At 43.4% G+C, this 72,089-nt stretch overlaps 3 protein-coding genes across 8 annotated transcripts in view; 1 reads left to right on the top strand and 2 right to left on the bottom strand.

Annotated features, from left to right (window-relative positions):
- msto1 (misato mitochondrial distribution and morphology regulator 1) overlaps window positions 1–11,028 on the bottom strand; it is a 14,747-nt gene extending 3,719 nt beyond the window's left edge. The window contains exons 1-11 of the mRNA XM_084165688.1: window positions 10,812–11,028; window positions 9,857–9,986; window positions 9,446–9,515; window positions 9,272–9,347; window positions 3,196–3,253; window positions 2,816–2,966; window positions 2,146–2,260; window positions 1,771–1,905; window positions 1,169–1,321; window positions 783–914; window positions 116–300 (exon numbers count right to left, since the gene is read on the bottom strand). Of these exons, the coding sequence (XP_084021814.1) occupies window positions 116–300; window positions 783–914; window positions 1,169–1,321; window positions 1,771–1,905; window positions 2,146–2,260; window positions 2,816–2,966; window positions 3,196–3,253; window positions 9,272–9,347; window positions 9,446–9,515; window positions 9,857–9,986; window positions 10,812–10,895 (1,289 nt within the window). The 5' untranslated portion in view covers window positions 10,896–11,028. The remainder of the gene's footprint in view (window positions 1–115; window positions 301–782; window positions 915–1,168; window positions 1,322–1,770; window positions 1,906–2,145; window positions 2,261–2,815; window positions 2,967–3,195; window positions 3,254–9,271; window positions 9,348–9,445; window positions 9,516–9,856; window positions 9,987–10,811) is intronic.
- Window positions 11,029–12,778: 1,750 nt separating this feature from the next.
- tmem79a (transmembrane protein 79a) lies at window positions 12,779–17,379 on the top strand. Its single transcript, XM_084165696.1, has 4 exons — window positions 12,779–13,456; window positions 14,314–14,502; window positions 14,761–14,989; window positions 15,838–17,379. The coding sequence occupies exons 1-4, from the start codon at window positions 12,862–12,864 to the stop codon at window positions 16,028–16,030; spliced, it is 1,206 nt and encodes a 401-aa protein (XP_084021822.1). The 5' UTR covers window positions 12,779–12,861; the 3' UTR covers window positions 16,031–17,379.
- An 83-nt stretch (window positions 17,380–17,462) lies between these two features.
- LOC311132408 (myocyte-specific enhancer factor 2D homolog) lies at window positions 17,463–51,510 on the bottom strand. 6 transcript variants are annotated; one of them, XM_084165689.1, is made up of 12 exons: window positions 51,297–51,510; window positions 36,244–36,619; window positions 34,108–34,311; window positions 33,355–33,498; window positions 32,867–33,080; window positions 32,040–32,096; window positions 29,725–29,906; window positions 26,111–26,237; window positions 23,026–23,182; window positions 22,289–22,357; window positions 21,665–21,712; window positions 17,463–21,057 (listed from the first exon to the last, which is right to left on the bottom strand). In XM_084165689.1, the coding sequence occupies exons 2-12, from the start codon at window positions 36,295–36,297 to the stop codon at window positions 20,607–20,609; spliced, it is 1,707 nt and encodes a 568-aa protein (XP_084021815.1). In that variant the 5' UTR covers window positions 36,298–36,619; window positions 51,297–51,510; the 3' UTR covers window positions 17,463–20,606. The 6 variants fall into 6 exon arrangements, with proteins under 6 accessions (XP_084021815.1, XP_084021816.1, XP_084021817.1 ...); XM_084165690.1 differs by having other exon boundaries at window positions 33,361–33,498; window positions 51,297–51,463; XM_084165691.1 differs by lacking the exon at window positions 21,665–21,712.
- Between the last annotated feature and the right edge of the window lie 20,579 nt (window positions 51,511–72,089).

Below are 72,089 nucleotides of genomic sequence, written 5' to 3' on the forward strand. Positions count from 1 at the left end.
CTGACATGCTGACCAGATGGCACACACGCGTACACATAGACCTACATGTCCCAAAAATACACTTGCAGTTGACAGAGTAACGCAACAGTAACATAACAGCCATGTTTTGTCTCACCTGACCAGACTCTGCCCCTCTAAACCCTTGAGGGTCACTGATTGGCCGAAGCAGTGGCCATCGCCCAGCTCGGGGCAAGACGATAGAGGTTTCCACGGCAATGCATCTGTGCAGTCACCCAGGGCGTCGGGGAGAGAGCTGCCCTGCGCCATAGGAAAGGGGAGGGCTCCGTACGCAGCCACCACCTGAAAAAAACACACACCTCGGTCATGTTCATTAGGCACCAAATGGAAGAAAACAGACTGAAACCGGGAAGAACTACCTGGACTTGTCCAACAAGAAACGTTTTCAAATGTTTTTTTGTTGTGTGCCCTAATCAATAAGACCCTGATGTCACACACACACTGTACATGTGTTAAATGTATAGTAGGCTATGTGGGGAAGACATATTGATTATCTTGTGCCTTGGACGTTCCCTTCTAAATGTTCTTTGAAGGGGATAACTGAAGCCAACCAGAGCTGCAGTCTAGCTTGAGCTGTTATTTTACTCATACCTGTCTAAACCTTTCAGAGATAAGAATGTCAGGTTTTATTTAACCAGGTTAGTCTCTTTGAGAAAAAACATTTCCTGACATAAGAGATAGCAGCAGGGTTAGCAATGTTACACATAAATAGCTTGATTTTGAACTCAGTGGTAATGGATTCAATGAAAGCACCGAGCTCTCACCTTTCTCCCGGACACTGCCAGTGCGTCTGCAAACTCCCACATGGGGGCGCTGTTGTCCCTCCGCCTGTAGGGGACAGTAAGGGAGTCCATGGCCAGAGCCAGCACAGCACTGGAGTGGTACCACAATGAGGGCTGGAGGAGACAGAGAAGACAGTGTGATGGGAATAGACAGAAAAAGACACACCATTTCTGGGCTTGTAGGACATCTTCTGGGCTTGTAGGACATCTTACTAAAAACTGTAAACATCCTCTCAAGCAACGGTGTGGGAGAGCGATGTCAATCATTTGCACTACAGCTCAATAAAGTCTATATATTTTCAGCGACAGAATGAATACTAAAATAAAGGAATAGACAGATAATAGATTCGAAAAAGTCTGTGACTCACATCGTAATTGAGGTGGGGGAAGGAGGGCGGTTGGGCGGGCCGTCTGCCCAGCCCGCCCTTCAGGGTCAAAGGGCAGAAGAAGGAGCTGTTATTGGCCATGTGGACCATGCCTAAGGAGTAGTTCAACAGGTGGTAGAGCTCCTTCATCGGGGTCTGAGGAAAGCAACACAATGTCATAGGACTATACGAGCGCCTGGCCAGCTGTACTTATTCACAACACCACACAATAGTTGTGCATAAAACACAATTACTCTATGAGATACAGACAAAACCATATTATATTATAGTCTTTAAATCAGTAGCAAATTGTGAAATAAAAACAAAACCATAGATCTCAGCTGAACTCTGAATTACATTTCTTTCTACAATCTTACAGCGAATAAAACCCATGGCATTACATGGCAAAGAAAAACTGGGTCGTGTTCATTAGGCACCAAACGGAAGAAAACTGACAAACAGGGAGGGACTACCTGGACTTGGCCAATAAGAAATGTTAATTTTCCGTTGCGTGCCCTAATGAACATGACACTGTTGAAGAAAACGGTGCTTCCTGATGAACTGCCTGAAAACACACTGCCAAAAACCTCACTCTTGTCACTCACTGTGTCAGGGTGACTAACAGGTGCGAGCCCCCAGGTAAGGATGCCCCGTCCCCCATAGGAGTCCTGCAGCATCTCGGTGACCTTTGAACCCAGGCCCGAGAAGCCATCGGCCAGGTCACAGAGCACCTGGAACCCCTGGGAGGGAGGGAGGGGGAAGGTAGAAGGAAGAGCGGGAGATAGAGAAAGGAGAGATGACAAACGGATGAAATCAGCCATTCAAGGAGTGATTGTACCGAATGGGACCTTTAGAATGAACAAAGTATGTTTGGATGGATAAATGGATATTTTTGGAATTCGAGACTTGTAGTTTTCCAGAGTCAGGGTTTGTGATAACCCCTATTGGAGAGTCATGGTAGAGGATCACCAGTCAGTTACCTGTAGGTAGTCACACTCCTCTATGAAGAAGTGTAGTCTGTCCTCCAGATCTTCCAGCACTGAGCCATGAAGCAAAGCCTCCCCCTGGCCAAACGCTTCCAGACGGTGGGCCTCCCTGGACACACAATGTCAAAACAAAGTAATTTTCCTGAGAAATCCAAGATAGTTCTGCTGTGGTGTAATTGGAGAAGACCCAGCCACATAATATGACTGGATGTACCCTAAGAAAGGCACTGGGAGTAATGTAGTGTGTGACTTTCTGCATCATTTTTCCGGTTCATATCTTTTCTTCTGCAACTCGTCAACCATTTGGGTGTGCATCTTTGGCACACACACAAACTTTGGAACTGGTAGGGACAGCTCAGTGCTTCATGCCCTCTTTTATCCCACTTCTCAGTTTCCAGTTGAGGTTTGGGCAAGGGACAAGGGTGCATTATAGTTAACCTTTTCTTGTCATCCTCAACTTGACTTTTAGTAAAACAAAATGTATTTGGTTTAAAATATGTAAAGAATAAAAAAGATAGTAAAATAAAGAGGGTGTGGGGTTGGGTATAGGATACGAACCTGGTTTAGGGTAAGGGTTTAGTTTTTTGGGTTGGGAATGGGATACGGAGAACTGCATCTTTGGCTGTTACTATTTGACTGTATGTGCCTATGGTGATGCTCTCACCCGTCGTGGTTGTACTGGTGGATGACAGAGATTGTGCGGGGGTGCAGGTGGATCCTCAAGAAGTCCGACCACACCCTCACACTGCCCTCCAGTCGGTAGCCCTTCTGAGCGCGCTCCAAGCGGCTGTTCACCGTCTCCATGGCAACAGCTCCTACAAAGGAAACATGGATGGATGAAAAGGAAGTGTGTGAGTGACAGAGAGCAGCTCGTTTCTTGGTCTGATCCTCTTTTACCCCATTTCTGGTCATACAGGTTTACACACAATAGTTTGCTAACTTATAAATCATGTTAAATATTGATTAAAATGTCATCTTGGAAATTTTACTTTAAAAGGAAGAGCCCCATCACTGGGTCTTAACGCTTTGTTTTATGGTCCTTACCTGAACAGTGAGGCACTGGAGTTGGGTCAAAATCAACCTCAGCCAATATCTCCCCCTTCTGGACATAAAAAGAACTGTCACAACAAGACACTTGAATGAGAGCCTTTCGAACATGAGTTATGCCTGGTCCAAGAACAACTCTAATTTCCTTGCCCTGGGCCCAAACCCTTCGGTGTTTGAAGAAGTGCAAGTATTGGGCAGGTGTAAGTAATATGTTGATGGCTCCACCTAGCCTTCCAACAGGCTTCAGGGAATTTCGGCAATATTGCTTACTCCTATCTGGTTCCTTCAGACATGCAATCGGCTAATGCCGGGTGTACACAACTTTCAAAATCCTAACATTGCCGAGCCGCTCACACTAAACTGATGTTTTTTGACTTGCCAACGCAGTGGTGCGCATACTAAATGACTTGGCACAGACGGGGTGTCCCACACTATAAGATTCTTCACTTGGTCGTGAGGATTCTCCATACCACCACTCTGCCTCGCAAAAACAATGATGTGATGAGCTGTGGCTCAAAGCAGCCTCAAACGTTTTCAGTCAGACTTTCACACTTGCCATACAGAGTTGAAATATCTAGCCAACATTTTGAATTGACAAAGGAGATGATTGTGGACTACAGGAAAAGGAGGACCGAGCACGCCCCCATTCTCATCGACAGGGCTGTAGTGGAGCAGGTTGAGAGCTTCAAGTTCCTTGGTGTCCACATCACCAACAAACTATTATGGTCCAAACACACCAAGACAGTCACAAAGAGGGCACGACAAAGCCTATTCCCCCTCAGGAGACTAAAAAGATTTGGCATGGGTCCTCAGATTCTCAAAAAGTTATACAGCTGCACAGGGACGGCCTGTTCAATAGGGCGATATGGGCGACGCACTGCCAAACGGGAAAAGGAAGGGATTTTTTTTCTAATCAATTATATCACGGCAACAGTAGTTATCAGTGTTGTAATCTATACGTCTGATCTGCCACACTGCCACTAAATGTCGAATCAGGCTAAAGTCGTGCTTCAAATGGCTCCACCCCCTTTTGGGGCGATTTCAGTCAGATTGAAAATCGCCCAGAACTTCTGTCATAGACTCCCATGTAAAATCTATTTTTTTCAAATTTCAGAGCCTTCAATACAATCTCAATGGGTGTCTGTGGGCTTGCACTTACGCGCTTTCGTCATACGTTACGTAACCATGAACGTAACTGAGAAAAGAGTGGATTGTTTGAAAGAAGTTCCTTTTTGTCGGCGAACAAATGAAGATAAATTGGCAACGAAACAATTAGGACCTCCCAGACCAAATTTAATAATTCAACAGGTTTCTACTAAAGGCGGAAAGTCCTACACCCGAGGATTTTCCAAAAATTGGTACGAACGAAAAAAGACATTGCCACTCACTCAACTGGATGACGAGGGATACAGGCTAGCTGTCCGCCGCCACAACGATGAGGTTAGTGTTGATAATCACAAGTTTACTGGATGTGGATATGGTGTAATAAAGGCCGTTTATTCAGAGGTAAATATATCTGGAATCGCGTTCACGGACCCGTTCGTCAAACTCTTAGGGAGCTATAAATTAAGCCCCATTACTTACCATATCAGATAAGAGAAATTGCTGCAGCTACATATATTTTACATCCTGGCCCTACATAGTTCACTATTTGCATCACTTACCAAAATATTACATGTGGTCATATATGCTTGGAAAGTGGAGATGCCATAGAACGTCAAAAAAGTAAACATTGCTGGAGACACATTGCCGTTTTGGAGAAGACATCGCGTTTGCTAGCGAAGAGATTTGTTGTGGCAAATGAACTTGGGCTGGGAATTGCCAGGAACCTCACGATAAGATATATGCATCAGCATTGCGAGTCTCATGATTCTATACATATTGCGATTCGATACTGTGATTTTATTGCGCACCATATGTCTGTTGCAGAGGGATCAGAAAGCCATGAGAACGAGTTTTGATCAGTCATGGAAATAAAAGTGCTGAAAACAAATTGGCTCCCAATGTGAAAAGATTGAGAACAAGCTATGAAGGAACAATAATGGTGTTTTGGTGCAGGTACAGCCAACTAGCGCTAAAATATTGCGATATTGTCAATACAGTATATCGTAAAGTATCACTATGTAACTCGATTTCTTTCACCCCAATCCCTCAAATTAACGGTAAATAACTGAATTGTTTGCCCCACATTTAGCTAAGATGATTAGCTAGCCAGCTAAAATGTTTTAGTTAGTTAGCAGTCGCATCTACAATAGTTTACTGTCAATAACATGTCTCCAAAAATGACGTGGTGTCTCCAATTGTGTTGACATTTTACAATTGCAATGCGCATCCATGAGTATCCACTTTCTGTAGCTCAGCTGGTAGAGCATGGTGCTTGTAACGCCAAGGTAGTGGGTTCGATCCCCGGGACCACCCATACACAAAAATGTATGCACGCATGACTGTAAGTCGCTTTGGATAAAAGCGTCTGCTAAATGGCATATTATTATTATTATTATTATTATTATTATTATTATTATTATTATCTGAAGAGAGCCCCGAAACATTGCGTGCAGACATTTTATGCAATAAATGAAGTAGGTTCAATCTAGTAGTTCTGATCTTCTGATTGGTCCTGATGAGTTGGGCGAGGTCCCCTGCAGGCTACTGTCACTGTTGCATTGGCTCTGAGTCGGGTTCTCTGTCTTCAAATGTTCAGCCTAAGAGAGGGGATTTTTGTGTGTGTGTGTGTGTGTGTGTGTTTAACAGTGATGATGTGTGTGTGTGTGTGTGTGTTTAACAGTGATGATGTGTGTGTGTGTGTGTGTGTTTGTGTGTGTGTGTGTCCTCAGAGCAAGAACTCGTGAGTTGGAAGAACTGAGAGGCCTATGGCGTGGGTGTTGTCCTTGGCCACCTGCTGACAAGGCTGACAAGATAGGACCCTTTTGTCCATTGTTATTGGATAGGAACAGAACTTATAACCAGCTCCTGACCTAAATAGATCTTAGCACAACATTTTACTCAACATATCATATTCCATATTCACTATAACAAATATATTTACTACGACATTAGCAAGAACCGCCACATCCTCAGCCGGCTAATCCAGTGTGTGAAGTTTTGCGGAGTGTTTGAGTTAGCTTTGCGAGGCAAAGATGAAACTGAGGGCTCCACCAACCCTGGTAAGCCAACACTTTTGAGATCAGTCAATAAATGCTTCTGGTATTGACTTATATGCTGCCCCTGTCTTCATGTTGTTGCTGGACATATCTTTTTTTAAATGTGTGTAGGTCACCTAAATCATCAGAAAAATTGCCCCTCCTGAGAATTTTTTCAGGAGCCGCCACTGCAGCTGCACCACCGAGAGCATCCTGACTGGTTGCATCACTGCCTGGTATGGCAACTGCTCGGCCTCCGACTGCAAGGTACTACAGAAGGTAGTGCGTACGGCCCAGTACATCACTGGGGCCAAGCTTCCTGCCATCCAGGACCTCTATACCAGGCGGTGTCAGAGGAAGGCCCTAAAAATTGTCAGACTCCAGCCACCCTAGTCAGACTGTTCTCTCTGCTACCGCACGGCAAGCGGTATCGGAGCAACATGTCTAGGTCCAAAAGGCTTCTTAACAGCTTCTACCCCCAAGCCATAAGACTCCTGAACAGCTAATCAAATGGCTACCCGGACTATTTGCATTACGCTGCTGCCACTCTCTGTTTATTATTATTTATTATTATTTATGTGCCCCCGCACATTGACTCTGTACCGGTACCCTCTGTACAGTGAGGGGAAAAAGTATTTGATCCCCTGCTGATTTTGTAAGTTTGCCCACTGACAAAGAAATGATCAGTCTATAATTTTAATGGTAGGTTTATTTGAACAGTGAGAGACAGAATAACAAAAAAATCCAGAAAAACGCATGTCAAAAATGTTATAAATTGATTTGCATTTTAATGAGGGAAGTAAGTATTTGACCCCCTCTCAATCAGAAAGATTTCTGGCTCCCAGGTGTCTTTTATACAGGTAACGAGCTGAGATTAGGAGCACACTCTTAAAGGGAGTGCTCCTAATCTCAGCTTGTTACCTGTATAAAAAGACACCTGTCCACAGAAGCAATCAATCAGATTCTAAACTCTCCACCATGGCCAAGACCAAAGAGCTCTCCAAGGATGTCAGGGACAAGATTGTAGACCTACACAAGGCTGGAATGGGCTACAAGACCATCGCCAAGCAGCTTGGTGAGAAGGTGACAACAGTTGGTGCGATTATTCGCAAATGGAAGAAACACAAAAGACCTGTCAATCTCCCTCGGCCTGGGGCTCCATGCAAGATCTCACCTTGTGGAGTTGCAATGATCATGAGAACGGTGAGGAATCAGCCCAGAACTACACGGGAGGATCTTGTCAATGATCTCAACGCAGCTGGGACCATAGTCACCAAGAAAACAATTGGTAACACACTACGCCGTGAAGGACTGAAATCCTGCAGCGCCCGCAAGGTCCCCCTGCTCAAGAAAGCACATATACAGGGCCGTCTGAAGTTTGCCAATGAACATCTGAATGATTCAGAGGAGAACTGGGTGAAAGCGTTGTGGTCAGATGAGACCAAAATGGAGCTCTTTGGCATCAACTCAACTCGCCGTGTTTGGAGGAGGAATGCTGCCTATGACCCCAAGAACACCATCCCCACCGTCAAACATGGAGGTGGAAACATTATGCTTTGGGGGTGTTTTTCTGCTAAGGGGACAGGACAACTTCACCGCATCAAAGGGACGATGGACGGGGCCATGTACCGTCAAATCTTGGGTGAGAACCTCCTTCCCTCAGCCAGGGCATTGAAAATGGGTTGTGGATGGGTAATCCAGCATGACAATGACCCAAAACACACGGCCAAGGCAACAAAGGAGTGGCTCAAGAAGAAGCACATTAAGGTCCTGGAGTGGCCTAGCCAGTCTCCAGACCTTAATCCCATATAAAATCTGTGGAGGGAGCTGAAAGTTCGAGTTGCAAAACGTCAGCCTCGAAACCTTAATGACTTGGAGAAGATCTGCAAAGAGGAGTGGGACAAAATCCCTCCTGAGATGTGTGCAAACCTGGTGGCCAACTACAAGAAACATCTGACCTCTGTGATTGCCAACAAGGGTTTTGCCACCAAGTACTAAGTCATGTTTTGCAGAGGGGTCAAATACTTATTTCCCTCATTAAAATGCAAATCAATTGATAACATTTTTTACTTGCGTTTTTCTGGATTTTTTTGTTGTTATTCTGTCTCTCACTGTTCAAATAATCTAGACTGATCATTTCTTTATCAGTGGGCAAACGTACAAAATCAGCAGGGGATCAAATACTTTTCCCCCTCACTGTATATAGCTTCGCTACTGTTACTTTACTGCTGCTCTTTAATTATTTGTTTTTTATTTTTACTAAACATTTATTTTTCTTAAAACTGCATTGTTGGTTAAGGGCTTGTAAGTAATCATTTCACTGTAAGGTCTACACCTGTTGTATTCGGCGCATGTGACAAATAAAATTTGATTTCATTTGAATAACATTGCTTGTGAACTTCAGAGCTGTAACGATTTGGCACTTTTGCTTTGGTTAAAGCCAAGTACAAAGGCATTCTAGTAGTAGTCATCAATCCTGCTTGAGTCTACACATTCTGGGGGATGCCAAACAACGTCATAATCTCACTGGCGAGCTCTCATTGGCTATTGCTGTTCACCGTTCTCAAAACTTGACATTGCACATCTCACATTACAACAGCATTGCAGATTGTGCCGATAAAATCAAACGTGTTTGAAAATATCGGGACATCTGGGACTGCTCACAGACGGGATCGGTAGCCCTCAAGATTGCGTCTCTGACCCGCTCACATTAAACGAGTGTTGGTGACGGCCATGCACTCCGAATAGGCAACAACATGGGATTTTTTATCCGATCTCAGAAATCGGGGCCAAAATCGATTAGTGTACACCCGGCTTAAAGGTTTAAAGGCTAGCGGTTGTTTTTGGACTATCCTATTTAAAAAGCCTTCTTTCTTTGGGTTTAAAGGGAGGGAAGAGAAGTAGTGTATATGGTGCTTGTGTGTCATACTCACGTCTAGCTTGTCCAAGTCTAGGAGGAAGGGGTTCTTTGTTGGCAGGCTCTCTTTGTGCACCATTACATTGCCCTCCCTGCAAAGATAAGTAATTTACTTCAGACACATAAACAAGGTTTGGGGGAAACACACAGACACAGACACATGCACGCACACACACACACACACACTTACCATGTGAGAGCGGTGGGATCCTTCCCAGTCTCATAGAGGCTCCCCTCCTGTCTCAGTGTCTGAAGGCTACCTATATAATGGCAATGGACACAGAGGATGTTTATTCAGTATTTAAATGTAACCAACCTTGTTGTTCAATCTATATCTACCCCTGTAGCCACAGTAGCTATCCTCTTACTCCAATGACATGCATTGTCCATTTGTCACCATCATACCTAAAGATGTACACTGTAATTGTGGCAAACTTTGTAAAACCTTCAACATGACATGTTTACTCACTTTGTGACCTCTAAGTGACAATCAGCAAACCATCGGTGTGAAATTTCAAGGAAGCGGTTAAGTGCTTCAAAACATTTCGGCAACGTGGTGCCCTTATGAATGATGCCCTGCGGGTTACCAAGGGTTGGTTACCTTTGAGGTCCATGGCGATCAGGCGGGGGGTGTAGGTAATTTCACCCCCAAAGGTTTGCCCTTCTCTGAAGAGAACATCATTCTGGAGCTCGCCTGGGGGTGCATCTGGGTCGTAGGTCAGCGAGGCATCCTGATGCAATACAAACAGAAGGAGAGGGAGGGAGAAATTAGAAAATGTATTTTAATGGTGGCATAAGATGCTGTCAAGATTTACATATATAACATATTTGTTATGTATACTGTGTCAACTCATACAAAGACAAATGGTCATTCAATGTGTCACCTTCCATGCTGCATAGGGAGGTGCACTAAGCACCAATTGTCAATGTTTATGAAGACAGACAATAAACAGACCATACTAAAACATAAAGGTCCTACACCATAAATAAACCATCTCTGCCTACACCCTCACAGCAAAGACAGAGTTAGCGAGCTAGCTATCTCTATCTTTAGAGCATGTCTTTTTTTCTGAGTTTTATGATTGACTCCTGGATTTTTTCCTCCTTGTTGTGTTAGCTAGCTAGCTAGCTAGCTACATGGATTATTCTATCTAGTTAGTCTTGCTCTAGGGGTATATAACGTTAGCTGGCTGTGTAATTTCTGTCGATGGTTGTTGCAGTAAACTGTGGGCCACACCCTCGCCTCGCTCACTTTTGCTGCACTTCTCACCCTCTGCACCAAAACACCACTCTCCTCCGCATTGTTAGCTTGGCTATTTCAGCTTGAATGTACGATAGCTAGGGTCATGCTAGCTAACTAACTACAGTAACTAGTTATGTCAAAATAGTAGTGGCTAGCTAGCCTGCTAACTTAGGCACGTACTGCCCCAGTGGTTAACTCAAATAGTAGCTCTATAGCTAGCTTGCTAAAAAATCTTCAGATTTAAGCATTGCCCACTACAACTTTTAGAACACATGCATATATGCAGAAACCGCTAACTTTAGAGCGTATCAACCTGTAAATTCCACCAATGTGTGCCGACGAAGTTTGAATAGTGACCGAGTTGAAGAGTGACGACTTCTCTACACAGGCTACCCATCGTGACGTCTACAAGCTAATACAAAAAAAAAATATCACAAATGCATAAATCTGTTCATTTCAGAAGATTCTTTAGAATAAGGAATATGACAACAGAGTTTTGGATCACTCTAACACATATCTGCATCTTTCAGAAGGAGCCCACCCTTGATGAAGGCCTTAGCGTCTACTATTGGCTAATAAGAAGTACATGAACGAATATGATTGGCTTTTTAAAACGTTTTTCAAAAAGTGGATATAGTTCGGTTTCACTGCGCCGTGGAGGCACACGTGCAGCGCACAGCGCTCTGATAGGAGCGCCGTGAAACAGCAGCCTCCTAATTGGACTGTTGATTGTAGACAAAGACCCTGTACGGTAGACTGTCTAATGTTGGCCTACCTGCGATTTATGAAAATAAAATATTATGGGTAGCCTATATTTACGACGAGAGGATACATCTTCACTGATTAAAATTAATAAAATAATCTCTAAAGATGGGTATAGACAAACGTTTGTATAACTAACCCTCTATATAATTAACCCTCTCTCTCATTGTTCTACATATGTGGTATAGAGCTCGCCAGTTTGTAGTCCTAAAACCCGGAAATAAGTTGCTTCTGGTTGGATCAGCCATACCTATGGGGAAAATAAATGGGAAAGAATAGGGTTTTGGGATAAACGTCGAAAATAAGGTCTGAGGTTAACACAGTCTTAGGAGATCTTATACGTTTTGTTCTATGAGATAATATCAGTCAGTTAACATGACCATTGTGAATTATGAAACTTTATGTGCTTTTTTTAAAATACATACATTCTTCAAAATTCACAAAAAGTGACGTTATCTGATGAAGATTATCTCATAAAACAAAACGTATAAGATCTCCTAAGCCTGTGTTTACCACAGACCTTATTTTCGGCGTTTATCCCAAAACGCCATTCATTTCCCCATAGGCGTTGTCCATCGAACCATTGCGGAGTTAGTGCCTACAAAAAAACGCCATTACTATTTTTCTCTACGGCACTGTAGGAAACGTCATCTTGGGCAGAGTTGTCACATGATACTGTATGTGCAACTACAAGATTGTCCCGCAATGCTTTACCTTGCCACACCTTTGAAACAACTCACCCGTACATGAGTTTCACTTTACGACCTAGTCTGACAAACACTGGGAGAGTTTAACGTATTTACTTGATTAAAACATCCTATTTGAATCTCATGGAACAGCAGTAGCCTGTAGGTAAGTCAATCTAACTACAATTAGGCTACAGGGTTCAAAGGTCCTTATGTCTTGGTTTTCACTATGGATTTGGTACAGTATCATTAGACCAGACTCACAAAACAAGTTTTATGACAACATTGCTTCTCTGCAACGCTCTCTGTTTCCGCACTGTATTACAAATTGATATAAAGTAGGCTAACACTTATTTCTTTACCTTTACCAACTGTATATATTTGGTAGTAGAATATAAAACAATCTCTCTCTCTATCTGAGTGCAGTGGGCATAAGAATGTTGATAACTTTTCCTGTGCAAAGTGGGAATTAACTTCCTTCTTCCATTTAAAAGAGTTCAATGCTCACTGATGACTCACAGCTCATTAGCTTATCAAATAGATTATTTATTACTGTGTGCCTGCAAAACATTGTTTTATCGCTCTTGCCTTTCAGGTGAATCAGTGGGACTTGCCCTTATGAGAATGTTTCGTACCACCTTGTTTTAGGGAATATAATTTGAAATGTTGAAACACAAAGGTAAATAGTCACTTTGCAGACAGACAGACGGGCCAATAATTGCACTCACAACACATAGCCTAGACAGGAATATCATACAGACAGAGACAGGCAGAGAAACAGTGGTGTCAGAGCATCTGACTTTAAACCCAGAGCCAGGTGAAGACAGAGCTGGAGGGCCTTCTACAACCAGTGGGTCTACTGCTGCAGGACCCCAAACACCTGGATCGGAACAACAGGGCCTAGAGCACAGGAGGATGGAAGAAGAGAAGGGGGAAGAGGATGAGAAGCAAGAGAAGGAGGAGAAAGAGGAAACCAGCTCAGCTGCCTTGGAGCCTAGCAGTTTGCCGTGGCCGGGAGACCGAGAGATGGAGCGAGAGGGAGAGAAAGGAAGTGTAGCGTCCGAGAGAGAGGGGACTGAAGGGGAGGAGGAGGAGGAGGAGGAGGAGAGTGGGGTAGAGACCAGGGAAGGGAGCCAAGAGCTTCTGGAGGGACAGGAGAGCCAGCCAGAAAGTGAGCGAAAGGCAAAATGGAGAGAGAGCATGCCGGAGGGAGAGAGATGGACGGATGAGGAGGTGGAGGGAGGCCAAGATGAGGAAAGGGATGGTTCACTTGCAGATGATGAAGATGAGGAGGAAGGCCCAATGAATTGGATGCCAGAAAAGGCTACGCAGGTCTTCACTCCGACAGTGATAGTGCGTCCATCTAGCAAACGGGAGGAGTTCCCGCTCGAAAATAGCCAGTATGAGGAGATGGACACTGAGAAGAGTTCTTTCTTAGAGCCCCAGCCACATACAGCCCCACCAGTATACTACTACCCACAATGGACAGAGGAGCCGGACAACTACACACGTATGTACCAGTGCCGGACCAATACCATTTATGTCAATTGGGGTCAGTTCCATTTCAGTTCTAATCAGTTCAGGGATTGAAGTGCATTACTATAAAAAAAAACATTTGTCATTATGTTGAATTTTCCAAAAAATGTATGGTACATTATTGTTTATCTGATCCATTCCCGTCTGATTATTGTTTATCTGATCCGTTCCCCCTGAAGCTAGGACAACAGAGTCCCTGCCCATCTTCAGAAACATCTGAAACCCTACCTCTTCACAGAATATTTAAAATAATCCCACAGCGCACCCACCTCCTTACTAGCTCTGATTTGCTGATAGCTACTTTGAGGAAAAATTTAGTTACTATGACTGTGACATGTGGTTGTCCACTCCCACCTAGGGCGGCAGGTAGCCTAGTGGTTAAGAGCATTGGGCCAGTATCCGAAAGGTTGCTGGTTCGAATCCCCGAGCTGACTAGGTAAAAATCTGTTTATGTGCCCTTGAGCACGGTACTTAAACCTAATTGCTACCGGATAAGCGTGTCTGCTAAATGATGTTAAGATCGATGCACTAACTATGTCGCTCTGGATAAGAGCATCTGATAAATTACTAATGTAAAAAAATATAAATGTACTGTATATCTCTATCATGTGTCTGTATATTGGTATGAAAATTGTCATGTAAAATATGAGGTAAGAGGAAGTCTACAATATTTCCTGTTGTCATCGACCAAAGAAATGTCTGTAGTTTAAAAGAAAATATTTTATCTTAATTTGTTTTTATTATATTCTAATAATATTTTTTATTTTAAAAACACTATTTTCCCCTTGTTTGGCTGTAGTTTAATTGAACCCAGATTCCTCTGTTATTTAGATATGTGTGGTTGCGGTGATGTTCTGAAACTTGGCCTGGGCATTGGTGCTGCAGCTATTATATTCCCTCTACTTGTGTGGGGCGGCTATGCCCTCTTGCCCTTTGATGCCCCGCCACTGGACAGCGCCCCTCTCAGGCTGGTGTACACACTACGCTGCTCCTTCTTTGCTGTCATACCCATCATGCTAGGTAAGACTGTGGACCATTAGGGTTGGGCTGCGATATGGCGTTATCGCCTATCAGCGATTAATAGACTCATAATGTGTGTTACTTCTTGCTCTTGGCAATGCTAATGTACTCATGTATGCATTGCTTTGCTGTGCCTCACTTTTGTCTCATTCAACCTCCCAATCGTCCTCTCCCCCCCCCCCCCCCCACCCCCACCCTCTCCCTTGCACTGTCCCCCTTTCCTCCTCTCCTCCCTCTCCCCTCCCACCCCCTCTCCAGGTGTGCTGGTGCAGGGGGTGGCGCGGCTGCACTATGGCGCCCTAAAGCCCCTTTACGAGGGCAAGGTGGGGGAGGAGAGCCGGGAGGTGGCGGTGCACCGGCATTATGTGGGCGACTCGCTCTCCCTCTTCCTGCTCTACTTCCTGCAGCTGGCCGTCATGGCGACCTACATCAGCCAGGACCTGCTCAAGATGGTGCCCCTGCTCACCATCGTCTTTGCATTCGGCAGGTGAGTGTGAAATGTGTGTGTTTGTGTATGTTCAATACTCGGCCTCAGTGGTGGCAGCGCATTCTACACTGGATGTTCATGTTTATTAGCGTGTGTCTGGTTATGTGCATTCACTCTGCAGTTAGCAGAGATGTAGCTGACGTGGAATCACTAGATAGTCAGACGTTTTGAGATTGGGCATACCTCTGCAGTGTAGTCAGCCTAAAACGGGCCCATTGTTCCTCTTTCTCAACAAGGGCCATGGCTTTTGTGGAGGGATAGGTAATGCTGCTTCGTGGGTGCAGAATGGGTTGTGTTGTGCAGATGGGGCCTGGTGTGTGTGTGTGCGTGGGTAGTCGCATTCCCTTATCACTGATCCATACTTTCACTTAACATTGTTATCCTTTTATAATGTTTGTAAACGCTTGATACGTTCTCTGTATATTATCTCGATGTTCTCTGACCCGTAGAATGATCGGGTATTCGTCTTTCTGTATTCGTTTATTATTCTGCCCCGCCTTTGGGAGATTTGAATTTGTCTTGGCAGACTGGAATTTTGATGTTTTCTGTTAGCAGGAAGTATCTTTAAATTACTATGTAGTCTACCTTAAAAGTTTAGACTGGGGCAATATGACAGCGCGTACTAATATTCACTGAATATGGGCGAGTTCGTTTAACATGGCCGGTGCCGCGGGTGGGCAGAGTTTGCAGATTTTAGACCATTCCATTGGTCCTTAAGTGAAATCTCCACCCACCCGGGCACTGGGCCATGCAAAACGAACTCGCCCCATGTATTTTCTTCTATAGGCTGAACTACTGGGTTCGTGTGACCCAATTGGCTGATCTTGTTGCGATCTCTCACCCTACAGGCTGATCTACTGGGTGTGTGTGTCCCTAGGCAGCAGTGTGAGGGGGTTGGGCTTCGGCCTCTCCTTCCTGCCCATACTGGCCATGCTGGGTGCCAACCTCTACTTTGTGTGCTCATCACTCAGTGAAGGGGCTGTCTTTGATGTGGCCCCGCCCACCACCGCCCCACCTCCCAGGCAGAGTTGGTGGGGCTAATGAGGAAGAGGAGTAGATATGCCCAATCCTGAAGCCTAACTGGACCCCCAGTCCCTAGACACTTGTGTAGATCTGAAAAGATTAGATATGATAGGGATACATTTCATGGGAATATGTCCACTTTGCCTTCTGATAGACCAGGGGCATGCTCAGTAGGCAAACATTGTGCAACCTTGCAGATAGAAATGTATTCCTTACTCTACATGTCAGAGATGCAAGTGTGTTCTCCACAATATAACACACATTCCCCAATGTTTTTCCCTACTGAAGAGTTGGTTTGAAATATTGTTGGTACCCATTCAGCTCTACACAACTGTCATGGTGTTGATTTGGAAGGAGAGAGGGAAAAATAATCAAGTTAATCAGCTTGGATTTCACCTCCATCTGAAACATATTGGATTGCATTTGCAGTGGTTTATGGCAAAATGGACAATGCAACAGTTAGCTACCCCATTGAAGTTACGTGTAATTAAAGTAAAAATGTATGCACGCATGACTGTAAGTCGCTTTGGATAAAAGCGTCTGCTAAATGGCATATTATTAGTATTATTATTATTATTATTATTAAAGGATTGTGTGCTATGAAGTGTCTTATGCCATACATAAGCCAAAGAGGAAAGGACCATCCATAAAAGAAGACATGTAAGTCCTGGGTCGTGTTCATTAGGCACACAACGGAAAATGTTTAACATTCTTATTGGACAAGTCCAGATAGTTTGTCCATTTTCCTCCGTTTGTTGCCTAAAACAACTTTGTGCAGTATATCCTTGGTGTTTTATTCCTACCTCTTGGCTTTGGTGAAGGCAGGTCCAGGGCCTCACTGGAAGGTTTCGTAATGCACTATGATATGACTAGTCAGCACTAGACGGTACATCCTGAAGGGGGGAGGGGGAGGGAGCCTTTCCCCAAATTATTTACAATTATGAAGAACTGAGTGCCAACTTTTCTGAAGTATAAACCTAATGCAGAGTTTATACCTTTTTTTGAAGGAATAAAACAAAATCAATGCTGATAATTATATATTTCCAACTGTGCAATGTTTACTACATTTATTTCATTTCCACATTAGTACAGCATTTAATACTCTCACAATGGATGGGAATGAAGAGTAGGATGTCAATGAGCCATTTAATGCATTGTTTTATCGTGATTTTTCTTTAATGCCTACACGCAATAATGTTCCTTATGTCTGTACAGTACCATAACCAATACACATACAGTACATTGTCCTGTTTGTATATGGCAGCCAGCTGATATAATTGTTGTATTCCTTTTGGACATTCTTGTGTGTTTCAATGTGGCTTAATGGAATGATGTGATGTTTCTCATAATAAAGCTAATACTCCTGAGTTATGTCATGACATCATGAAGCCAAGGGATGAGATGGGGACTGGCAGTAGCTAGTTCATCAAAAGAAGACAACAGATACCCATTTCACTCAATTTGTCTATTTAATATATAAAATACGGTAAAACATACGCAAAAAGGATAAGGTTAAGGGACTTGGATACTTTGGTACAACAAACACTTTTTTGTAAAAGCGGTATAGAATTTTAACATCAGTGCATACATTGTATATGAAAATATTCACAAAATGTATATCATTCTCAAAAACAAAAATAATCTTTACAACGAAAACCCAAAGCAGACTAACTGAACACAATATATTAGCTATAATTTATGTATTTCTTATGCTACATTTGAGGTTCTTACTCATTTGTGATGCATTTCAATTTTTTTAAATGTATGTAACATTTGCATTTCTTAGTTTCGTATAATCCCATGCATTTACATTTTCAAATTCGGTTAATTGCTAATTTCAGTTTCCCCCACATAAATAAATGTTCATATCTTAAAATCAGTATTGCAGCATTTAAATGGTATTTTCCTTCATTGCATTTGCTATGTCACAATAACTGATCGTGCAATTTTAGCAAGTTGTTTCAAGAAAAGGAAAGCAGTTTCATATATATCATGTATATAAAGGTCGATGAAATAAAAGGTTGAATATCCTACACAAAATACCAGAAAAATATCAGCTCCATAATAATATAATATTAATAAAAGACAATGGAACTGTCACCAGCACAAATAAACACTTGAAAAATAGTAAGATCTAGAAAACATTTTACACAAGAAAAAAAGGGTGCAGGTTTTTCATTTAACATTATAGATTGTCTTCAGACTACATTGCTAGATTGGAAAGAGAACCTTTTGTACATGAGTGGCCTGCAAGTGTCAGGGTGTTGAAACCAAATCAGTGTGGTGTCAAATGTCTCAAACCAGGGGGCCTCTCCCTCAGACTGAAGTGGGCGTGACTACGCAAAAGTTTAGATAGAAATGTAGCGTGTAGAAAAGAAAACCCTTTGTCATAAAGAATTGGGCATGGTTGTCCGTTCTAGACATTACATTTCTATCTGCAACGTTGCACCCCACTAGATAAGTCACTGGTGCCAGCCATACGCACTGAACCCTGGGATACCCTGAGCAGGCAATGAAACGAAATCTGTGTTGCATAATGTACAGTAGTTACTTTTATAGAAATCAACACCACCTTCTTACATTGTGTCAAATAGGACAACTCCATTAGACATAGCTCACGGCAGAGTGTTAAGCATATGAAAACATGATTTCATGAGACATGGGATTAAATGTGATTTCCAATCGGCAAATTACTTTAAATTAAGTAGCGTTCGTTTTCGCTCAACCTGACAATGTATACTGTAGTTCACGAAGTCTGATCATTTTAAGACAAAATACCATGATTCAATGCAATTGTACTACTTTAATAGTCCAATCCATTTCATTTCTATAACTTATGTTATAGTGGTCTATCATTTGACTTTGGGGATTGGGTTCAGAGCGTGAGGTCAAAGGACATGTTGACACCGCAGCCAAGCAGGCCTCAAGAGTGAGACAGAAAGTGCACACCACCAACACTAGCATTATACAGGTTACTGAAACAAACTCAGCGGATACTGCGGCAGGACTCCTGCATCGTAGCTCGAAACATATCACAACCACACTCATATGCAAACAGATCCACTGAGAATGAACACATTGCTTGTTTTAGGGATACCTAGCAAAGTCTATGCAAATATATTCATATGTACACACATTGGCTGTATTGAAAAGCCTACTGCTTTGCTGCCAACTGAAGCTATAGAAATATAGAATATGTATTTTTGAATTCTGCTGAAACAGCTCTTTTGAAACATTGCAAAGAGCTGCAGAAAGCTAAAGGAACATCAAACACTTTTGTATAATGGGCGATTGTATACAAAGTATTACTCTTAATTCCCCAAAACTACAGTTCAACAGTTCTAACCTTTATGAATGTGTCCAAAATGCCAAGACCAAATACTTCCCTAAAGAGAGCAACCAGAAGTCCAAAACAAACTTAAAATATGCATTGCATTGAGGTTTTCTACTAGTAGAATGAGCCTTTAGAAGTCCTGTGACATGTCTCTCACCATCTAGCCTAATTTATGTTGCAACAATTCCTTCAAAATCAGAAAGGAAACACAGGTGATTACTCAAAATACATCTGAGCATAGAGCTATTGAGAACAGAATCAAAGGCTATGAGTGTTTTTTACTGTTTCATGGAGGTTGTCAGTCATAATAACTGAACAATATTCTTCAGTGTCCCTGTACCACGTCCGAGGCATTTGGCATTTAGGAAAAGAGGTTGATATCGGCACTCTGGCAAGATGCTCGATTTGGCCCTGGCTGACAGTGCCAGTTGACCACAGAGTGCCACCTGAGGCTTTGGCTGGGGTGTTGGAAATTGGTGGCAGCGGTGGGATCCATTCCTGTTTATCCCTGACCAACCGGACATCTATTTTTGCCCATATGGGGTCTCTTCGCTCAGTGCCACCGATGAAGCTGAGCCAGCAATCTTTGCAAGCAGTGCTTGTCAAAACAGAGTAATTCCCAAAGTGCATTTTGAAGGGGTGCTTTCTGAAGCAGACAGTGCTAACTGCAAATGATATCTAACAACAGAACTGAAGAGTCAATATGGCAGAAAGTCCCACGGTGAAAACAACCAGCACTTGTGTCAAGAAAACACAGCAAAAGCCGTCCGTCATACTGTTAACGATACAGTCGTGCTCAAATTAAATACGTGACTGTGTCGTCTACCGACTCTAGATTCACTTTTATGTCTGGTATAAACAGCAATGAGCAGTCAAAACGTTTAGGAGAATATGTTCTATTTTAAATCCAACCATTATCTTCTTATCGTCCTGGTGGCGCAAGTGTCAATTCCCATAAAAAACACAAACTCAATTTGAGCGGGACAGCGTCGAGATTCTTTGAGCGCCCATATTCAATGCGCAGCCCCATACAAAATCCAACCGCACACTATACCATCCTCCCCTCAGGTGGAGCAAAAGCACATACATTTCTGTCTCTGCTTTGAGTCCTGGGGAGCTGGGTAGGTGGTTGTAAATTCTTTGTTATGGAGGCAGGGAAGAGGGGGTTGTGTGGTGGTGGCAAATGGCGGGGGGGGGGGGTTGGGGGAGGGGTCTATGTTCGTGGTGCTTCAGGGGTCGATGACGTTGGCGCCATGGCCTCTATGTGACCCACGCGTCGAGTCGCATGCGTTTGATGTTGGCTCCCTCCTGCTCCGCCTCATTCTGGGCCCGCAGGAGCTCCATCGAGGGGCTGAATTCAGGGGGCAGGGAACGGCCAGGGTTGCCCGCTGCACTACCGCCGATGCCTCTTCCTCCTCTGCCGCCTGCCGCAGGGTCGTCGTGGTCGTTGCCCTCGTAGGAGCTGCCGTTGCTGCTGAGGCTGTCGGCGGGGGAACGGCCGGTTGGGGGCTCCAGGCACAGCAGGGAACCAGGGTACTGAGGAGGAGGTGCGGCCGTCTGGACGCCCCCTCCGGAGAAGGACGGGGTGGAGGACGGCGGGGGGCACGGGGAGCCGCGGTCTCGGCCAGGCGAGATGGGCTCAGACTTGATGCTCATGTTGGAGTTGGTGTTGACAGTCAGCATGGTGCCCTGAGGTATGTGCCCCACCGGCCTGAGCGTCGGTGAGAGAGAAGTGCAGGAGAGGGGAGGGGAAAGATGGACAAAGATTAAGCACAGAGATGGAAATTAAGAGAAAGAGAAGGAAAACAGGATGGGTGAGAGTCAGTTTCACTTGACAATTACAATGTATTGCAATACAAGCATAGTGACAGGTTTCTGATGTGAAGTTTTGGAGGCAACCCCTAATCACAAGACAGAGCACCAACAAGGCATAGTAGTAGCAACACCATTTTGAATCGATGATCAAATCCATTCCAAGCAATTCACAAGTAAAAGTAACCCTCAAGCTCCCAAAATCCATACAAAACAGGCCGACAGCATTAGAAAAGCATGAAATTGTCTGTGTATGAAGGGGTGATTTGGCAAGGGATCATGGAGGCTATGGAAAAACAAGAATCCAGAAACTGGGTTTTTCAGAGATCCCAGTTGGAGAATTCCCGGTTCCAGAATTTCTGAAAAACCTGGGAATTTTGGTAAAGTTTCCGGAATTTTGCAACCTTACACCTGTTTTAGAAGAGGTGGAAATCACCACCACAGAATTGACATGCCGGGGCAGCCAAAAGCGCACAGACATTACACAGTATGGAGAAATACAGTACCGGCCCAACCACTCATCTCTACCCAAGAGGAGGTTGGACTGCGAGGCGCTGTGGGGAGAAAGAAACATTGGAGCACTTGCAAAATAAAATTACAGAGTATGTAGCTATGTATGTGAAAGAAGGTGTATATGAGTATTCATCAATCTACCGATCCATCTATAAAGCAATGTAAACAGGAATAGATGGATATCATAATACATTTATGGAAATATGTATATGTTAGGAATAGATAGATCATAAATAGATTGAAGTTGTGCCCAATCCCATTTCTTCAAATATAGAAGAAGCATAACAAAATAAGAGCTGTGACCATCACATTTTCAGGAGCGGTAAATAATATTTCATGATTTTCTTAAGTGGTCTCTGGACAGTCTGTTGCTGATTCATAGTTAGTGCAAGCCTTTGTGCCCCCCTGTGGTTAATGCTAATATGTCAACCTCTGGAAAGGACAACTCCCTCCCTTTATAATAAGACTTTGCGTGTGTTTGTAAGTATAATTTGCATTGTCCTAAATAAAAAAATTCTGAAAAGGGGTCTGTGTTCTCTTAAGGAAGGAAAACATCAAATAGAGAACAGTCCCCATCCACCCGAAGGTACACTTAACACCTCGGCAAAGACATTCACCTCAGATTGGCCGCCAGACTGGAGATCTGGCTAGACAGGTCCCCGCTCTGTTTGTCCATGCCCCACATGCTGTGGACAAGAGGAAATAACACTCAGTCACACAGACTACTGAGGCTGAGTGTGTGTACACGGTGGCCATTTTGACCTTTGACCTCTATTATTTGGATCAATTGACCACCTGAAGATTTGGCTGGGCTGGGTTGGGGGAGGCGGGGCGGGGCGGTATTGGTGCTAGCAGTGGGATCCATTTTGACCTTTGACCTCTGCCGTTCGAGACAAAACTGTGACTTTTCTCTTTCGGGCCTTGAAGACCCGCCTGTTAGCAGCTTTGGAGGTTCTAAGCAACTACGCTACTAGGTGCTGCCGTCGTAAAGCTGTGTGTGGAGTCAAAACGCAGCATAACACAACCGTCCATATTGATGCCCTGTGTGAGGAAAGGAATACCTGGGATCTGACCTAAGATAATTAGGTATTTTATCAGTATATAAGCTTAAATCAAATCCAGTATTAAGTCGCATCCCTAAAAAAAACGATGGTGCTTTAAGAAGAAAAGGATCTGCGTGGCATATGTCGGTGACACCAATTCACAGACCCCATCTAAAGGATGTGAATTGCTTGCAGCTACAAATGACATGGGGACACAATGCTTCATGATAGGAATGGCCAGTCGCATAGGGTTTTGATGGACAGGTCAACAGTCATCAATTGGTTTGTAGGCAATGCAAGGATGGACTTACACCAAGTTGCTAAGCGACGCCAGACTAAGTTGTTGCTGTTGTTGCTGCTGCTGCTGCTGGGATAAAGACTGTTGCCATGACACGTTGCCTTGCAGCAAGCCGCCTGGTGACGCCAAGGCATGGAGAGCGGTGATGTCAGCGCTCGTCAGCTGGTATTCTGAGGGAGGCGAAAGACAGAGGGAAAATGGTTCCACATTAATTTCCTTTTGTGTTCTGTAATGTTTAAATTCATCAAACTTCATCTACAGTCAGGTCCATAAATATTTGGACATTGACCAAGTTATTATTTTTTTTAGCTGTCTACCACAGCATATTGGAGTTGAAATCAAATAATGAATGAGCTGAAGGTGCAGACTTTCAGCTTTAATTTGAGGGTATTTACATCCAAATCGGGTTAACGGTGTAGGAATTACAGCACTTTTTATATGTGGTCCCCCCCTTTTTAAGGGACCAAAAGTAATTGGACAATTGGCTGCTCAGCTGTTCCATGGCCAGGTGTGTGTTAGTCCCTCATTAGTTCATTTACAAGTAAGCAGATAAGAGGTCTAGAGTTGATTTCAAGTGTGGCATTTGCATTTGGAATCTGTTGCTGTTAACCCTCAATATGAAGTCCAAAGAGCTGTCACTGCCAGTGAAGCAAGCCATCATTAGGCTGAAAAATCTAAACAACCCATCAGAGAGATAGCAAAAACATTAGGTGTGGTCAAATCAACTATTTGGTACATTCTTAAAAAGAAAGAACGCACTGGTGAGCTCAGGAACACCAAAAGGCCCAGAAAACCACGGAAAACAACTGTGGTGGATGACAGAATCATTATTTCCCTGGTGAAGAAAAACCCCTTCACAACAGTTGGCCAGATCAAGAACACTCCAGGAGGTAGGCCTATCTGTGTCAAAGTCAACAATCAAGAGAAGACTTCACCAGAGTAAATACAGAGGGTTTACCACAAGATGTAAACCATTGGTAAGCCTCAAAACAGGAAGACCAGATTAGAGTTAGCCAAAAAACATCTAAAAAAGCCTGTACAGTTCTGGAACAACATCCTTTGGACAGATGAGACAAAGATCAACTTGTACCAGAATGATGGGAAGAGAAGAGTATGGAGAAGGGAAGGAACTGCTCATGATCCGAAGCATACCACCTCATCTGTGAAACATGGTGGAGGTAGTGTTATGGCGTGGGCATGTATGGCTGCCAATGGAACGGTTTCCCTTGTATTTATTGATGATGTGACTGCTGACAAAAGCAGCAGGATGAATTCTGAAGTGTTTAGGGCTATATTATCTGCTCAGATTCAGCCAAATGCTTCAAAACTCATTGGACGGTGCTTCACAGTGCAGATGGACAATGACCCGAAGCATACTGTGAAAGCAACCCAATACTTAAAAGGCAAAGAAGTAGAATGTTCTGCAATGGCAAAGTCAATCACCTGACCTGAATCCAATTGAGCATGCATTTCACTTGCTGAAGGCAAAACGCCCTAAGAACAAGCAGGAACTGAAGACAGCTGCAGTAAAGGCCTGGCAGAGCATCACCAGGGAAGAAACCCAGCATCTGGTGATGTCTATGGGTTCCAGTCTTCAGGCAGTCATTGACTGCAAAGGATTTGCAACCAAGTATTAAAACTCACAATTTAATTTATGATTATGTTAGTTTGTCCAATTACTTTTGAGCCCCTAAAATTGTGGGCTATGTATAAAAATGGTTGTAATTCCTACACGGTTCATACAATAATTTGGACAAAACCCTTAAATGAAAGATGAAAGTCTACACTTAAAGCACATCTTGATTGTTTTATTTCAAATCCATTGTGGTGGCGTACAGAGCCAAAATTATGCAAATTGTGTCACTGTCCAAATACTTATGGCCTGACTGTATATAGGAACTCTAAAACTCTCTACACACTAGTGCAGCTATGGTGCATTTTGCAGCTGTTTGTTACTCACTGTTTGTTACTCTGCCACTCTGAAACAACTGATTTCCAGTAACATCAAGTATCAGGGAGAAATGAAAACCAGAAGGACTGCAGAACTCGAGGGCCAGAGTTGTGCAATCCTGAACTACAGTGTCTGTGCAGTATATACACAATACAAGCATGTATACTGAACAAAAATATTAAAGCAACATACAACAATTTCAAAGATTTTAATGAGTTACAGTTCATATAAGGAAATCAGTCAATTGAAATCAATTCATTAGGCACTAATCTATAGATTTCTCATGACTGGGAATACAGATATGCATCTGTTGGTCACATTATTATTATTTTTTTTTTATGTAGGGACGTGGATCAGAAAACCAGTCACTATCTGGTGTGACCACAATTTGCCTCATGCAGCGCGACATCTCCTTCGCATAGAGTTGATCAGGCTGTTGATTGTGGCCTGTGGAATGTTGTCCCACTCTTCAATGGCTGTGCGAAGTTGCTGGACATTAGCGGAAACTGGAACACGCTGTCATACACGTTGATCCAGAGCATCCCAAACATGCTCAATGGGTGACATGTCTGGTAAGTATGCAGGCCATGTAAGAACTGGGACATTTTCAGCTTCCAGGAATTGTGTATAGATCCTTGCGACATGGGGACATGCATTATCATGCTGAAACATGAGGTGATGGCGGCGGATGAATGGCACGACAATGGGCCTCAGGATCTCATCACGGTATCTCTGTGCATTCAAATTGCCATCGATAAAATGCAATTGTGTTCGTTGTCCATAGCTTATGCCTGCCCGTACCATAACCCCACCATGGGGCACTCTGTTCACAACGATGACATCAACAAACCGTTCGCCCACACAACACCATACACATGGTCTGCGGTTGGCCGGTTAGACGTACTGCACATTATAGAGTGGCCTTTCACTGTCCCCAGCACAAGGTGCACCTGTGTAATGATCATGCTGTTTAATCAGCTTCTTGATTTAAAAACATTTCAGAGAAATAAGCTTTTTGTGCGTATGGAACATTTCTGGGATCTTTTATTTCAGATCATGAAACATGGGACCAACACTTTACATGTTGCGTTTATATTTTTGTTCAGTGTATAAGCATTTATAGCAATCTGCTCATGCTTCAGGTAACCTGTGTTGTAAGCTGTCGGCATGGCGGAGAAGGGCAGCCCCTGCGCCAGGAGGCTGGGCGTTGTCACGGAGACCACCGGCGTGGTGAGCGCCTGGGCCACTTGTGCGCCGGCCAAACGCTGGGCATTCTGGGAAGAAAGGTGAGAGGGAACATTTTAGACCAAATAAACAAAGAATTTAAACCTGGGTGTTGGACAGAAATGAGTGACATGTTTAAAACCCCTGCGTATTCAATGAATGGAACTTTTGACATGATCAAAAGGTCAAAATGTTGATACGGTTGGATTCATGACTTCAAAATGTATCTCGTATTAGGTGGAGGTGCTATCGGGAGACATCTTTTGACATCATGCATCAACACACATAATAGTTGTGGTGGCATTGCCAGGTGAATGTGAGTGAGCCTTAAAGGTATAGTTCACTTTTTTTGTTGGAAATAAGCTTACTTCAAAAAGTGAACTCTCTCTTTAAATGTATGCCATTCAATGTTTGGGTAACCCCATGCAGTTTCCAGATGGACAGGGAACGTGCTACAAGATGGTGGTGGCAACAAACTGCCAAGTGAAATGACACCCATCATGCTGTCCAATGGTGTCAGGGTTGATGGAAGAAAATGGGCCGGCAAACGATGAAGATGATCCAAGTGAAGTGTGTGGCGACCATCGCCCAAAGATGGTGCTAACATTCCCACTGATAGATGCTAGCATTGCTTGAAAGCATCTTTATTTTCACCTTAAATACAGCAACTGATCATAGTTGTAGGACTATTTGCAATCATGCTGGAATCACATAACTACGACCCTAAAACCACATGCAGTCAGGTGGCGACCATAAACTCATGACCATACCACCACATGCCATTGGACCAAAGACAAAAATAATATCTATACTTCGGCCTTAAATGACACACTCATGGGCATTGCATTGCACACTTGTGACCATGTGAATGGAGGGGGAAGGTCAACAGTCATAGACACATGCGAGTGACAGGACAGAAAAATTCACCTCATTCACCATCTCCAGCTCATCATCTGTCTGCAAAGGGGCGGGAGCGGAAATAATTACGCCACTGACCTGTCTCTGAACCCAAATACATTCATCTCTATTCACCACCGACCTATGACTAAAGGTCATGCTGGACAGAAGACCGTGAACATAGAGAGGAAAATGTCCTGTTTGTCAATGATACTACACTGAGTGTACAAAACATTAGAAACACCTGCTCTTTCCATGACATAGACTGACCAGGTGAATGTTATGATCCCTTATTGATGTCACTTGTTAAATCCACTTCAAATCAGTGTAGATGAAGGGGAGGATACAGGTTAAAGAAGGATTTAAGCCTTGAGACAATTGAGACATGGATTGTGTATGTGTGCCATTCAGAGGATTAAATATTGAAGTGCCGGGGTATGGTAGTAGGTGCCAGGCGCACCGGTTTGAGTGTGTCAAGAACTGCAACGCTGCTGGGTTTTTCACGCTTGTGTGTATCAAGAATGGTCCACCACCCAAAGGACATCCAGCCAACTTGACACAACTGTGGGAAGCATTGGAATCAACATGGGCCAGCATCCCTGTGGAACGCTTAACACCTTGTAGTCCATGCACCGGCGAATTGAGGCTGTTCTGAGGGCAAAAGGCGGTGCAACTCAATATTAGGAAGGTGTTCCTAATGTTTTGTACACTCAGTGTACAGTCGTGATCATAAGTTTTGAGAATAACACAAGTATTGGTCTTCACAAAGTTTGCTGCTTCAGTGTTTTTAGATATTTTTGTCAGATGTTACTATGGTATACTGAAGTATAATTACAAGCATTCCATAAGTGTCAAAGGCTTTTATTGACAATTACATTAAGTTTATGCAAAGAGTCAATATTTGCAGTGTTGACCTCTGCAATCCGCCCTGGCATGCTGTCAATTAACTTCTGGGCCACATCCTGACTGATGGCAGCCCATTCTTGCATAATCAATGCTTGGAGTTTGTCAGAATTTGTGGGTTTTTGTTTGTCCACCTGCCTCTTTAGGATTGACCACAAGTTCTCAAATGGGATTAAGGTCTGGGGAGTTTCCTGGCCATGGACCCAAAATGTCGATGTTTTGTTCCCTGAGCCACTTAGTTATCACTTTTGCCTTATGGCAAGGTGCTCCATTATGCTGGAAAAGGCATTGTTTGTCACCAAACTGTTCTTGGATGGTTGGGAGAAGTTGCTCTCGGAGGATGTGTTGGTACCATTCTTTATTCATGGCTGTGTTCTTAGGCAAAATTGTGATTGAGCCCACTCCCTTGGCTGAGAAGCAACCCCACACATGAATGATCTCAGGATGCTTTACTGTTGGCATGACACAGGACTGATGGTAGCGTTCACCTCGTCTTCTCCGGACAAGGTGTTTTCCGGATGCCCCAAACAATCGGAAAGGGAATTCATCAGAGAAAATGACTTTACCCCAGTCCTCAGCAGTCCAATCCCTGTACCTTTTGCAGAATATCAGTCTGTCCCTGATGTTTTTCCTGGAGAGAAGTGGCTTCCTCGCTGCCCTTTTTGACACCAGGCCATCCTCCAAAAGTCTTCGCCTCACTGTGCGTGCAGATGCACTCGCACCTGCCTGCTGCCATTCCTGAGCAAGTTCTGCACTGGTGGTGCCCCGATCCCGCAACTGAATCAACTTTAGGAGACGGTCCTGGCGCTTGCTGGACCTTCTTGGGCGCCCTGAAGCCTTCTTCACAACAATTGAACCTCTCTCCTTGAAGTTCTTGATGATCCGATAAATGGTTGTTTAGGTGCAATCTTACTAGCAGCAATATCCTTGCCTGTGAAGCCCTTTTTGTGCAAAGCAATGATGAGGGCACGTGTTTCCTTGCAGGTAACCATGGTTAACAAAGGAAGAACAATGATTTCAAGCACCACCCTCCTTTTAAAGCTTCCAGTCTGTTATTCTAACTCAATCAGCATGACAGAGTGATCTCCAGCCTTGTCCTCGTCAACACTCTCACCTGTGTTAACGAGAGAATCACTGACATGATGTCAGCTGGTCCTTTTGTGGCAGGGCTGAAATGCAGTGGAAATGTTTTTTTGGGATTAAGTTCATTTTCATGGCAAAGAGGGACTTTGCAATTAATTGCAATTCATCTCATCACTCTTCATAACATTCTGGAGTATATGCAAATTGACATCATAAAAACTGAGGCAGCAGACTTTGTGAAAATTAATATTTGTGTCATTCTCAAAACGTTTGACCACGACTGTATATTACTGATATATTATAGTGTTGAATATAATATGTTTTTATAACCTTTGCTTATTCTAGATTGCACAGGTTGTGTTTTGGCAATCTGGGGGTTTTGGTGGAGGCACAAATATTAAATACAACTCCAATGTCCATACTAGATTTCACTCTTGCTACGAAACTGAGATGACCATGTGCATAATAAGTGTCAACGAGTTTGTGGAACGGGAACAGCCACAACCCGCATCAATTATTATTTTGATGCAATTAAAGTTGACAAAACACAGACAGGTCCCATTTAGTCTGGTAAAGCCTGGTTGGCTCTGGTTAGACCTGGTTTGGCCTGGTTCTGATTGAACTTGGTTAGTGGTTCGGCCTGGTTGAGCTCACCATCTGCATCAGACTCTTCCCGCCCTGAGAGGTGATTACCCGGAGGTCTGGCTTGCGGTTGTTGACCATCTGTGGGCTCTGAGGTGGGGGCGGGGACTTGGCCGGGACTACTTTCCCCAGGCTGTTGCCATTGGAGATAGAGAGGAGGCCCGGGGAGGCCCTGGCACTGATGTATCCGTTAGCTGGAGGGGAAAAAGGAAGGTAGCGAGATAAATTACAAAACACGTGCAGGTAAATCAACACCTAGGCACAGCAGGAATTGTTTAGTGTATTTAGAAGATGGAACCTCAGAGGCTAATAGTCCTTTATTTCATGATCACTGATCTGAAAGTAGCTTATTTGACATACAGCACAGACCCATTTTCTAATCTATCCTTCAACTATATGTGGTCACAGAGGAAATTAGATGAGGGAGGGGGGCTGCCTTCTTGGGACAGGTCTTTTTTTGTGCAATGTGATAATCTGAATGATGCAGGAATTTGGGGGGGGAATACACCAAGAAACACCAGGGGAAAATGTATTTATATATAATTATAAAAATGCCTCCACTATGACAGGGAAAATGTTGATGGGGCAGGGTTGTAGTGCTGCCAGAGCAGACAGAAAACTATACAAGGAGTTGCTAAAATGTCTGTCCTCAAAACAGTTTTCTATGGACTTGGGGCTCAGGTAGGCTACGACACAATTAATGAACTCGCCCTACTGTCCGAGTGTCTGTCTTACAAGATCACATGCGCCTAATGATTAATTCGTATTTTACATAGCAGAACCGAATATAATAGCATATAGCATAGTAAGCCTATATTACTTTACACCAAAAACACTTTCTCAGTCATTTCTTATGCGCTTTTAGGATGGTTACTCACTGAAGCTGCATAGTCCCAATAATCACCTGTAAAACGTGAAGAATTATCATTCATGATTGACAGTGATGATTTCCTATTTGTATTAAAAATATAACATTTTGATCCCGGGCTGTATCACAATCGGCCGTGATCGGGAGTCCCATAGGGAGGCGCACAATTGGCCCAGCGTCATCTGGGTTAGGGGAGGGTTTGGGGGGGGCTTTACTTGGCTCATCGCGCAGGCTGACCTCGGTCGTCAGTTGAGCGGTGTTTCCTCCGACACATTGGTGCGGCTGGCTTCCGGGTTAAGCAGGCGAGTGTTAAGAAGCGCGGTTTGCTGGGTCATGTTTCGGAGGACGCATGACTCGACCTTCGCCTCCCGAGCCCGTTGGGGAGTTGCAGCGATGAGACAAGATCGAAATTGGGGAGAAAGAAAAGAAATAAATATTGAGACAATAGGCATAGGCAGACGTTGCAATTGGAGGATGCATTTTCTGCATATTCTATAATGATATTCAATAGGCTACATCAGTCAGTACAAACTTTGAGAAATTATGACGGCATACATTTTTTTTGTTCTCCCACACCCCAAAAAAATTATAATAGCACTACACCACTGGTTGGGGGACAACAGACACCCCTGATGTGCTCCCAACATGCAACTCAATGACAAACAATGTTTTAAATGAAAAAAAGTGCCCGTCCTCAGCTTGCATTGCTCGTGAGCTGTGAGGAAATGTGTACATTCCACAGCAAAAAGTACATTCAGAGTACACAGAAAAACATGTCGTGTCACATGATATGATACGTGACAAAATGTCTTTACATCATAATCTCAGCTATCCCTGGATTGCGTGCTTCAAGCCTTCTTAACACTAGGTCTCCCCCTCTCGCCAAAAGCCTGGGGCTATATTTGGTTTCTCCCCAAGGGAGGGTTGACACCTGAACCTTCTGGGTCCCTCTCTCCGCCTGGCTCCCACATTCCTCTGGTGTCTATCCAGGCAAGTGCTAGGGACGCCAGCTGACGTCACTGGAGACATTCCCAGATGATCCGGGGCAGTCTCAGTAATAGTGGGACAGTAATGGCAAAGAAGATAGGAAGAGATGGAGAGGAACTTCTAAGGACCTGGACTCTGGATGGAGTATATGATTGCTCTTGGCAATGTGACAAGCATAAAACATTTTTCACATTCTTTCAGCAGGCCCTTTTCTTGAAAAAAGCAACGTCCGCATCTTTAATATGCTGATATTTATTGAGACATTTGGAAAAGTTCTGTCATTTGAGCGTCTCAATAAATCACTGTGGGAGCAAATCATAGTGCGGAAATTTTTCTGTATAACACCTAAGATGTTGGATTAATTTGCCCTTTTTCACTGAGTACACCCATTTCTTAACACATTCACTGTCCATGAGCGTAGTATTGTCAGTAGCAGTGGTATTATAGAGTAGTCTGTCATAAGGTTACTCACAGACTGGACTTGGGCATCCTCCATTTGAGTTGTTAAGGTCACCGCCGAGCATAGCACCTGGTGAAGCAAGGAAAATATGAACACTCCTACTAGCAGGACACTGAATTAAAAGGTTGTTAAATTACTTTCACATACATTATAAGTATTCAGATATATATTTTTTGAAAATACAAGTCATTGAATATTGGAATGTATTTGGAAATACACTTGGAAAGTATTGGCATGTATTTGAAAATACTCAAATACACAGAGTATTTTTCAAATACAAATAAATACTCCCATGCATTTGAACCCAGGTCCTAGGAATATTTGTAATAATGTATTTGGAAAAAAGTATTTGAAAATATTTTTCAAATACTAGGCCATTTATATTAAAAAAATATCGAAATACTTTCAAATGCTTCCAATAGAAGTAGTTGATTTGGGCCACATTATTAGAAAATCCTCAAATACACAGAAAGTAAATATTTAAATAACAAATAATCAAATACACGTGTATTTGATACCAGGTCGTCTGGATTCATTGCTTCAGAACAACATTGATTTTAAACGGGTTTCCAATTCATTGAATTGTAACAATTAATTGATTGGAACCAGGGTCTTGTTCATTTGGCACCAAATGGACTGAAACAGGGAGGAACTACCTGGACTTAAGAAATACTCATATTCGTTTTCTGTTACAATTTTTGTTTTTTGTTTTCCCGTTGCATGTCCTAATGAACATGACCCTGGTTATGGCAGAGCACAGATTTTGTGTGGAGAGGAATGATGAAGACCTCATTTCTCACACATGCCACAGTAGAAGGCCGTCCCGCTCTTTCGCTCACCTGCACTGGCCGGTCGCTGTGTCAACCCAGGAGACACTGTGTTTCTCTGGAGCGCCGGTTGCTGGGACGACAGGTGGTGGTTGTCGGAGAGCGATGACGACGTCACGTAGGAGGTGGTCACCATGGCGTTGCCAGGGTTACTGAATTGCAATGTGTTTTGATTAGAGGCTTGGACGGTGACAGGCATGGAGAATGTGGAGGGCGGAACCGCAGACTGAAAGAGAATTGATAGTTAGCACTTTCCAACATCGTTTCAGGTCTCTTGACTTTTGATAAGCAGACAACGGAAGAATAGCAGCATCAAACTGCTCTAGGTGAAGGGGAGCTTTCACCATATAGGGCAGTGTTTCTCAAACTTCTGAGTACCACCAGCCAGTGCACTTATTTGACCTATCCCAGTACTATCACCTGTACTAGGGGATAGTGGCTAGCTAAGGGCAAGGGTTTTTTAGATTGGGGGAGATAGTGAGAAAGAGAGAGATGCTTACACTTACGCCGTAGCGCTTGAAGAGGATGTCTAGGTCTTCGGTGGTCTTGCGGTATTTGTCGTCGTTCAGGGGGCTCTGGTCGATGGAGTCCTCTCCGTCCGGCTCGGGACTTTCACAACCGTTGAAGCCTTTCTTTCGCAACGTCTGTGAAGACAGGATAAAAAAAAGAGTGGCAGGAGATAAGAAAGGATGGGAGGTGGAGGTGAGTCTGGCTGAATATGAACAAGTACACTCGAGCCGTATAGTTCAATATGCGTCCGAGGGAGGAAAACGGAAACCACAACAATTTCAAGGTACATTTGTGCGATAGCCTGGTTCCAGATCGGTTGTGCTGTGTAGCCAACTTTAAATGATCGTTGTCATTGCTAAATGACAATAGGAGTTGGGTATACAGTACAAAACGATCTGTGACGATGCTAAGCATCCGATGCATTTCCTAAGACTTCCGGACTTGGCAAGAAGACACACAGCTCAGTTCTGAGACAACATTCCCATTCCCTCTCTGGCTTCTATTTGTATTCTACAACACTGGAGGCTACAAAAAAAGCGACACGACACTGTGGCTGCAATACGGTTCATTGTTCTCTTCAGACCTGGGTTCAAACAGTTAACTATGCGTGATTGAACTTACCTGGCGCAGTGGAACCAAAAGGAAGAGTCAAAAAAGCACAAACCCTGCCCACCTGGCATTGTAGGCAGGTTTAAGCAAAAGCTGTACGGTAAGAGGCTGATAGCCCTTTTTGTTTGCTTTACCTCAATGATGTCGGTGTTGGTCCGGCTCTCGTGGGGCTCGTTGTACTCTGTGTACTTGAGCAGGACCTTGTCCATGTCGGTGCTGGCGTACTGGAACAGCTTGTTGGAGTGGTTGAAGATGATGAGGGCGATCTCACAGTCACACAGCACGCTCAGCTCGTACGCCTTCTTCATCAGGCCAAACTTTCTCTTGGTGAACGTCACCTGGTTTGGGAGTGGATAGAGAATCAATCTATTACATTTATTTATACAAGTACTTTTTTCATCAGCATTGTCACAAAGTGCTTTACATAACATCATGGAGGGAGGTGGGAAGAGATTGCAGAGGTTGAGGAAAGTGACAATGAGTTTGAGTTGTAGTGTCTGTAGAAAGTGTCAATTTATGTAATGTTATTAACACGTCCGACACAGTGTTAAAAATCTGAGTGAACCGGCAGTGTGGGTTTCCTTTATCTGCAATGGAGTGAATTGGTGCCACAGGCAAGTTCTTCAGTGACGTTTTCATTAGGGCACACTGTAGCAAAATGCTTCAAAACATTGTGTCATGAAAAATATCTCCCTCCATTTCAGAGTGTTTTCTTCCGTTTCGTGCCTAATGAACAGGACCCAGCTTTGCCACATGCAACTAATCCCATTCTCTTCAGCGTACATCTCTTTACCCTTCTCTCTTTCCCAACTCTCCTTCCCCCGGTTTCTCAGATCCCTGAACATGCAAATGAGATGATTTGATGAGAAAACTGCTAAGGGCCTTCAATATCCTTCCCTCAGAATAACCCCCTTTAGATATAGAGAATCTTCACACACATACGTCACAAACACACAAGCAAGCAAGTGCGCACACACACGGAAGAGCAATAGAGGACAAGGAAGGGTGTAACATCTACTGGGGTTATTCTTTTGTAATATGCTATTATGCAATGCTACTGTAGTGATATGTAACCGTTGGTCAGCAATTATGTATTTGATTTGAACGTTTTCTGTATGTTATGTGTGTATATTTCTGAATTACCTGAGGCAATAACAGTTGCGCAATGCTAATATGTTTTGTATGTACCCTCTGTGTATTGTGGGTATTTTATGCGTTTTGCAATGTACAACCAGGAAGGTTATTTTATTGTTTAACCATTCATGACCAATAAATGAATCTAATCGGAACAGCAGTCAAATAGAAGGGTGGTGAGTGGTGATTCTATATCTATTTGCGAACAAGAAGCGGACAGTAACAGATTTCCCAAGACCGTAGCACAGACACACCCCTACACCCGGTCACAATTCCACTCCCACACACTTTTACCCTTTCAAACACACACGTACGCAAACAATCACTTTTCTCAACACACCCCCACCCCCACACAAACACATTCACCCTTTTAAAACACAAACACACACACACACACACACACACACACACACACACACACACAGATCAGTAACTTCTGTCCCTGATATGACTGTGTCCACTGGCCTGCAGCTGCTGTGGGCGGATTGATTTATCTGGAGCAGCTGTCCACAGGGCTGTGTGTGATCTGATTGACTCCATGTTGGTTTGAACTCTGTGCCTACTCAGCCTGAAACACTATGCACTCTCAGAAAGGGCCATGGGTGTGCGAGTGCTCCATTCAAGTCAAACAAACTAAAGATACATTCTGCACACACCCTATACAAACCCAGAAAACAGTAACATTACACTACAACACTGATATGATGTTCATTAATGGGCACAGTGACACTAACACTAGTACAGTACATTAACATAGGGAAAGACATAATTTTGCACCTGTTATTTTTAGAAGGAAAAAAGCTAAAACCTTTAACGTCTTATTAAACATTAACTATAAGCTCTTCTTCCTTCTCTTCAGCTATGTTTGACCTTTTTTGGTCCATTTATTATTTCAACAGGTGCGTACTTTGCACCGGTACAAACGTTGAATCTGGCCCATGGTGTCAAATGGGCCTTGGGGGGCTAACACATAAATCGGCCCGCCTGGGTATGATTGGGAGGAAGGAAGGATGCCTTTTTTCAGTATTCAAAGAGCGACAAGGCCACACATCTTTCTTGCCTATCTTATAAGGAGTCGACTATATTCAAGGCCCTGGTCCAGACTATGAAGACACGGCCACACATCTCTGTCTCACCTGTCTGTTCCTCTCGTCGGTGATCCGTTGGATCTGAATCTTTTTCCTCCCCATGCTTCCTGGTGGTGGTGACTGTGTTGGCTGGGGTCAGTCAATCAGTCTCAAATGGTCAGAGGTGCCTCCTCTCAGACGAGGAGAGAGGGAGTGTAGCCTATTAGCTCTTTCTGGAGTAGGGGCAGACTCATAAACAAACACCACGTGCAGTCGCGCACACACACTCCTGACACACACACACTCCTCTGCCCAGGTCTGGGGTGACGGGGCAGAGGGTTTGCTGTTGGTAGAGCTGGTGGAGAGTTGCCCTCAGTTCATTGTTCGCTCAGGTGAAAAGGTCACCAGTTTCTCGACCGTTGCTGTGGTGAGGACGATGTCACTCCTGGAGAGGGAGAGAGACAAAGAGAGAGGGTGTTCCTTCTACATTCCTCATGTACACACAGCAAACAGCCTTTATGATGTGTTTTCATAAAAGAGATGTTTCGGCTGTATGTGACCAAAATACACAAGAAACTGTTGTCTACGATACACTGTGTGAGGAAAAAAAACAACAACAACAAAAAGACAACTAAAAAACTAACCGCAAGCTATAGATCAATTCAGCAAAGCAGATTTGCTTGGAATACAGCAACTTTACTGTTAACATATCCGTAAGTACTGTGGACAACAGAGTTATGCGAGAGAAACATGTTGTTCAAAACCTGTGGCTCAAGGATAATAGCCCAGGTAACGCTGTCTGACCGGTTTGAGTACACACACCCCTTCACACTGTGCCAACAGCTATTATGCTTCTCCATCAGTCAGTTTACACACACGCACAAGTAGGCACTCCCCGCATCTCAACGGCAGAAAGGCTCTGACGTCACCCTGCCATTGTCAGATGTGATCCCACAGCCCCACACTGAGGAAAGGCATGCTAACCGCCACTAGCACTTCCAACCGATTAGCGACAGCCCTCACCTATTCATAGAGGCTAGTCTGTGACAACAAGATGGCACACTAACCACTAGCTGCGCAGGAGGGGATTTCCCATGCACAAGGACGTCAGAGGGAGAGACGGAAGGATTTCGACAGGCTTCTCAAATTACCTGTGTTCACACAAGACACATTTCTCCCCTGGGGGGTTGTTTGTACTTCCAGGTGAGCGTGTTAGATGAGAAGTATGTGGCCAGGGATAACATGTAGCATATTAGCGTGTAGCGTGATGTTTCATAGGCTGAAGTTAGATGAGAAGAAGCAACATGGGCAATTTCCTTCTTTGGAGTCAACTCAAACCTTGTTCCTTAGGGCCTAAGACTGGTGCGTGAAGCAATATCACAGTGTTAGTGGACACATTCACAGCTCGAAAACATTCTGCAGTGATGTCAGAGTTGGAATACTGTACAGGGGACTGAATGACTAATAGATATCAGAAGCACCTTTATTCGCCAAGTACATTTACACATGCCCGGAATTAGCCATACCCTCGAAGATTAGCCACTTCCTGCCAAAGCCATTGGACCTGGAACAAAGCTGGTTCTTTTTTCACCATAGTCCACACAATAGATTGACTCTTTCAGCAGGGGTTCATTTCCATTCAGCATACATTTTCATGACATGCATGAAGAGGCTTCAAATATTAATTATATCCTCATTCCTCTCATAGGACTCTCCTGCAAATGAGACAATGGTGTAAGTAGGCCCACATCTCAAGAGCGCCTTATAGGCTCTTTGTAAAACTGTGTTCAATTAGCTGCTCTCTGAGTTTGATGAAGAACCTCGTTATTTGGCACTTGTTTGTACCAACCATTCATTTTTGGTGTTTAGGCTTATATGAATTCAACCCCAGGCTATAGCCTACTGCCCTCCCTAAGCTGGGATCAGAAGCATAAGGGAAAGCATCTCTATTCCAATCTCATTCCATGTGTCGTACAGTATTGCAGCTTCCCTAGATGCTAACTGCATTGATTACAATTTACTCAACTGGAGGGAAATCCTGCATACACAATGGGTCACCAGGATCAATGTTGCGGTAAATTGCACTATAACAAAATAACAAAAAGAAAACCAGGTAAATTCGTGCAGACCATAGTAACCCCCACCTCAGTCAGAACCCACTGGTGTCATTTAGTACATATGTGTCTGTGCCATCCACCATCATATCCAGAAGTTGACATGTTGGAGCAGCTGTTAGCGCACTTTCTGTTCAGACAGAACCAGGTTTTCCTCTAGGATTTTGCCTGTGCTTAGCTCTATTCAGTTTTTTGTTTGTTTTTTCCTAAAAAAACTCTGTAGTACTTGCCAATGACAAGCATACCCATAGCATGCAGCCACCACCATGGTTGAAAATATGGCAAGTGGTACTCAGTGATGTGTTGTGTTTGCCTCAAACATAACGCTTTGTATTCAGGATATAAAGTTAATTTCTTTGCCACATTTTTTGCAGTTTTACTTTAGTGCCTTATTGCAAACAGGATGCATGTTTTGGAATATTTTTATTAAATTTTCACTGTCATTTCAGTTAGCCTCGACTAACCTGTACCCATGCACATTGACTTGGTACCGGTTGGTTAAGGGCTTGTAAGTAAGCATTTCACGGCATGTGACAAATAAAATTTGATTTGTATTGTGGAGTAACTACAATGTTGTTGATCCATCCTCAGTTTTTTCCTATCACTGATTTAGTTTCCTTCCTCTCCGGCAATTAGTTAGGAAGGATGCCTGTATCTTTGTAGTGACTGGGTGTATTGATAAATCATCCAAAGAGTAATTAAATAACTTCACCATACTCAAAAGGTTATTCAATGTCTGCTTTAAAAATAAATAAAAAACATCTACCAATAGGTGCCCTTCTTTGCAAGGCATTGGAAAACCTCCCTGTTCTTTGTGGTTGAATCTGTGTTTGAAATTCACTGATCGACTGAGGGACCTTACAGATAATTGTATGTGTGGGGTACAGAGATTGGGGTAATTAAAAAATCATGTTAAAAACTATTATTTCACACAGAGTCAGTCCACACAACTTATTATGTGACTTGTTAAGCAAATGTTTACTCCTGAACTTATTTAGGCTTGCCATAAGAAAGGGGTTGAATACTTATTGATTGACGTTTCAGCTTTTCATTTGTAATTAATTTGTAAAAATGTCTAAAAATATAATTCCTCTTTGACATTATGGGGTATTGTGTGTAGGCCAGTGACACAAAATCTAAATGTAATCCGTTCAGGCTATAACAACAAAATTTGGAAAAAGTCAAGGAGTGTAAATACTTTCTGAAGGCACTGTAAATGCTGAAGTGTTTAAGCTCTGACCCTTCAAGCCCCTAGCTTTTCAGTGGGATCATTGTGAGGCCAGATGGAAAATATGCAAAGCTATCTCTGCAGCTGGTGGAGAGCACTTAGGTCCTCCACAAAACTAGCTGTATTTCAGCATTAAAAGGCCTCAGGAAAATGAAGACTGGGGGAATGTGCTGCCAATGTATGTGGCGCAATAAGTGAAGGCCTGAGTTAAAAAACCCACCATATGAGGATTTCCAACTGCACCATGTATCAGGCCAAGCACACAAATACTTGCTCACACATGGACACATACACGATCATGCAACAAAAAGCCAGAAAGGGCATTGAAGACAGGTGGTTTAAGCATCAGAGAGATACTGCATCTCAGATTGTTCTGGCAGTTCTTACATAGTAACTTCACTGGGAGGAAGGATGTTTCGTATGCTTTTTCCATTTGTATCACAAACCATTTTTGAGAATATCATAATGAAAGTGACCATTTTAGGCCATTTTTAGACCTATACATGCATCCTGTAAGACCCTATGATCTGTGAACTGTACATAATACAGACATCTTGGTGTCATTATACTCCTCATAGTGTTCTCAAATATGGAGTATGTCTAGTTTCTGAAATACAAATGCTCTAATTCATTTAGTGAACATTAAAAATATTTATATTTCAAAACAACCCTTTTTGTTTGTAACAATATACTCTTCCAACACGTAATATTTCCAATTAATTTAGTCAACATAAAAAATATGAAAATCTCAAAAATAACTTGTTTGTAACAATATACTCTTCAAACACGTCATATTTCCAGAGTGGGCTCTCTGGTACTTTAACGATATTACCCATTTTATACATAGAAAATTGACATTATATGTCATTAACCAATCACAGACCTCCTTTAGGATTGCACATTCATTCAGCAACTCACCAGTAGAGGGAGTTCCATTTGAATCAATTTTCCCATTCACTGTGTTGGTGGTGCTCATAAAATTGATCATACCTTTAGAATTAACATAGTGATGGGGGGGGGGGGGGGGGGGGGGGGGGTCTATACAGTTACATTTTTGACGATATATGATATCGGTTTGACAATATCGCAATATTATTTTTGCGCTAGTTGGATGTACCTGCACCTAAACTCCAGGATTTTTCCATCATAGCTTGTTCTCCATCTTCCTTTTAAATAGGGAGCCAATTTGTTATCAGCACTTTTATTTCCATGACTGATCAAAACTTGTTGTTTTCTCATTGCTCCCTCGTCCCTCTGTAGCAGAAATATGGTAAGCAAAATATGTTTTGAAGATACATATAATTTCAGCACCAAATTATCGCGATAATATCGTATTGTGAGGTCCCTGGCAATTCCCAGCCCTAAATTAGCAGAGAGCCCACTCTGGAAATGTGATGTACTTGTAGAGTATATTGTTCCAAACAATGTCTTAAAATTAACAAAATCAAAAATGATAGTTTTGAGATATGAATATTTATGTTGAATAAATGACATACTCCAAATTTTTGAGCACACTATAAGGAGTATGACACCAAGATGTTGTCTGGATCATGTACGGTTCTTAGATCAGAGTCAAGTATAGGTCTAAAAAGGGCCTAAAATGACCACTTTCATCATAAAAATAATAATAATTGTGATACAAATGTAAAAAGCATGTCAAACATCCTTCCTCCTAATGAAGTTTCTATGTTAGAATTGCCAGAACAATCTGAGATCCCAGAAATATGTTCGGCCTTGGAATCTCACAAGTGGGCTAGCAAAGGATTGCCATTTCAAGAGTTCATGCAAAAGTTCCATGCATAAGCAATACAGGCACATAGCCTTGAGTTGTAAATACATTCATGTGAACACAACAAACACATTTACGGTGAATTAAACATGACGTAATTCGCCCAAACCGCACATCAGAAATGACAAAACCACCAAAGATCTCCATTCCCATATCACGACTGAAAACAAACTTAAATTGTATGTTTATATGATGGCAAGTACCATTTAAGACCGTGTTAGAGCAGTGCTTTGTCTATGTAGTTAACAGTTAACAGACTGACGTCACTGACCATGACAGGAAAATGATCTCCAAGACCACCCAAGGGTTCATTCCCTGTGATCATTTACATTATATATGCATCGAGAGTGCTTAATCTGGATAAAAGCATATGGCACAATGTGACACTCCATTGAGGGAAACCGCATGCAAGTGTCTGTCTATATTTAACAAGAAAATTGCTTTTTATGTACTATCACTATATTCATGCTAATCCTGGACATTACAACTCGCTTTCTACCCCTCCTGAAACTGAGATCAGTCCTTGATTCCAATGTCTGTTCACTGACTAGTCCGGATTTGTAATATTTTCTTCCAGAAAAGAAATGGATGAATTTAGCCTCTTTGCACTTGCCCCTTTCTCTACAGAACAATAGTAAACAGCAGCTGGAGAGGTCAGTGATTCCGTTGTGGATGTGCCAAACCCCAACAGTCTACCATAGAAGAAAATCCAAATAATATCAAACAAAAAGAGTAAACTACAAAAGATTAGAACCCAAATTCTTCCACACAAAAATATTCTCCATCCAACTGTCCAAAATCGAGACTGGGCCAAATCGTAGCTGGTTGAGAAAAAAAAAATAGTTTTACCTGCGCAATAGGACTGCTATAAAAAAAAAAATAATAATAATAATAATAATAATAATACAGGACTAGTAAAGGACCAGTGCACTACTTTTGTGAAGAAAGATGTTTTCCCAACAATTTTTTGCAGCACCCCTACTTCCCACAGTGAATGGCAAGTTCTTGACTTTGCTGACATATTAGGCTATAGTTGGTCTATTTGATTAGCCGTAGAATGAACTAGAACAAGGATTCTGCTCTGCAAGGCTTGTGGCCAGCCCTGTTCTCCCCGTGCTGCACTCGGCATGGCTACCCCCTCTCATTACTGTAATTGACATGTCCATCCTCCCTCTTCCTCCCCCCGAAAGCACTGATGGCTCAATTAGGAGCTGGCTGGAGGACTGATTAGATGCCAAGATAATGAGGCTGCGGCTCAACTCACGCCGAGCCAGAGCAGAACCAGCTCACTTTGTCAGTGACATTACAGGAACCCCAAAGAGCTAAAGGAGAGACGTGGCTTTCAACTAAAGCCCAGACTCAGACACTTTGGACAGGCTCAGGCAGGCTTGTCTGAAATAGACCGCTCCGGTTTACAGAGACCGCCTCATTATCTGTCGAGGGCAGGCCTTCCGTCACCTTGGTTCTATCGACCTGCCTGGACGTCCCCTTGAAACGTCAACTGGGTGCTTTCGCACCCTGTGAAAATGGCCTCTGATTAAGAGAGAGAGCGCAATCAAGCCAGGCTAGGCATCTGTCGGTTTTGGAGTGGTGTACAGTAATTAGTGGCAGTGACCTTTTAGCAGATTATGCATTGGTCAATGAAATGTGGGCAAAGCCCTAGAATGAGGACCATGGCCATCAAGCCTTGAAGAGGAGGAGTGCGGGGGGGGGGGGGGGGGGGGAAGCTTATAATACTCATCGGTTATCTGACTCCAGCTAATGGAGGAGGGATTCCTCATTATTATTTCACAACGACGGATAGGTTGAGAAAATCTCAGTTCTTCTGTCATTTTTCGTGAGTCTAGGTTCAGTGGTTTGCAAAGACTTTGCTGGGTTCCATGCAGAGAGCTGCTCAGAGGTAGAGACCTGATGATTCATATTCTTATAGATACAGTTTCTCCTTCTTGATCTCTCACCCTTATCCCACCATAGAACTCACCTAGGCCTATTGGTTTTTCTCTATAACCTCTACTCATATTCATCTCATTATGGCTCTCTTGAATATCAGACTTTTCCTTGTCACCTCACCTCCCTCTCCTTTTACCTTTTCTATTGATGGAGATGATCTCCTCATGCGCCAGAAATCCCACACTCCAGGGCTACATGGAGTCTCTTTACAATGAATCTCCATTTGAGTCCTGTCACATTGTCTTCCCATATCAAACTTTTGCTGAGGAAAGAGCGTTTACAGGTCCTGTCAAGCTGACATGTTGCAGCCAGGTTTACTGCTACTAAGAGCAGTCAGGTCTAACACAATAGCTGAACGTGGCAGGTGTGAACTAAATTGTGTCAACAAGTGAGTTCCTGGTGTGTCAACGAGTGACCATAAGAGTACACGGTGAACAGTATTACATAGGGATTTGTCTGCCATTGAAATCATTGTGCAGACTGCCTACGCATTTTTTTTCGGGTAGCCTAAGTCCAAACAGTGTAGAAAAAATATGTTTTATGAATTTTTCGGGATGGAAAAACCTTCAGTGTAAACTTCAACGACTAAAACAAAATATAAAGTATGTAGAAAAGATCATAGCCCTATATATTTTTTAAGAAATCTTTGAGAACTAACAATCACCTAAATAAAAGCTAGACAGTCATGGAGAATTGAAAATGTATTTAGCAGTATAGATTCTGTAATGTTTGAGCAAAAGAAAACAGCATAAGCCATGGCAGAATGCATAGGATTGCAGGAAAACACTTTTAAAACTGCAAGATGTTCTCTCAGCTCCATGGCAGAATAGGTGGTCTCACAGGAAATGTGCTTTAAAACTGCAAAATTCTCTCAGCTGCATGGCAAAATGTGTATAATTGCAGGAAATTGGCTTAAAATTTAAATATTGCTCTACACCGCCAAGATGGGGGCCTCTAAAATGCCACGCCCACCACCTAACAAATTTGTTGATCCCCCTAAAAAGAACTATTACATAGTGCTGTCACACCAGACAACTCCAAAACATTCTCAATCACAATTCGTCCATGCCACAATGGATCTGCCTTCTTAACGATACAAGATCCAACAAAGGTTTTAGAGGTGTAGCATTCGTTGTTCCCAGCAGCTTTCCCCAAAATACTTAGCTTCTTCCTGATGCATAAGGAGAAATATCCACAGAGGCCCTACACTTCCAGTTCAACCAGACACATGAAAAGAGGAACTGTTTTACTACTGTGGCCAACTTTAAAATGCAAACAAGCCAGGCCAGCCTTTATCTCAATCAGTCGTGTAAATCAGTGGGAGCTACTGTTCCTGCTCCTGTTGAAGATGTGGTGAAGATAAATAGAATTTTACAATGAACTTTGAGAGGATTTCAACATTTTGACCAACATGCTAAAATTAAATTGCTAAAAAAGTTAGTTGATATAGGTTGGTGGGGAGGTGTGTAACAGATGAAAAAATACAATGAACAAAACTTTTAATGCAACATGCAAAGTCAAAGATTTTACTGAGTTACAGTTCATATAAAGGAAAATCAGGCAATTGAAATAAATTCATTAGGCCCTAATCTATGGATTTCACATGCCTGGGAATACATATATTTATTTGTTGGTCGCAGATACCTTTTAAAAAAGGTAGGGGCGTGGATCAGAAAACCAGTCAGTATCTGTTGTGGCCACCATTTGCCTCATGCAGCACGACATCTCCTTTGCATAGAGTTGATCAGGCTGTTGATTGTGGCTTGTGAAAGGTTGTCCCACTCCTCTTCAATGACTGTGCGAAGTTGCTGGATATTGGCAGAAACTGGAACACGCTGTCATATACGTCGATGCAGAGCATCCCACACATGCTCAATGGGTGACATGTCTGGTGAGTATGCAGGCCATGGATGAACTGGAACATGTTCAGCTTCCAGGAATTGTGTACAGATCCTGGTGATATCTGGCGTGCATTATCACAGTATCTCAGTGCATTCAAATTGCTATTGATAAAATGCCATTGCGTTGTCTGTAGCATATGCCTTCCCATACCATAACCCCACTGCCACCATGGGGCACTCCATTCACAACGTTGACATCAGCAAACTGCTCACCCACACACGCTGTCTGCCATCTGCCCGGTACAGTTGAAACCGGGATTCATCCATGAAGAGCACATTTCTCCAGCATGCCAGTGGCCATCGAAGGTGAGCATTTGACCACTGAAGTCGGTTACGACACCAAACTGCAGTCAGGTCAAGAACCTGGTAAGGACGACACAGATGAGCTTCACTGAGATGGTTTCTGACAGTTTGTGCAGGAATTATTCAGTTGTGCAAACCCAGTTTTATCAGCTGTCCAGGTGGCTGGTCTCAGACGATCCCGCAGGTGAAGAAGAATGATTTGGAGGTCCTGTGCTGGCGTGGTTACACGTGGTCTGCAGTTGTGAGGCCGGTTGGACGTACTGCCAATTTCTCTAGAATGACGTTATGATAGAGAAATTAACATTAAATTCTCTAGCAAAGGTTCTGGTGGACATTACTGCAGTCAGCATGCCAACTGCACGCTCCCTCAAAACTTGAGACATCTGTGTGACAAACCTGCACATTTTAGAGTGGCCTTTTATGTCCCCAGCATAAGGTGCACCTGTGTAATGATCATGCTGTTTAATCAGCTACTTGATATGCCACACCTGTCAGGTGGATGGATTATCTTGGCAAAGGAGAAATGCTCACTAACAGGGATGTAAACAAATTTGTGATCAAAATTTGAGCTAAATAAGCTTTTTGTGCGAATTGAAAATGTCTAAGATATTTTATTTCAGCTCATGAAACATGGGACCAACACTTTACATGTTGAGTTTATATTTTTGTTAAGAATACTTGACTAGGATAAAAATCCTCATCAGTCTACACACAATACCCCATAATGACAAAGTGAAAACCGGTTTAGATATTTTTGCTAATTAAAAACAGAAATACCTTTTTACATAAGTATTCAGACTTGAGACTCGAAATTGAGCTCAGGTGCATCCTGTTTCCATTGATCATCCTTGAGATGTTTCTACAACTTGATTGGAGTCCACCTGTGGTAAATTCAATTGATTGGACATTATTTGGAAAGGCACACACCTGTCTATATAAGGTCCCACAGTTGACAGAGCATGTCAGAGCAAAAACCAAGCCTTGAGGTCGAAGGAATTGTCCGTAGAGCTCTGAGATAGGATTGTGTCGAGGAATAGAACTGAGGAAGGTACCAAAACATTTCTGCAGCATTGAAGGTATCCAAGAACACAGTGGCCTCCATCATTCTTATAAGAAAGAAGTTTGAAACCACCAAGACTCTTCCTAAAGCTGGCCACCTGGCCAAACTGAGCAATCAGGGGAGAAGGGCCTTGGTCAGGGAGGTGACCAAGAACCCGATGGTCACTCTGACAGAGCTCCAGAGTTCCTTTGTGGAGATGGGAGAACCTTCCAGAAGGACAACCATCTCTGCAGCACTCTACCAATCAGGCCTTTATGGTAGAGTGGCCAGACGGAAGCCACTGCTCAGTAAAAAGGCACATGACAGCCCACTTGGAGTTTGCCAAAAGACACCTAAAGGACTCTCAGACCATGAGAAAAAAGATGATCTGGTCTGATGAACAAGTTTTAACTCTTTGGCTTGAATGGCAAGTGTCACGTCTGGAGGAAACCTGGCACCATCCCTACGGTGAAGCATGGTGGTGGCAGCATCATGCTGTGGGGATGTTTTTCATCTGCAGGGACTGGAAGATTAGTCAGGATCGAGGGAAAGATGAACAGAGAAAAGTACAGAGAGTTCCTTGATGAAAACCTGCTCCAGAGCGCTCAGGACCTCAGACTGGGGCGAAGGTTCACCTTCCAACAGGACAACGACCCTAAGCACACAGCCAAGACAACGCAGGAGTGGCTTCGGGACAAGTCTCAATGTCCTTGAGTGGCCCAGCCAGAGCCTGGACTTGAACCTGATCTAACATCTCTGGAGAGACCTGAAAATAGCTGTGCAGCAACGTTTCCCATTCAACCTGACAGAGCTTGAGAGGATCTGCATAGAAGAATGCAAGAAACTCCCAAAATACAGGTGTGCCAAGCTTGTAGCGTCATACCCAAGAAGACTCGAGGCTGTAATCGCTGCCAAATGTGCTTTAACAAAGTACTGAGGAAAGGTTCTGAATACTTATGTAAATGTAATATTTCCGTTTTATTTTTACTAAATTCGCAAAAAAATTCTACAAACCTGTTTTTGCTTTGTCATTATGGGGTATTGTGTATGTGTATAATGCACTGTATATACCGGGGTATTTGTAAAAAGCCATGGGATAGTTTTTCGATATCGTTGAAACTACTTATTTGTAGATTTTTTTTAAAGTAGCTACAAAAATTACAAAAAATGATAAGTAAATACCTTCAGTCAACTTGTGCAATATGTTAGGAGATAAAGGACACTGCATTCTTAATTTCACCTGTCACAATTTTTCAGTATGAAGCTTACCGGTAGTCCCCAGTCACGTGTTTACAAGCACACAATGATGAGAGACCAGAGCCTTTTGAGTCACTCACTGTTGTGAAGTATGCGCCAGGTGATCTAATTACAGTATGGAATTCACAACTAAATGTTTGCCAGCTAGATATCTTATAACTCTTAAGTTAATTGTATAAAATGTGCTAAATGCTCTGCAGTTGTGCATTTGATTTGCTAATTTGGTAGCTAGTTAGTTATCTAGCTAAGTGGTTAGCTTCTTCCAAAATCAAGCATTCGCTTGGTAAGAGCAGAGAATTCCCTCCGGAATCAAGAGCCTTGCCGGCTAATATTTGTTTTGTGCATGCAGCAAACTGTGAGTAGCATTTTTGAGTTACTTGTACACTTGTATAGTTTAGGTCAGACACTGTATAAAATGTCAATGCATTAGTTAGCATTTAGTTTGCATTCTCTAGGGGATTTTACATGTACTTGTTATCATTGCTAACCTTCAAATTACAGAGTATCAATGGGGTTTGAAAACAGCACCCCTTGTGCTCAGTGGCAGTATTACCGAATATCTTGGTATGCCAGTCTGGATACCGCCCAAGCCTAGTTAACACAACCCCTAACTTCATTTGCTAAGTGGCTGAATTAATAAGGTGACAATGCATGATATTGTGTTAGCTTTCTGCAGTGTTTGAGAAGTCAAAGCCCATTGGATGAGTTATTTGTACACCTGCCACTGCTATCTGGATTTCCTTGTGTTTTTTTTCCCTCTACGTTCTCAGCCCGTATGCTCATCCCTTCCTCTTCTCCGAGCAGAGCAGGCAGGCCTGTTGCCCTAGCGACTCCACACAGAGTGTAGACATGCTGCTGGAGAGCCAGTACTGCATGCGTCAAAACTTTGTTCATTTGCACAATGTCTCTCGTTCACATTTGCTTGTAAATGTCCAAACTCACCAAAAATGACATTTGGTAGTTCGTACCTATATATGTATAATGTCATGAGCTGGATTGTCTTTGTAATTTGTTTATTTTCGTTGCCCTCGTTAGCATATTTAGCTAGCAGCCGCCATGTAAATTCTCTATTACTTGTGCAATTATTTTTTGTTGCATTCTGGTAATAGACGCCCAATGGGCTTTTTTGCGTTATTTTGGCACCCCCTTGTGTACTAAGCTGGTAATACCGTAAATCCTGGGGTGAGAGAAGTACGGTATGACGATATGAAAAACCCTATTCCCTAAGGTCTCACAAAGTGACAGACTAGTCTCTTGGTCCGTCAGTTAGCACAGCTGGCTTAAAGGCGCTGCATGGTCAATCCGACATCTGCATTGGCCGTGCAGCATTTACGGTGATACAGCCTCTGCAGAAGTCAGGGCATTCATACTTCTTGCGCTTCACCGAGCAGCGCAGAACTGTTGTGAAGGAAGTTGTCAAGGAAGTGAGTTTGTGTTTATACAGGACCTCACATACTGTCAACCAATCATGTCAATGCGGATCTCTCAGCATTGTTCCAAAATTTGAGAGGCGCACGGCGATGCGGTACGGAGCTCCAATTTGCCTCTGCGTGCCTCCGGAGGTTCCGTAATTGTGTCACACCATCCATATGGCGCCTCCGATCACATTTTCTGATGAAGCATACATTGTCTCTTAAATTGTGTTGATGTGTTCAGAAGGTTGTAAGTTCACGTTGGTTTCTGATAACAGCTTGAATGTGTCCTCCATTGTTTTCTTAAATATTTTATCTGTTTTTTATTTCCCATGAATTCAACAAAATCAAAAGTTGGTTTAACTCTGGCTGATGTTTTGTGTAACAAACTGTCATACTGTAAGTAAGGCTTACAATAACAATGAGATTTCGATCCATTGTAGCACATTCCCTGTCGGGTTAGACAAGTATATTTTCAAGCATTGATTAAATGACTAGGAGTGATCGGAGTCTACATGATTGTCTCCTTCAGACTGGCCCCAAAGCACAAGGCTGTGTCTGGTCTACCGAGCAGCAGCATTAGAATCAGACTAAGAACCCGATCCCCTGGGACCCTCCACACAACATGGCTGCCAATTTCCAGATCACATGACATTAAAATGATTAATGTTCCACTACGAATCTGATTCAAGGCCTGGAATCTAATATTACATGTCTGCTGATGCATCAAGAGGTTATGCATAAGCTAAAGGGTAAGTACAGTATTTAGGTGGACTAACAGCTAGGGAATCCATACCCTCTGTTCTATGGCACTGCTCACTTGGCTACAGAGATCTGAGCAAATTTTCCACGTGAGGTAACATCGGTTATATTTGAATGGTGCTCGAGGCCTTCCAAATACTTTGAAACACCATCTCTGCATAAGCGGCTTTATACAATAAATGTTCCTTCAAATGTAATAGGATTTATTAAAGGTATGCTGTGTGAAGGTATACAAATCTAAATATGTAGGCCCCTATGTGCAGTACAGAGTGCACATGGTATTATATGATCTCCAAACCCCAGCATCACAGATTAGTGATTTGTTGTTTGTTTTAAGAATCACATGCAAAGCCATTACATCAAAGTGCAATAATTACATGAGAGAGAAATTTGAAGAGGTATAGTGATTTTAAAATGCACATATAAAAAAGGCAGAACAAAAATAAGGTTTGACCGTTTTATCAGCGTGCTCTGACATCGGTGTTTTGACTTTGATAGCTAGCCTACCTGAGTATTTCGTCACTAACAGCTACATTGAAGACGAAAGTATGGCTGTTAATCCAGGGGAAATATATGGCCTACAGTGTAGCATATTATTTTCTATGAAAAATAAGTGGCCAAAAAAATGTAATAGTAAGCCAACCTAGTGTAGGCACAGGCTGACAGACAAGTCAAAGACAGACATACATTCTGATGGCGCTTTCAAGACAACTGGGAAAACGGGGTAAAATACGAGGTAAAATCATGACGTCAGTGATCTTCAGGTCGGAAAGTTGGTGTTCTAGAAAGATGCCCGAGGTATCGACTTGGAATTCCGAGTTGGAGAACCGTTCAAAACGATTTCTCCCCCGAGTTCCCAGTTTTCATAAACCCACTGAGGTCGGAGATTTCCGAGTTCCCAGTTGTTTTGAACGCGGCAAGAGACTGACGGGCAGACAACAAATCCGCTGTGACAGCTCGCTCTATTTTTTTTGGTTGTGGCCCCTTTTTCAAAGTGCGCGCACCTCCTCCGTTCTTAACCGAGAGCTTTCACCGTTCACACCATCATGGAGGGTTCATCTGTCGTCTAGCGAAGGTGCTCTTTTAGGCCATTTCACAATCTCTGGCGAAGCCGACCGACAGCCATTAGCCTACCTTGCTTGCCAGCCTCAACTCTTCCGACAAATACAACCCAACCACCAAGTGCCATGACTGCGACTACTGAGCTCACCAATTATAATAAAAAAAACATAATTTAGTAGGTGAATAATGTTGTCAATACTAATTAGCCTATCCTCTGTCTAGAACGGTTTGATTAAAACAATACAAGCATTCTTGTTCTTACGAGGAAAAACAAACGCAGGAAGCAAATGTATCATTCCACTTACCCTGATATATTACATCCACAATCGTGTGAAAAGATAGAGGAATGGTTTAAAATAGAGGTATAATGAAAAGACGGTGCGCTATAATCATGATCGACGCCTCAATTTAGATAAATCCACTCCCCTTCTCCGTTTAATGTAAAATGTAACTATTCCGTTCAGCCAAACGATACAATGTAGCTAGTGCACAACCTACGTCATTGACACAGTTCATGAGTGACTTGTAAGAAGCCAATAGAAAGCTGACACTCCAGCTTCAAAGCCAATCACAGTATAAGTTACTGTAAATAGGAAGGGCATGAAGGAGAGGAGATGACGGCCACCATGTTCTACAAGGGTGTTTGTATCCCTCCGCTTCTGTATTTACATTTTGCATGTGGAGAAAATGTCACTGTGTGTACGGTCGAATGGCCTACCAGTTAGGACATTAGTATTACTGCAGATTGTTGGGAGAATCTCAATTGTAACTCCTCGCGTCCTCTCTCCTTCTCAAAACCCATTGGATGAGAAAGCCAGAGGTCCCGCCCCTCTGACCTTCTCCTCCAATGGATTTTGAGAAGGAGGCAGGAGCAAGGACGCAAGGAGTATGCAATTGAGATTCTCCCCTAGTCATAGTTGAAGGCAAAGAAAGTGGATGTGTGGGCACTCTGTGAAGTCTCCTCCATGATCAGAAGAGGGAGCCATTTCAATAGTATATGCCTATTCTTTCGGCAGCAGGACTTGTGTTTTAATTATCCTGATTAACCAATTGCTTTCACCTCCTAAATCGATTTTTATTGCCCCGAACATAATTTCCAAAGACCTTGTGTAAAGGACGTCACGATGGTAGCTTTCTTAGTGAGTAGTCTACCTTCCCCTCTGATTGAACTCAGGACCTACAGTATGGGTGTGTTGGAGCGGATCACTTCTGTCAAGCCATCACCACCTTTCAAAGTGTGTTGCATTCTGGGGATAAAAATTGTCCGTCTTGCGCCTACATGTCAACTGCATGAACTTTACAAAAACCATGTGATCAAAGGTCATGAAGAATCTCAATTGCATTTTCCTTGTGTCCTCTCTCCTTGCCTCCTTCTTAAAACCCATTGGATGAGAAAGCCAGAGGTCCCTCCCCTCTGACCTTCTCCTCCAATGGGTTTTGAGAAGGAGGAGAGGAGCGAGGACACGAGGAGTATTTAATTGGGATTCTCCCCAAGTTTCTGCAGGGGAACGGAAGAGGCCGGTGACGGATGGGCTAGTTTGCGGGAGGTCGGACAGGATTTCGGTCGGGCAATTGGGGACTATGTGGCGGACCAAATATTTTCCGATAGAAGACGAAGGCCAAGATGTCGACACAAGTCCAGAGGATAGAATAGACGCAGGAGGGAGCAATGAAGAGGTCATTGTGGACTGTGAGGTCGAGGATAGAATAGACGCCAGAAGGGAAAGGAGGAGGAAAATTGAGTCCTTTGAGAAGGCAAGAAATAGATATTGGTTAGGAGAAATGCAGTGTTATCATAAGGAGACGTATACTTGGATGAATGAGGAGGAATGGAGGGAAAAAGAGAGGCAGAGGAGGTCTAAGAGAGAGCGGGAGGAAGACTGTGAGTTTGAGTCTGTAAAAAATGGCGAGAAAAAGGGAGAAGGTTTGTTAAAGAAGAGTGGTAGAAATGTAAGCAAAGTGAGCTGAAGACAGGAGTAGAAATGGAAGAGGGTGAAGTATCGGAGGTGGTAGGTGTGGTGAAGTGCTCGGAGCCAGAGGCTTGCGCAGAGGGTTAGATAGATAATTGTTTGTGTTTCTGTTGGGCAGAGGGAGAAGGCACTTAGAGTTAAACAAATGGGGGAAAGAATTGTGAATTGTGAAGCGTATGTGCTGAATACGTTACGATGTTACAGGTGTCAAACTTATGGGCATGTGGCAGCAGTATGTAGGAGGGAGATTCCAAGGTGTGAGAAGTGTGCAGAAGGGCATGAGACTAAGGATTGTGAAGCAGTGGGGAAAGTAGTGGTATGTACGAATTGTAGGGGTGGCCATGGGGCTGGGGGGGGGTATACAGTGAGGGAAAAAAGTATTTGATCCCCTGCTGATTTTGTACGTTTGCCCACTGACAAAGTCATGATCAGTCTATACTTTTAATGGTAGCTTTATTTGAACAGTGAGAGACAGAATAACAACAAAAAAATCCAGAAAAACGCATGTCAAAAATGTTATCAATTGATTTGCATTTTAATGAGGGAAATAAGTATTTGACCCCTCTGCAAAACATGACTTAGTACATGGTGTCAAAACCCTTGTTGGCAATAACAGAGGTCAGACGTTTCTTGTAGTTGGCCACCAGGTTTGCACACATCTCAGGAGGGATTTTGTCCCACTCCTCTTTGCAGATCTTCTCCAAGTCATTAAGGTTTCGAGCCTGACGTTTGGCAACTCAAACCTTCAGCTCCCTCCACAGATTTTCTATGGGATTAAGGTCTGGAGACTGGCTAGGCCACTCCAGGACCTTAATGTGCTTCTTCTCGAGCCACTCCTTTGTTGCCTTGGCCGTGTGTTTTGGGTCATTGTCATGCTGGAATACCCATCCACGACCCATTTTCAATGCCCTGGCTGAGGGAAGGAGGTTCTCACCCAAGATTTGACGGTACATGGCGCCGTCCATCGTCCATCGTTTTCTTGGTGACTATGGTCCCAGCTGCCTTGAGATCATTGACAAGATCCTTCCGTGTAGTTCTGGGCTGATTCCTCACCGTTCTCATGATCATTGCAACTCCACGAGGTGAGATCTTGCATGGAGCCCCAGGCCGAGGGAGATTGACAGTTCTTTTGTGTTTCTTCCATTTGCGAATAATTGCACTAACTGTTGTCACCTTCTCACCAAGCTGCTTGGCGATGGTCTTGTAGCCCATTCCAGCCTTGTGTAGATCTACAATCTTGTCCCTGACATCCTTGGAGAGCTCTTTGGTCTTGGCCATGGTGGAGAGTTTGGAATGTGATTGTTTGATTGCTTCTGTGGACAGGTGTCTTTTATACAGGTAACAAGCTGAGATTAGGAGCAATCCCTTTAAGAGTGTGCTCCTAATATCAGCTCGTTACCTGTATAAAAGACACCTGGGAGACAGAAATCTTTCTGATTGAGAGGGGGTCAAATACTTATTTCCCTCATTAAAATGCAAATCAATTTATAACATTTTTGACGTGTTTTTCTGGATTTTTTTGTTGTTATTCTCTCTCACTGTTCAAATAAACCTACCATTAAAATTATAGACTGATCATTTATTTGTCAGTGGGCAAACGTACAAAATCAGCAGGGGATCAAATACTTTTTTCCCTCACTGTATATACCAGTACAGTGGGATAGGCAAGCAAGTGATATATGTTTCAGTAAGATTGGGTTTTTAGCGTTTATAGCAATGGTTATTAATTGTACTGCAGGGATGGAACGCTAATCGAAGAAAAATGAGGTTGTGGTGGCAGCTGCAGAGAGATATTTGGGTGTGCGAGACCTGACAGCAGAAGAGTTACAGGGAGTGTTAAGTGGTGATGTCCCATCATTTCAGGTTGAGGGCATGAGGTAGGAGTGAGTATATTTAAATAGTGGAGAAGGGTGGGGTTAATTATTAGCAGTAGGTTTGAAGTTGTGTGTGTAGTGTTAGATGGTAGGATATTTATTTGCTTTGTTTTATTTTATTTTTCAAGAAAAGTTAAGGGAGTCGTACTCCAGTCTAGTAGGTGGCGGTAATGCAACAAATTGGATGCCAACCGCCGTTAAACCTCATTGAAGAAGACGTTTCTGCAGGTGCTCTTCACAACCTTCATCCTGCAGCTATCGCCTGCATTGTGAGAGGCTCTATTGTCAGCGTTTTTTTTTTTTGGACCCACACGAACGTGGCCAAAGACATTACATTTTAGTCATTTAGCAGACGCTAAGAGCGACTTACAGGAGCAATTAGGGTTAAGTGCCTTGCTCAAGGGCACATCAACAGATTTTTCACCTAGTCGGCTCGGGATTAGAACCAGCGACCTTTCGGTTACTGGCACAACCACTAAGCTACCTGCCGACATGACTGAAACAGGAACCAATTTGAAAACGGCACATTTCTAAGTTTAGTAGAAAAAATAATTACGTTAAAAAGTTATAGAAACAGTGATTTTCAAACACTATGAGCTTCGTGATGACGTGGGGAGCAAGAACATTTGTTGCAGGTTTTGCAGGTTTTGAAAATCACTGTTTTTTACTTTTAATCCTGCCCTGTGATGTCACACAGAAGCATTTTTCTAGGACCTTTCTTCTTATATTTTTAACCACAGATCATAGAAACACTGTTTTCACATATGTAGAAACCAGTGGCGGCTGGTGGGAGGAGCTATAGGAGGATGGGCTCATTGTAATGGCTGGAATGGTTTAAATGGAATGGTATCAAACATATGGAAACCACATTGACTCCGTTCCATTAATTCCATTCCAGTCATTACAATGAGCTCGTCCTCCTATAGCCCCTCCCACCAGCCTCCTCTAATAGACACTGGTTTGGTGCTGGAGATGATGATGATGATTATGAGGTTGAAAAGTTGAGGAATAGCCCTTTAAGAATAAGTCTTGTTCACATTGTTTATTCATTCACATTATCCATAATCACTCTGCTATGTTGCGCCGGATGTCATGCATTTTAATGGGGACGTCCACAACAGAGTGGAAACGCAGCGCCCTCTTGCGGTGGAAGGCTCCGTTGCGAGACGGACACCGCATACTTTGACATTTTTCAAACTTTGCGTCGTCCTCTGTAGCTCAATTGGTAGAGCATGGCGCTTGTAACGCCAGGGTAGTGGGTTTGATCCCCGGGACCACCCATACGTAAAAATGTATGCACACATGACTGTAAGTCGCTTTGGATAAAAGCGTCTGCTAAATGGCATATTATTATTATTCAGTCCAGCCAGAACCATCGAAGAACAGGAAGTTACCAAACCACAAAAGAAGATGAAAATGTGTGGTTTTCGGTGATGGCTTTATAGGCTAGCTAGCAACTTGTAAACAATTACCCATTCCTATAAGTGAGTACTATTTTAATAGTAATGTTAATAATACACATTGGCTAGCAACTTTTCAACTACTTACTACTTTTTAGCTACTTTTTAACTATTTAGCATGTTAGCTAACCCTTCCTCTAACTCTAACCCTTATAGCTAACCCTTCAGTTAACCTTAACCCTTTAACCTATCTACTAAACCTAACCCCAACCCCTAGCCTAGCTAATGTTAGCCAGCTAGGTTAAGTTAGCCACCTAACTAGAATTCGTAACATATCATACCTTTTGCAAATCCGTAACATAGCCTATTGTACTTTTTGCAAATTCGTAACATATAATACGAATTGTAATTTGTAACATATCATACGAAATGGAGTGTCTCGGATTTACATACAGAATAATAAGAAATGCTCTGAGACCAGGTTGAGCTAGCTAGCTCTCTGCTCTGCAGTGCAAGCTAGCTTGACTTGCCATAAAGTTAGATAAACAAGTTGTGGAAAAAGTAACTAAACAAAACATGTTTTATTATCACCTGAAACAATTTATTTATCCTGTCTTGAATGAAAAGGTCATATTTTGCAATCTCCCAAAATAAATGAAATCTCTGAAGAGAGACAGGCTCTCCTCCAGCTTGTGTTATAACAAAGACTATGGATATACTGACAAGATACATGTCTCTTCACCCTAACAATTGTAGTCATTGTTCACAAAGCGGCACGGCAGGCTGTCTAGCTCCCGCCTTTCTTTGAATTGGTATATACATCTCATTATTGTAATAATTTTTTTAATATTCGATGAGGGTTGTTGACGTCAACAACCTGTATTCAATGGAGAGAGATGCTATGCTCCTAGCCTCAATCTATGAATATGCATAGCCATCTCGAGACAACTCCGATATAAAGTGTTTTTTCTCAAAGTTGCCTGGATGTCACGTGTCCTAGTTATATCAGTACACTTGTAACAACTTAGCTAAGCATTACAAAACTTATATTCGATTAAATGAACCTAATGTAGCAAATAAGCCATTACTTTTTTTGGTAACCAAATTCGACACTCATTGATCTCCATATAAAAACTCCTTGCTTGGTGGGCGAAACAACGAGTGAAAACAATGCCACCTGCTGGAGGGAGACAGATTTTCAGCTGAGTTGGGTCTCTCTTCCTCTCTGACATTACTGCAAGCTCTACAGAGATGCAAGATTTGGAGTGTAGCGCAATGTTGCACTGTCGTTTTTTGTCACAAAAAGGGCGGCTCCTTGTAATACGCTCCAGCATTCGAAGTACTTTTGTAGTGGGTGAGCTTGAGCGGTCGAAGTGTCAGCAAATGGCATCCCTTGAGAGGACAAGAACAAGATGTATGTCAGGAGAAGTGCAGTATTATCATAAGGAGATGTATACTTGGAATACGAAGGTGGAATGGAGGGAAAAAGAGAGGCAGAGGAGGTCAAATAGACTGAGGGAGGTAAAGGGTGAGCTTGAATCAGTTGAAGATGGCATAAAAAAGGGAGATGGGTTTGTCGAAGAAGAATGGTGGAAAGTGTAAGCAGAGTGAGCTGTACGCTGAAGACAGGAGGAGAAATGGAAGTGAGTGAGGGCAAACTATCAGAGGGGGTAGGTGTGGTGAAGTTCTTGGAGCCCGAGGCTTGCACCGAGGGTCAGGATAAAGATGAGTCTGTGACGATAGGAGTGAAATATTTTGAAAAAGTGGACCTTTGCCTTTTGGCTGATCCATTAGTGGTTTCAGGGTGGGTGAAAACAGAGTTGGGTGATGTGGAATCGGTTAAGGTAACCAGAAGTGGTCTTGTGATAATTGTTTGTGTGGTCAGAGGGAGCAGATGCTCCGCGTTAAATGAATGGAGACGAGATGTGAATTGTTTTGCTCTCAAGAAAAGGGTGCCATTGAAAGGAGTGATTACTGGGGTAGCGGTAAATGTGAAAGTTGACCAACTGAAGGGGAAGATTCCCGGTGTTTGTGATGCTCGTCGTTTGGTGCGACGCAGACAGGGTGGCGTGAGTGGTGAAACAGAAGAGTCGTCTGTTCTTTTGAGTTTGATGTTGAGTCTTTGCCCGACAAAGTGATGTTAGGATATATAAGTTATCCCGTATGAGCTTTTGTGCTGAATACATTACGTTGTTACAGGTGTCAAGCTTATGGGCATGTGGCAGCAGTGTGTAGGAGGGAGGTTCCTGGGTGTGAGAAGTGTACAGAAGGGCATGAGACAAAGGAATGTGTAGCTTTGGGGAAAGTAGCAGTATGTGTTAATTGTAGGGGTGCCCATGGGGCTGGGTATTAGAAATGTCCGGTGCGAGAGAGGCAGGTTGAGGTTACCAGGGTTAGAGTAGTGCAGAAGTTGTTGTATGCTGAGGCAGTGAAGAAAGTAGAGGAAGATGGGTCAAGGGGGCAGGACCCTAAGAGGAGTGGTGTGAGTAGTAGATATGTACCAATACAGAGGGATAGGCCAACAAGTGATATATGCCTCAGTAAGATTGGGTTGTTAGCGTTTATAGCAATGGTTATCAACTGTACTGCAGGGATGGAACGTAAGTTGCCGAAAATTAAGGTTGTGGTGGCAGCTGCAGAGAGGTATTTTGGGTGTACGAGACTTGATGTCAGAAGAGTATAAAAGCAAACTAAAGGAGTTATACTCCAGTCTAGTAGGTGGCGGTAATGCAACATTTATTGGATGCCAACCGCCGTTAAACCTCATCGAATAAGTACTTTTGTACTACCTGAAAATGTAGGTAGCCATGGGGATAGTGTTGTGGCTTCCTTGATCTTATCTATAGGCTATTCATCAAAGTAGCCTATTTTGCATTGATAACCAAATATAATCTCAGCGACTGTTCAAACAGTAAACCAAACAACAAGAATCCACCCAAAAAGGTATTTTGTTTAGAAGTAATAATTAGTGATTCCAGGCTATTGTGAAATGGTAGAACCTGCTGTAGCCAGCTAGCCATGTGCTTTTGTCTCTGTGCCCAAAACATTATGTTTAATCTATTTTTAGCTGATATTGGAATGAATACACAAGCAGCATATCAAACTGGGATAATGTTTTAGGTTAGCCTTACCACTCAAATGAGCCCTATGCCTTGCAAACATGTGACCATCCTTCTGAAGCGTCTGTACCTGTCTGAAGAAGCCTGCGCAAGGGGCAACATATCAGGCTTTTAGCTGTGAGTTTCACAGATCCCCATCTGCGACACTTCCATTGATGTCAAGGGCAGAAGCACCTTGAATGTCTGACTCAAAGACGCCACAAGAATTTAGATAGACCCCTTTGGAAGGGGTACACTGGGTCTGTAACTTATAGACCACAATGTTTGTTGGTATTAAACCAGGTTTTTAAGAACACATGACAGTGTGTGTATTTTGATGAGGTTTTATGAAGCATTTGTAAATCAACTTCTGTCAGGATGGATGATCTTGGAAAGACAAATTGCCATCTTTACGAACGATAAACCATTCTTGGTTTATGACCGTAACCTTTTGTTAATCATCAACAATAACCTAGTAAAACCCGTCATGAAAATACAATGGAACTGTGTGTGTGTGAGTGAGTGAGTGAGTGAGAGAGAGACAGAGAGAGAGCGAGAGACAGAGAGAGAGGGAGAGAGAGAAAAGTCTGGGGTGAGGGGAGAAAATTGCTGTATATGTTTTATGTAAGAAGCTTAGGTAGGCTACAGGGGAAATACACTGCAAACAGATGGGTCCCCATCAGTCAACATGTAACCCCTCTGTCAGTTGGACAGAGGTCTTTACACATTCAAAATAAAATGGCTGTATTGGGTGACCAGAAAATTCTACTCCATAACTGAATTGATGAATCAATGGATTTAATAGGGATGATATCCAATCTTATATTGTTTTAGCATAATGGAGTTTCAAGGAATAATAACTACATTCCTGGATAAAGCAGGGTGGGTTGGTGGATTGCCCTCCTTAAATGCTTTTATAAACATTATGTAACATGTATAATGGATTATTTTTCACATTCCCAGTAATATGTATTGGTTTTATGACTGGGAACATAATTTCATAATGTAAACAGACAATCTGTGAAAAAGCTAGAGAAGAAATCTCTCAATTTGTTGAAAAGCATCGACTGGCTCTTTACCTTTAAATTTCACATCAAGTCACCATTTATAAATACCAAACATACAGTGGCAGACAAATATTGCACCCTTGAACTTTGAAATAATTCCCTATTTCTTCAAAAATAAGTTGAAATTGAAAAAAAGAATTGGTCTCCACACATTGTTATTGGATTGTCAACATTGCAGAACCAATTTTGTTTAGGAAAACTTAAGTTTATAATGTTAATTAAGAACATTAAATCAAATGGCATGGACCAAATTATTGGCACCCAGGAGCTTCAGCTGCAAACTGCTCCAATTCTTCAATGTTTGAGTGGTGCTGTTTTCAGGTCTCGACATAGGTTTATGATGGGATTCAGATCTGGACTCATCGCTGTTCACTCCAAAACAGTCCAGTGTTTATTCTTAAACCATTCCTGGGTGCCTCGCTCCCTCTTTCCCTCTCTCCTCTGAAGTGTGTGTATGTGTTTGTGTGTGTGCGTGTGTGTGTGTGTAGTACAGCTGAGAGGTGTGTGTGGGCGGAGAGCTCTTAGTGTGCAGTGACCCGCTGCTACCGAGGGCTATCGCTTGCTGCCTGGCAACACGCCATCACCATGGTGACAAAACCAACCAAAGCGGCCACCCGCACACCTGCTCAATCTCTAGCTTACACGAGGATGGGGATGCGTGCCGTTTGTGCGAGCGTGTGTGTGCGTGTTTGTGTGTGTGTGTGTGACAGGCAGATAGACAATGGGGGAGTAAAAATTACAGGGCTCAACATCATTTTCGATAGTACTACTAGCTACCAGTGGAGGCTGGTGGGAAGAACTATAGGAGGATAGGCTCATTGTAATGGCTGGAATGGGATAAATGTAACGGTATCAAACACAAACATATGGAAATCACGTTTGACTCGGTTACATTTATTACATCCCAGCCCGTCCTATAGCTCCTTCCACCACCCTACTGCTAACTACATAGATGACATGACAGAATATTGTAACACAGTAGTTAAGATACTGTAGGATGTAGACTGGAGGTATTGGGATAATACTAAAATCAAATTGTATTCATCATCGTAAACAACAGGTGTGGACTAACAGTGAAATGCTTACTTTCGGGCCCTTCCCAACAATGCAGAGAGAAAGAAAATAAAGCAGTAAAGAAAAGTAAAACACGTAATAATAGATACACAATGAGTAACGATAACTTGGCTATATACAAGGGGTACTAGTACCGAGTCGATGTGCAGGGTTACGAGGTAATTGAGGTAGATACTGTATGTACATATAACTAGGAATTAAGTGACAGATAATAAACAGTAGCAGCAGCGTATGTGATGAGACAAAAAAGTTAGTGCAAAAAGGGTCAATGCAGATAGTTAAATAGTTAACCAAATAGTTAGCGGGACTAACTATGGCTTGGGGGTAGCAACTATTCAGGGTCCCGTTGGTTCCAGACTTCGGTACCGCTTGCCGTGCGGTAGCAGGGAGAACAGTCAAGGACTTGGGTGGCTGGAGTCTTTGACAATGTTTAGGGCCTTTCTCTGACACCACTTGGTATAGAAGTCCTGGATGGCAGGGAGATCATTCCAAGTGATGTACTGGGCCCTACGTACTACCCTCTGTAGCGCCTTGTGGTTGGATGCCAAACAGTTGCCATACCAAGCGGTGATGCAGCCAGTCAAGATGCTTTCAATGGTGCAACTTTTTGAGGATCTGAGGGCCCATGCCAAATCTTTTCAGTCTCCTGAGGGGGAAGAGGTGTTGTCGTGCCCTCTTCACGACTGTGTTGGTGTGTGTGGACCATGATAGATACTTAGTGATGTGGACTGTAGTAATGCAATGGCAACACTGCTATTAAAGCTCTGCTGCTTTTTTAAAGCCAAATTAACCATTACCATCGAAAATGCTGTAAATATTGCAGATTATTCCTTTACAGATCGACACATTACAATTTTCCAACCAACAGATGAACATTGACTCTTGATTTTGATAGCGAGAACATCTCAACTCTAAATATGTGTAGTGCAACTTAGGAGACAGCAGGGGGAAGCAGAATGCTATATGTTGTCAACTCCCAGAATCAGTAAAGCATGGGGATGTGAAATACACAAAAGAACACCACATGATGGCAGCATAGTCTTTAGAATGGTGATTAGCTCTATTCCATCTCCACTTTCCAAAAGTAATAATTGCATACAATGGAGGCGATTCACAATTGTTCCTTCATCAAATAGTCATTAGTGCAAGCAAATTAGAAGTGACAGTTGTAGTGGCCTACCAGTTGTGTAACAGTCACAGAAGAATTGACCGAATGTATTATGAGCGTCTGCTAAATGACTTAAATGTAAAAATGTAAATGTATTACACTTCATTTAGCCTATCTCATTTGAGATTCCATAAATTAATAAAAACAACAAGCAGAGCTATTTCTAAATGAAAAGATAATTTAGGCTGATTACTTAATTAAAAAATCAATCCACAATTAGGAATTAAGGATAAATTCATAATATTTATTTAAACCAGGGTTGGGGTCTTTTACTTTTCAATTAAAGGGATAGTTCAGCAATTTTACATATTTAGATATTTGTTTCCTTACCTTGAAAGCAGTTTATCCAGTGACTGCAATCCACACTTTGGTTTTGTTAAACTAGCCACTGCCAACATTTAATTGGCATTTTCGGATTCCTCATGTAAGTCAATCTCCACTGAAGCATGTATTAAATGTCATGCCCAAATCATCTCCTAAATGGTTTATATTACACACTAAATTGGTTTAAAACTATTTTCAGATGATTTGGGCATGTCATGTAGGCCTACTCTTCATTGACACAAGCAACACTTTTCAATTCTTAAATTTGAATATATTTCCTGAAATGAAATGGCATTAACCCAAACTCTCGTTTAAACCAGAGGCATATATTATATATTATCTAACTACATGGCTCTGCTTTATCTATTTTCAAGTGGTAACATATTATGTTGACTGGATAGTAAAATAACATGTCTGTATTGGAAATATAGCCTATGATTAATACGACAATATGCATGTTTCCTATAATCTCTATCTCAAATCAAATTATGAAGATTTTGCCTCAAAATGTTGAAAAAGATCAACCGACTCTCATTGATGTATCTTAATACCAAATTGTTTGCAAGAAAGGGATATGACACATATAGGTAGACCAACTGTAGATATAGTAGAGGCTGCTGAGGGTAGGACGGCTCATAATAATTGCCGGAATGGAGTAAATGGAATGGCATTAACACATGGAAACCATGTGTTTGATGTATTTGATAACATTCCACCAATTCCGCTCCAGCCATTACCACGAGCCCATCCTCCTCAATTAAGGTACCACCAACCTCCTGTGTGTAAATATGAAAAACCAATAGCAACAGGATGTCGCGGAGTAAGCAACAGAAATTCAGATTTCCCCAACTTTGGTCCCGCCCTGTTTACGCTCCCTCGCCCATGCTCGCATCGCCCAACGGTCCCCCGCGCACTTCGCTTCCCTTCATTGAAAATGAATTGGGCCCCATTGTTTCATCGACCCCAACGTGCTAGATCAGCATTTCCCAAACTACGGGATTATATCACTTATTTAGGGAAAAGTTATACCTAGTCAGTTGCACAACTGAATGAATTCAACCTAAATGTGTCTTCCGCATTTATCACAACCCATCTGAATCAGAGATGTGTGGGGGACATCCACATCATCGGAGTTCCTGAAGCAGTTGTTGTTGGGGGTTAACTGCCTTGCTCAAGGGCAGAATGGCAGATTTTTCCACCTTACAGGCTCGAGGATTCGCACCGACGACCTTTCGGTTAATTAACCGGTAGACTACCTGCCACCCATTTACATCTCTAGAATGTCATTGTATGTTGTAGCTTTAAGATTTCCCTTCACTGGAAATACACTGCTCAAAAAAATTAAGGGAACACTAAAATAACACATCCTAGATCTGAATGAATAAAATAATCTTATTAAATACTTTTTTCTTTACATAGTTGAATGTGCTGACAACAAAATCACACAAAAATTATCAATGGAAATCAAATGTATCAACCCATGGAGGTCTGGATTTGGAGTCACCCTCAAAATTAAAGTGGAAAACCACACTACAGGCTGATCCAACTTTTATGTAATGTCCTTAAAACAAGTCAAAATGAGGCTCAGTAGTGTGTGTGGCCTCCACGTGCCTGTATGACCTCCCTACAACGCCTGGGCATGCTCCTGATGAGGTGGCGGATGGTCTCCTGAGGGATCTCCTCCCAGACCTGGACTAAAGCATCCGCCAACTCCTGGACAGTCTGTGGTGCAACGTGGCGTTGGTGGATGGAGCGAGACATGATGTCCCAGATGTGCTCAATTGGATTCAGGTCTGGGGAACGGGCGGGCCAGTCCATAGCATCAATGCCTTCCTCTTGCAGGAACTGCTGACACACTCCAGCCACATGAGGTCTAGCATTGTCTTGCATTAGGAGGAACCCAGGGCCAACCGCACCAGCATATGGTCTCACAAGGGGTCTGAGGATCTCATCTCGGTACCTAATGGCAGTCAGGCTACCTCTGGCGAGCACATGGAGGGCTGTGCGGCCCCCCAAAGAAATGCCACCCCACACCATGACTGACCCCACCATCATGCTGGAGGATGTTGCAGGCAGCAGAACGTTCTCCACGGCGTCTCCAGACTCTGTCACGTCTGTCACATGTGCTCAGTGTGAACCTGCTTTCATCTGTGAAGAGCACAGGGCGCCAGTGGCAAATTTGCCAATCTTGGTGTTCTCTGGCAAATGCCAAACGTCTTGCACGGTGTTGGGCTGTAAGCACAACCCCCACCTGTGGACGTCGGGCCCTCATACCACCCTCATGGAGTCTGTTTCTGACCGTTTGAGCAGACACATGCACATTTGTGGCCTGCTGGAGGTCATTTTGCAGGGCTCTGGCAGTGCTCCTCCTGCTCCTCCTTGCACAAAGGCGGAGGTAGCAGTCCTGCTGCTGGGTTGTTGCCCTCCTACGGCCTCCTCCACGTCTCCTGATGTACTGGCCTGTCTCCTGGTAGCGCCTCCATGCTCTGGACACTACACTGACAGACACAGCAAACCTTCTTGCCACAGCTCGCATTGATGTGCCATCCTGGATGAGCTGCACTACCTGAGCCACTTGTGTGGGTTGTAGACTCCGTCTCATGCTACCACTAGAGTGAAAGCACCGCCAGCATTCAAAAGTGACCAAAACATCAGCCAGGAAGCATAGGAACTGAGAAGTGGTCTGTGGTCACCACCTGCAAAACCAGTCCTTTATTGGGGGTGCTAATTGCCTATAATTTCCACCTGTTGTCTATTCCATTTGCACAACAGCATGTGAAATGTATTGTCAATCAGTGTTGCTTCCTAAGTGGACAGTTTGATTTCACAGAAGTGTGATTGACTTGGAGTTACATTGTGTTGTTTAAGTGTTTTTTTGAGCAGTGTATATAAAAATGGGGTCGCGGGCCAAAAACGTTTGGGAACCCGTGCTAGATGGATTTCTGTCATTAGGCTTTATGCCTTGGTAGACTTGATGTTTGAATAAATATCATAAAATATTGAATAGGCCTAGGCTTACATGTTTAAGAAGTTCTATCCAAAGCCCTAGCATAAAATAGCCTACCATCTCGTTTCAATATGTTTTTTTCCACCTGTGCTCTCAGTGAGTTTGATAGCTGCCGTTTTATTAGGTGTTGAATTTATTCAGTTCATGAATAAATTGGTTTGATATTTAGGCTAGCATAATGTAATAAGTTATGGGTTAAAGGCTATAGGGCGGGCTAATGTGCAAATATTACATTGAAAACTTCCTCCCAGCTGCCCACTGCACTGAGGCTAGGAAACACTATCACCACCGATAAATCTACAATAATCGAGAATTTCAACAAGCATTTTGCTACGGCTGGCCATGCTTTCCACCTGGCTACCACTACCCCGGCCACCAGCTCTGCACCCTCCGCTGCAACTTGCCCATGCCCCCCCCCCGCTTCTCCTTCACACAAATTCAGACAGCTGATGTTTTGAAAGCGCTGCAAAATCTGGACCCCTACAAATCATCTGGGCTAGACAATCTGGACCCTTTCTTTCTAAAACTAGCCGCCGAAATTGTCGCAACCCCTATTACTAGCCTGTTCAACCTCTCTTTCGTAACGTCTGAGATCCCCAGAGATTGGAAAGCTGCCGCGGTCATCCCCCTCTTCAAAGGGGGTGACACTCTAGATCCAAACTGTTACAGACCCATATCCATCCTGCCCTGCCTTTCAAAAGTTTTTGAAAGCCAAGTCAACAAACAGATCACCGACCATTTCGAATCCCACCGTACCTTCTCCGCTATGCAATCCGGTTTCCGAGCTGGTCATGGGTGCACTTCAGCCACGCTCAAGGTCCTAAACGATATTATAACCGCGATCGATAATAGACAGTACTGTGCAGCCGTTTTCATTGACCTGGCCAAGGCTTTCGACTCTGTCAACCACCGCATTCTTATTGGCAGACTAAATAGCCTTGGTTTCTCAAATGACTGCCTCGCCTGGTTCACCAACTACTTCTCAGATAGAGTTCAATGTGTCAAATCGGAGGGCCTGTTGTCTGGACCTATGGCAGTCTCTATGGGGGTGCCACAGGGTTCAATTCTTGGGCCGACTCTTTTCTCTGTGTATATCAATGACGTCGCTCTTGCTGCTGGTGACTCTCAGATCCACCTCTACGCAGACGACACCATTTTGTATACATCTGGCCCTTCATTGGACGCTGTGTTAACAAACCTCCAAACGAGCTTCAATTCCATACAACACTCCTTCAGTAGCCTCCAACTGCTCTTAAACACTAGTAAAACTAAATGCATGCTCTTCAACCGAACGCTGCTTGCACCCGCCCACCCGACTAGAATCACTACTCTCGACGGGTCTGACCTAGAGTATGTGGACAACTACAAATATCTAGGTGTCTGGTTAGACTGTAAACTCTCCTTCCAGACTCACATTAAGAATCTCCAATCCAAAGTTAAATCTAGAATCGGTTTCCTATTTCGCAACAAAGCCTCCTTCACTCATGCTGCCAAACATGCCCTCGTAAAACTGACTATCCTACCGATCCTTGACTTCGGCGATGTCATTTACAAAATAGCCTCCAACACTCTACTCAGCAAATTGGATGTAGTCTATCACAGTGCCATCCGTTTTGTCTCCAAAGCCCCATATAATACCCACCACTGTGACCTGTACGCTCTTGTTGGCTGGTCCTCACTACATATTCGTCGCCAAACCCACTGGCTCCAGGCCATCTATAAATCACTGCTAGGCAAATCCCCGCCTTATCTTAGCTCATTGGTCACCATAGCAACACCCACCCGTAGTCTGCGCTCCAGCGGGTATATCTCACTGGTCATCCCCAAAGCCAACACCTCCTTTGGCCGCAATTCCTTCCAGTTCTCTGCTGCCAATGACTGGAACAAATTGCAAAAATCTCTGAAGCTGGAGACACTTATCTCCCTCACTAACTTTAAGCATCAGTTGTCAGAGCACCTTACCGATCACTGCACCTGTACACAGCCCATCTGAAATTAGCCCGCCCAACTACCTCATCCCTATATTGTTATTTATTTTGCTCATTTGTACCCCAGTATCTCTATTTGCACATCATCTCTTGCACATCTATCATTCCAGTGTTAATACTAATTGTAATTATTTTGCACTATAGCCTATTTTATTGCCTTACCTCCATAACTTGCTAAATTTGCACACACTGTGTATATATATGTATTTCTGTTGTATTTTTTTGACTTTGTTTTGTTTTACCCCATATGTAACTCTGTGTTGTTGTTTTTATCGCACTGCTTTGCTTTATCTTGGCCAGGTCGTAGTTGTAAATGAGAACTTGTTCTCAACTGGTTTACCTGGTTAAATAAAGGTGAAATTAAAAAAAATTAAAAAAAAATACCTGGGTGACCAGAGGAGGGGGATGTGTGTGCCCAATAGATCAGACGGTCACGGACAAGAGACGGCACGTACTGCAGCCCAGCTGGACACTGAGGTGGAGATGGCTCTGTAAGTAACACCCGCTCTATATCTGCGTCCACCGCCCACACTACTGGTGCCACAATGCAGAAGGCCAGGAGTATCGGGGTGTTGTCTATGGGCCTCTCCTCTGTGTCATACAGCCGTGACAGTGCGTCTGCCTTCACATTCTTCGTACCCGGGATGTATGATAGTGTAAAATCAAACCGGGTGAAGAATAGGGCCCACCTGGCCTGGCGAGGGTTCAGCCTCCTCGCTGCCCAGATGTACTCCAGGTTACGGTGGTCCGTCCAGACGAGGAAAGGGTGTTTCGCCCCCTCGAGCCAGTGCCTCCACACGGTCAGGGCTCGGACAACAGCCAACAGATGCCGATCACCAACGTTATAGTTCTGCTCCGCCGGGCTGACCCTAATGGCTGACTGTCAAGTGCTCTGATGAGGAGTGGAATGGATAGGTGAACCAATGTAATGCCTAGACTATGTGCAAATGACCTGTCCATAAAGTTCCCAGCTACGCCTGAATCGACCAGCGCCTTCTATTGGGGAACTACTGTGTAATCAGGAAAGTGGATGTGTAGGGTAGTGCGCAGCAGAGGACTCTGAACGAGTGTGGGTGTTCGATACCTGAGGTGACGCGAGAGTGCCCTGCCTGTCACCTCTAGACCCAAAAGAACGCCGACCACAGCATGCAGGAGAATGTCCTCTTGTGTCACCAGATTGACACTGGCATTGTCGTCCTCCGCCCTCCCGGATCGCCACTCCACCCAACTCCATCATCTTGTGATCCGGGTTTGGGGGGGGGGGGGGGGGGGGGGGGGCGAGGGGGGGGGGGGCCTCTTCCAGGACGTCCTCTAGCAGCCAGCAGGTTGTCCACCAGTTGGTTGAAGGACAACGTGGTGTTCCGGCAGGCTAGCTCCCTTCGGACGTCCTCTCGTAGGTGGCACCGGAAGTGGTTGATGAATGCCTGCTCGTTCCACCCTGACCCAGCCGCTAGTGTCCGAAACTCCAGGGCGAAGTCCTGCGTGGTCCTCGTCCCCTGCCTCAGGTGGACCAGCCGCTCGCCCACCTCTCTACCTTCGGGCGGGTGATCGAAGACGGCCCGAAAGAGGCGAGCAAACTCCCCGTAGTTGTCCAACGCAGCTCCTCCTTCACTCCAGACCGCTTTTGCCCACTCCAGGGCTTTCTCCGAGAGGCAGGAGACAAGGGACGGACACCTTCTCCCGCTCCGATGGAACTGGGTGTCACACTCTGGCTCTGGGGACTTTATATGTTGAGTCAGGGTGTGTAGATTCCGTGTGTTTTTGTGCTGTGTTTTAGTGTCTAGTTGTTCTATGTCTAGGTTGGCCTGAGTGACTCCCAATCAGAGGCAACGAGTGTCAGCTGTTTGCTGGTTGTCTCTGATTGGGAGCCATATTTAAACTGTCAGTTTTCCTTTGTGTTTTGTGGGTTCTTGTTTCGTGTTGGTTGTGTTTGACCGTTTACTGTCACGTTACCGTCTTTTGTTGTTTTGATCGCGTTTCACTAAATAAATGAGTATGTTTGCCTGCAACGCTGCGCCTTGGTCTACTCCTTACCCAGACGATCGTGACACTGGGCTGATGTTTGATAAGTATAACTCCAGTTGTAGGAGGAATCCCTGGCAGAGGGCAGCTGTCCCGTCGAAATCCCGTGGTCAGGATATACAGTGAGGGAAAGAAGTATTTGATCCCCTGCTGATTTTGTACGTTTGCCCACTGACAAAGAAATTATCAGTCTATCATTTTAATGGTAGGTTTATTTGAACAGTGAGAGACAGAATAACAACAAAAAAATCCAGAAAAACACATGTTATACATTGATTTGCATTTTAATGAGGGAAATAAGTATTTGACCCCTCTGCAAAACATGACTTAGTACTTGGTGGCAAAACCCTTGTTGGCAATCACAGAGGTCAGACGTTTCTTGTAGTTGGCCACCAGGTTTGCACACACTTCAGGAGGGATTTTGTCCCACTCCTCTTTGCAGATCTTCTCCAAGGTTTTGAGGCTGACGTTTGGCAACTCAAACCTTCAGCTCCCTCCACAGATTTTCTATGGGATTAAGGTCTAGAGACTGGCTAGGCCACTCCAGGACCTTAATGTGCTTCTTCTCGAGCCACTCCTTTGTTGCCTTGGCCGTGTGTTTTGGGTCATTGTCATGCTGGAATACCCATCCACAACCCATTTTCAATGCCCTGGCTGAGGGAAGGAGGTTCTCACCCAAGATTTGACGGTACATGGCCCCGTCCATCGTCCCTTTGATGTGGTGAAGTTGTCCTGTCCCCTTAGCAGAAAAACACCCCCAAAGCATAATGTTTCCACCTCCATGTTTGACGGTGGGGATGGTGTTCTTGGGGTCATAGGCAGCATTCCTCCTCCTCCAAACACAGCGAGTTGAGTTGATGCCAAAGAGCTCAATTTTGGTCTCATCTGACCACAACACTTTCACCCAGTTCTCCTCTGAATCATTCAGATGTTCATTGGCAAACTTCAGACGGGCCTGTATATGTGCTTTCTTGAGCAGGGGGACCTTGCGGGCGCTGCAGGATTTCAGTCCTTCACGGCTTAGTGTGTTACCAATTGTTTTCTTGGTGACATTGGTCCCAGCTGCCTTGAGATCATTGACAAGATCCTCCCGTGTAGTTCTGGGCTGATTCCTCACCGTTCTCATGATCATTGCAACTCCACGAGGTGAGATCTTGCATGGAGCCCCAGGCCGAAGGAGATTGACAGTTCTTTTGTGTTTCTTCCATTTGCGAATAATCGCACCAACTGTTGTCACCTTCTCACCAAGCTGCTTGGCGATGGTCTTGTAGCCCATTCTAGCCTTGTGTAGGTCTACAATCTTGTCCCTGACATCCTTGGAGAGCTCTTTGGTCTTGGCCATGGTGGAGAGTTTGGAATCTGATTGATTGATTGCTTCTGTGGACATGTGTCTTTTATACAGGTAACAAGCTGAGATTAGGAGCACTCCCTTTAAGAGTGTGCTCCTAATCTCAGCTCGTTACCTGTATAAAAGACACCTGGGAGCCAGAAATCTTTCTGATTGAGAGGGGGTCAAATACTTATTTCCCTCATTAAAATGCAAATCAATGTATAACATTTTTGACATGCGTTTTTCTGGATTTTTTTGTTGTTATTCTGTCTCTCACTGTTCAAATAAACCTACCATTAAAATTCTAGATTATTTCTTTTTAAGTGGGCAAACGTACAAAATCAGCAGGGGATCAAATACTTTTTTCCCTCACTGTATGAATCCCTCTGGGTGCTGGGTGGCTGGATCCGGTCGCTCAGCTCCGAAAGATCGGGTCCTCTCCTCTCCAGGCATTGGACGACCTGGAGAACCCGATCCATTGCTTCTCCCAAGCTGGCTAGCTTCGTCGAATGCTCCTGGACCCGTACCACGACTCCAGGCATGTGCTCCTCTCCTGCTGACTCCATGTCTGGTGTGTGATTCTGTGATGAGGTGATGTCTAAGGAGTCAGGCGCAGGATGGTAAATCACAGAATAACAGGCTTTATTCCACAAATACAGAGTTATGCAGTAATGCATCAAAAACACTTCAGTGCACAAAACACGCGCACTGGAAAATGCAAGGCACACTGGGAAATATCCAGGCGATACAAAATACAGGGAGCTCCACCGAGCTTC

Source organism: Coregonus lavaretus, assembly GCF_964263955.1.
Source record: "Coregonus lavaretus genome assembly, chromosome: 7".
NCBI classification, from domain to species: Eukaryota; Metazoa; Chordata; class Actinopteri; order Salmoniformes; family Salmonidae; genus Coregonus; species Coregonus lavaretus.

Excerpts from the sequence above, each read along its gene's own strand:
- tmem79a (XM_084165696.1), top strand. The coding sequence starts at position 12,862 with ATGGAAGAAGAGAAGGGGGAAGAGGATGAGAAGCAAGAGAAGGAGGAG. Across the intron at positions 13,457-14,313 it reads GGAGCCGGACAACTACACAC|ATATGTGTGGTTGCGGTGAT; the intron begins GTATGTACCAGT and ends TCTGTTATTTAG. Across the intron at positions 14,990-15,837 it reads ATCGTCTTTGCATTCGGCAG|GCTGATCTACTGGGTGTGTG; the intron begins GTGAGTGTGAAA and ends CTCACCCTACAG.
- LOC311132408 (XM_084165689.1), bottom strand. The coding sequence starts at position 36,297 with ATGGGGAGGAAAAAGATTCAGATCCAACGGATCACCGACGAGAGGAAC. Across the intron at positions 29,907-32,039 it reads AGGATGCCCAAGTCCAGTCT|CTAACGGATACATCAGTGCC; the intron begins GTGAGTAACCTT and ends TTTCCCCTCCAG. Across the intron at positions 22,358-23,025 it reads GCGTCGCTTAGCAACTTGGT|CATGTGGGGCATGGACAAAC; the intron begins GTAAGTCCATCC and ends TCTTGTCCACAG.